Raw genomic sequence first — 72089 nt, 5'->3', positions numbered from 1 at the left:
TTTTAATAAGAAAGATATAGTTGTTTTTTCATTCAAAAACTTTTTCAGCAGGAGTTTTTAGCTTACCAAAACTTTGTTTTATGTATACTACGGATTCCTAAATTAATTGAATGATGCTTGTTTGAATAAGAGAGATTTAGTTTTTTACCTATTAACTAAGTATTTCAGCACAAGTTTTTTTACTTATCAAGTGAGTTCAATATGTAAGCTACAGATTTTATAATATTGTGATAAACAATAAAGTGTAGATATAAAATAACGGAATAAAGTAAATAACTAAACGCAAGTTTAAACATAATTTTAATAAACAGTCTCGGTCGAGCTACGATAATGTGATTAGACAACTTTAATCAACGCAATATGAACTGATTGTGGCGAAAATGTTTGCAAAATAAAAGCAGGCGAATAGTCGAAGCGGCGCTGAATAATTTAAAATTCGAGCCGCCTTTTTAATCGATAGCTTCGTCATATCAAAGCGAATGGCACTTCAAGCTGACAAAACGAATTGTTGCAAAATAATTTCAAACATTTGAATGTGACGAGCACTGTTGATGGGGTTTATTAACAGGTTATGTTGTAGCTTAGGTATTAATTTGTTCTAAAAGAAAAGTTAGTTTTAATTAAAAATAAACTAGACTATGTTTTCTAAATTTTTCTAAATTTTCCTAAGTAGTAAAAAAAAAAATACAACAATTTAAATTTATGAGAATTATTATATGTTTTAAATATTGTGAGAAAGTATTTAAAGTTATTAAAATATATTTTATGATTGGAGCTTTGTTTAAGCTTCATGCATTTTTACCCAAAGGTTTACTCTTAGCTCTACTTTGAGTTTTAGAAAGGCAAATTATTGTATATGAGGTTATATCTTTAAAAAAGTTGAGTAAAATGGATTGTTTCATAAAATTTATATTAACAATGAAGCACAAATTATAATTAATCATTTAAAATAGTTAAAGGTTTTAAGAGTCAAAAGAAAACAATAAAAGTGTTTTACTTTTAATTAAAAATAATTACAAGTTAGGTATTTAAATTTTTTTATTATAATTAATAGTTTTGATTATGATAAAACTTTGTATAAATCAATATAAGAATTTAGTTTTTATAAAAAAGTTGTAGTTTAGTTGAAAAGATATATTTAAGAAATATTTAAAATAGTATAATACAGTGCTTATTCACTTATCCGTACATGTTGGACAGCATTTTTCTGTAAACCTGTCCGGATAACTAAAATTCCGGATAAGTACAAAAGATCAATTTTTTCATATAATAATATTACTGCTGTATATAATGCAATGCATAATAAAAGTGTTATGGTAATAGCAAATACATAGTAATTATATAAATGATAAATAATAAAAACTAAATTTAAGGTTAATTAATTAATTTTTTCTAAGGTAGAAGAACATCAGACTTACTAACCCTCTAAAACGATATACGTTTTTTGAGGGTCAAGAAAGTAAAATTCATCATTTGTAATTCGAACTGCCATAACTATTAATTTTAAAGAAATAATAACTTTTGTTTAAGAGAAAGTATGAATTTAATTAATCTTTAAAAAAAAAAATTATGTAAACCTATCTCTCTAAACTATTAAAAAAACTTATTTAACAAAGAAAAAAAAACAGACATAAAGGTAAACAAAAAGTTTGACCAAGTTTAAGTCAATTTAATGAAAAAATATCACTCTAACAAACTAGTGTTTAATGGAGGTTTTACTAAAATAAGAAAGGGTAGAAGTTGGTTTTATAGTTTTTTTCACGTATTTCAGCAGAAAGTTCGAAGAATTTCATAAGTTGTGAAACTTTTTCTGGTGTGGCCTCTGGCGTGGCCTCTGGCATGGCCTCTGGCTAAGACCGATAATAAGCTAAAATATCATCTAATAACTAAACTAAATTTTGGATACCTAAACTAGTTTTAATAAAAATGAAGAATGTAATCTTTAATAGTAATATTAGGTCGTAATGATGAACAAAGTTGTAGAATTTATCTTAAAATTTTTTTAGAAAATGAAAGCTTAAATATTTGTATCATACAAAAATGTAAGTTTTTAACAATGAAATATTTTTGAGTTTTCTTCTGACCGAAAGTGTCCGGATAAGTGAGCATCCGGATAAGTGAATAAGCACTGTATCTGTTTTTTGTTGCTTTAAATTTAGTTGGTAGTTAGAGTTTTGTAACAACAGCCTGTCTATTTTTTTTTGTTGAAACAAACATTTTGGATTTCAGTATTTTGCTTGTAGGTTTTAGAGTTAGAAATTTTTATTGGTATACAAATTAATGTTTTAATGACTTTTTAAAGATAAAGTTTGAAATCATAACGCGATAAAAATGACAAAAAAAGTTTAAAATAGTGTTTTTAAAAAAATTAATTTGGTTTGTCAAACACTAATTAAGTATACAAAGTATTAGTAGTTTTTTCCTTAAAAAAATCAAATAATAATGTTAATTTTAAGTTTAACATTTTCATCTATCAAAACTAATTATTATTTTCTTACTTATTATGTTTTATTTTAAGATCAAATCATTATTACTTATTTCGCATAAAAAATTAAGCAACAGCAGCAAAAAAAAAAACAGTTTAATAAGCTCTAAAAATGGTAAAAATACGCAGTTAACACAATTTTAAATGCATTAAAAGTAGAGCGCGCCAAGTATATTCAAGCTTCAGGTAAAATTTATCTTGTTTTTAAAAGTTTAGTGTTTATCCAAGTTGGAAAAACCACTTGTTTGTTGCAATAGAATAAAAATAGACTTCTTAATGAACCATATAACAGTCGATTCTTTTTAAAAACACTAAACAGTTCAAATTCAAACATAATCACAACCTAAAACTTGAACAACACAAAAACATCAAGTATAACAAGCTCTTAAAAAAGATAAAATACGCGGCTGAGGTAGCTTTTATAATCATTAAAAATCGCGCCAGGCATATACAACCTTTTTTTAAAAACTAAGCTAGCCGATGGTTTAAAACACTAAAAACTTAAAAAAAAAAAATTAAAACATAACAAATTTAAACTGCTTTACAAACCACAAAAGAGCCAATATTGTTTTTCAAAATTACGCGCCAATTACGCTCGAGCTTCGGCAAATCGTCAACTTCCGCCAGCAGAGAATCTTTATATGTGACGTCACAATCCTTAATCATCCTTTAACTCACATCGCAGAGGGGAAGCGGTGAAGGCAAACATGAAAGGGGGAAGATTTGCAGCGTGAGAGAAAGAAGAAGTCCGCTCTTTGAAAACATGGTAGAGAGTTCGTGAGAGCAAGCTTCTTACGCGTTATTTGGTGCTCTTGTTTAGACTCTTTTTTCTCGTCCTTTCTAACGTTTGCACGCTTGAGCTGAGAAACATTAGAAAGCGTAATCTCAGTGTGCGCTTTAACATGAGAGCGCTTGTTTCATCCAGCTTTTTTTTTGCAGGGATAATTAGTCTAACGAGCGATAAAAGCTGAAAACAAACGATGATGAAGGTTTAGTTTGTGTTTACAATCTCAGCTGATTGTAGCATGCAGAGTTCGCTTGCATTTTGAAATGGTAAAGTTTTAGCAGCGCGAACAGTTTATTCTTTTTACTCAGAGAGGTGCATTGTTTATGTTATTGACGGCTTTACCTTGGGGCGCAATGACTTTCGGCAGTAAGTTCGATAAAAACATTTGAACTTGAAGTCGGCAGAAGAAATTTGAAAATCGATTTTAATAGACGTTTCGAATTGCATTGAAAATTTCTTGTCAAAGTTTTTTTTGTTTCAGAAGCTTGTTTTTATAAGAAAACTTTTAGTTCAGTTTTTTGAAATTTAAACTTAAAACTTATATTTCTGATAAAAATTTAATTCAGAATGTTATTTTTGCAAACGTTTTTTTTGTTAGTTAAAAAAAAAATATTTTAAGCTTTGCTAGTTTGAATAATTTAAAAAGTTTTGTTACTTGTGAAGAAATATATTTAGGAAAAAAAAGACAAAATTATACAACTAAAGTTTTATAAAACAGACTTTTATTACTTCTCTATACATTAAGATAAAAGGTTATGATTTTTTTATTATACCAATAAGCTATTAAAACAAGTCAAAAATCATGGCAATTAATGTTTGCATATAAGTTTAAATAAAATATGCAGTTTAAATTTTAACAGAGTTAATAAATTATGCATGCCATACGCATTATATTAGATCAGGTTTTAATGTTTGTTCAATAAACAAGAAGTCTTAAATCTTGATGACATTTTAAAATAAGTTAGCCAGACAAATGTTTTTTAAATATTAGACAAATTTACTTAATTTAAAATTTTTAGAAGATAAAAAAAAAAGTTTTTATATTATATAACTGTACAAATTTGACACTTAAATTTATAGTGTTAACATACTTGTCGAATTGTTACAATTAAATTAGCAAAAATTTATTTCAACACTTAATCTTTAATACACAAATAGCTGAAGGGAAAAACTTTTTCAAATGTATTCTTGTAAATAAGTTTTAAACTCGAAGCATGCTAAGTCTAAAAATTAACAACGAATGTGCTAATACTTGAAAAAAAACTGTATTTACGTTTTAACCCGGCTTTGTAAAAGCTTTTTTGCAAGTAAACTTTCATTTATTACCCAAAGTTAATCGACCGTGTAGCTTTATATTTCTTGCGCGATATGTTATCAGACGCTAACCATTAAACGTAAACAAGATTTCAAATAATTTCAATTTCTCCTTTTATTTCCGATTAAGCAAGGTCAATACTGTTAAAAATTACTTTATGATACAATGGTCAAAAAATATAGCTGAAGAGTAATTCATTAGATAAAACATAAACGTTTTTTTCAAGATGATAAAACGAAAAAAATTTTTTAAATACTTTTTATCTGCAATAACTTTGAAAACATTCCATCAAGTTTATCATGATTTTAGAGATAAACACAGGTTTTATAAAAAATAATGGAGTTGTATTGATTTTATTACTTAATCTAGCATGAAACTACGCATTGCAATCTGTCTGTGAGTAATTAGTGATCTTTATTTTTTGGCAAACTTTATAGTTTACATAAGCAAAATTTTGCAAAAAGTGATTCACAAACTTTGTGAACCTAAACTGTTAACTTTGTTTATGAAAAAAGTTTGACAGCTCAAAGTTTTAAAGGCTATATTAGTTTTAAATAAAAGTTACTGTTCTTAGTTAGTTTCAACGACTAGCTTATTTATTCGTGAGATTTAAAGGTTGAAAAACAATATATTTTAAATTGATATGGTAAAATAACTCAGATTTTTTAGTAAACTTTACCATATTAAACTTAAATGTTACAATTACCAACAAATAACAAACACTAACAACAAAGTTGTTGTGTTTGTATATACCAAAAGTTTTTTACAAGTTTGAAACTATAAAAAACGTTTATAAAAAGTTCAAAATTTTTTTGAAAGTTTGAACACACTAATGGACAACGAAATCTTTAAGAGGCCATTAAATTAAAAATAGTTTTTAAACATATCAATCAAATTAAATGAGACTTAAACTGCAGTCACTTACACATAATTGATTTTATTTGGTTTGTCTGAAACTTTTGTTTTGACTTTAAGTTTAATTTGTTGAATTTTATAACTTAGTTTATTATTTTGATGTTTGAGTACAGCAGTTTTCACTGATTTATTTCAATGAAAAAAATATTTTATTTTACAGTATACATTGTGATTGCCTTAATTTATGAGATTCATTTGAAAAGCTTTATTTTTACTTTTTTAAAAGGTTGTAAAAAGCAGTAAGTTTTTGTAAAATTTATTTTAAACAGTAAAAACTTTAAAACCAGTTTAAATACACACAATAAAAGTTTTTCTCGTATTTTAATATACAGTATTCGTATCAAACAACTTTTCTTTTTTTGAAACAACTAGTTTTTTTTAATGTTAAAGATTCAAAAATATTCATATCTTTTCACTCACAAAAACGAATTTCCAAACACTCAGCAACATTGCTCATTTGTTTTATGGAACTTTCAAGTGTTCGATAACCAGATAATTGATTCCCGCTGTGATAAAATTTGTTTTAAATGTTGACAGAGTGAAATCAAGTGTTTGTTCTGACAAAAATTTCCGCTCAATTATTTTGGCGTATAGGGAGTAACGTGTCTATTGATTTGAGTAGAGAAATTATTTTGCTTGTTTTTATTTTTGAACAAGTTTTTGTTTGAAACTTTTTAAAATTTGGTTTAGCTGCTTGCAGAGTTTTTAAAATAATCTTAAAGAAATGACTGACATTAGAAAAAAGTTGGTTTGAAATTAAAGTAAATATCAAGCTTTAAAAAAGTGTAGTGTACTAAAAACTAGTTTATAGTTTGTATAAGTATTGAATAGTAGTGGTCTAAAACTATAAAACAATTGATGCAATGATATAGTGTAGAATTTTACAATTTCGAACCTAAACTACTGAAAAAAAAACTGAGTTCTATGTTTTAGGCTTTAATGACGTTTTACAGATTGTTAAACGTTAAAAATTGAGAACCTATAAAAGTTAAATTTTTCTATGCACTTCTTTCAACACACTTTTATTCACATCTTTCACAGATAATTTCAGATTTTAAAGTTCGTTCCTTTGTAAAGAACAAAACTACACTCTCTATTGAACCAGCTAATAAAGGAACATTTAAACAAAATTTGTAAATTTTTTTTCCTGTATCTGCATGAGTTACTTGTTTTGAGAATAAATGAGATTGTTAGGAATCATTATTGACAAGTTCATGGTATGATCTTACGTCATAATAGCCGAGGTTAAAAAGGTTTAAAAAACTTAAAGTCTGAGTCAAACAACAAATCGATTTTAATAATTTGATAAAGTAAAACAACGACACCATAAAAAATTATTCAGTAAAAACGACTCCAGACTAAACCAATTAAAATATGTTATTACAAATTGATAAAGTCAAAACAATAAGCCTAGGATCATTCTTACTTGACCCGTAAACATTAATGGATTATAATAAAAGTTATATTTAATTGCCAGATTAAAATATTTAAATTTCCATATGCAATAAGTTTGTAGGTTTTTCAAACTTTCTTAGGATTTTTTCTAAATTTCTATATAAAATCTGCAGAAATTATAACTTACTAAAAATGACGACCTTCGACAACCAGGAACCGAACTTCAGCGTTCCCTCCTCCAAGCTCTTGTTCGACTTGCTCGACGAATATCAAACTGGAGCGGTGCCGCTGAGAAAGATTCAGGAAAAGTGGAGGAACGAATCGGTTCCCAACCTGCCAGGAGTTCTCGAGTGTTTGAAGGAACTCTCACCCCCTGACCGCATGATCACTTTTGAGGTTAGCTCTATAAACTTAATTTTTAAATTAAAAGTTTTTTGTATAATCTCTTGGTAAAAAATAATTAAATAAGTTGCTTAAGATATTTTGGAGATAAATATTTTTTTACTGCAGCAATAAAAAGTTATACATTATTACAATGTTTGCATTTAATGACTAAGATACTTGAACATTTTCTATTTTATTGGTCAAAAAACCATTAGAAAATTCATAATTTTATCCTTATGTATGTATAAGTGGCTCTAAAATTTTCCAAAATATTTTCACTCCAGATGAAAGAAGAAAAATTAATTATTTGCATGATTTTCAAGCAATTCAAAAACATTAGTGGAAATTTGAAGCTACCCAAAAATTAATGCCCATTATAAATTGCACATCAGTTTTAAACTTAATGCTATAAACCACTCAATTGTCATTTAGAATAACAAAAAAATCTTAAACAAATAATTAATCTGACCAGGTGTTTGACTGGAGTCTGAGGGTGGCGCTGTCGAGAGTGAAAAGGAGGAGAAACGAGGAGAGGATCGCAATGATTGAACTGAAGAAGCGGGAACTCACCAGGGGCTACGGAGATTTTACAAACAAGTATGGAGAAACCGCCAGGAACTATCAGCATAAAATTGCTAAAAACTATGGAGAAGTTACCAGGAGTTATCAGAGAGGTGGAAGTCACGACGTGCTAGATGTAAGGAGCAAAGGCGTCAACTACTTTGGTAAGTCGAGTTTTTGTTTACAATAACTGTAAAGTTTAGATTAAAACTAACTTGGCTTAGTTTCTTGTAGTTTTAAAGTGTTTTTAAATTTATGAGCTGTCAAATTAGTTGCACAGGTTTAATTTCAGTCTTAGTTTTATTTTAAAACATCCATAACGCATACTTACGATGTTTGATAAGATATAAGCTTCTATTGAATACCAGTGAAACTAATAGTAATTGGTTTAAAAAATTAAAGATTCTTAGTCACCTTAAGCAAATTCTAAAATCTTTTATTTGACAAGTTATTTTCAACAGACGACCAACGCACATACAACCGTCAACAATCGAAATCTTCGCTGAAAGTTTCTCCTGTCAGCAACGAGAGAGCTATGAACCTGAACCGGTTGAAGCAGGAGAACGACCTCATGTTGCAGAAGCTCAGTAGGGAGAAAAGAGAGAATGAGGAGATAAAAGTCCCCAAACTGAGAAGGAGACGGACCAAGAGCGGGTCCGAGATCACGTCGAGAGTATGTTGTTTACTTTGTTATAAGTTAAAATACTTTCAATTAACAATACGAAGCAAGTTAATGTCAGTTTCAAAATAAAAAGAGACAATATTGTGACCATGAATAAAGTTGTTTTTTCCCAGTAAATTCTAATCAACTAAAGCTTCTAACTAAATTTAAATAGTACAAACAACGAATACTTTAATTAAACTAAACAAAAAGTGTTAGCAAAGCCTAGATCAAAGTTACACGCATAAGTTTTTTTATTTTTAAAACAAGTAACTTTCACACAGATAATAGCCACTCTTAAACGAGCCACTTCCAGGAAAGGCGACCGGCAGAAAAATCAAGAAGAGAAATCCCCCTCGAAAGAAACTTATCAAGAAAAAACCCCCTCGAGCGGAAGTAGCAGCGGCAGGGGCAGCATCACCCCTCCCCCCATGACGTCATCATCGGCAGACAACTCTGAGATATTCTCCGCGACCAACCCCAATTCTGGGGATTACCCTTCGACGTTCAAAACGTTCGGGAGGAAGGAGTCGAACAGGTTATTATAAAAATATATGTTTTACAAATTTTATAAAAATTATAAATAAAATTATAAAACTAGTCAAGATTTTGCTACAAACTACACTGCTATGGTACAAAATTTTTTATTAAAGCTGAAAAATGCTTAAAAAACTTTGAATAAAATATGATTATAAACCAGATTGTGTGTTCAAACTAAAGTGCTAGAAATTCGAAACTCAATACAAAAACACTTATTTTTCAATTTGTAACTTATACTTAAAAATACTTATTTTTCAATTATTATATATATATATATATATATATATATATTATATATTATAATTATCTAATACTTTGTTATTCACTTTCTAAAAGGTTGTTTGTGGAAGTCGGATCTCCGGTGACGAAACCGATCTCGCTGGACGGAAACACTTACATCGGGGTGACAGCTCCCAGGAGCGAAACTCTTCACAGGAGAAACAAGACTTACGAGAGGAAGACGTTTTCGCAGGAGGAATCGGACTCTTCGCAGGAACATTGCAGTGTGAGATTGAGGAGGCAGAAATCCGATCTCGCATCCTCAACCAACGATATATACAAAAAGTAAGAATATGTTTGTTTTTACTAAATTAAAGGAATAATTCAGTTTTTTTTTAAATACTTTTAATGAATGAAAACCTTAGCTTTTGATCTTTTAGACTAAAAAACAATACTATATCATATTAACAATATTGTCTATAAAAAATTGAAATATAATTGCACTTAAATACATCAAAGAGATAAAAACTAACTTTTTCTTGGTAATTAATATGTTTAAGAAGGGTATATTAAAAAAATTACTTAAAAACTCTAAAGTTTAAACACTTGTCAAACAAACATTTTTTTGATTAAGAAACTTTTTACAAGCTTTTCTTGTTTTTTGTTGCTTAGAGTAATCTAAAAGTGTCGAAGTTTGCAACATAAACAAAACACAGTTTTGAACTACTTCATGTACCAAGAGTACAGTATAATTTTTCACAATCTCCAATTTGCCAGCAATTAAAAAACATCAGCTATTGTAATAGTTAGCTAAAGTTAAAAAAAATTTACTTAAGTTAATAAAAAATGTGTATTAAAAAATAATAAATTTACCAAAATTTGTGCAGAGTTTTACCTCAGATTTTCAAAGATAGATTAATTGGCAGAAAGTTATGTTTACAGAAGCATATTTAAACTTCAGAAGGCAATTTTAATCTATAGTTTTATCAAATACTTGAACTTTGAACAAATTAAACAGGTACACAGAAACAGTTTTGTTTTTAATTTTATTTACAACTAATAAGATGTGCCTTTTAAACCTTCCTAGTTTTTCACACAATAAAGTTTTTATAGTACAAAACTGTTAAACTTTTAGTAAATCAATATTTTTAGTTATTCATTAGTTTGGATAGTTCATTTGTAAAAAGAAAAACAACTTTTTTGTCTTCTCTGACTTAGCAACTTAAGATTGATTAGATCAATTATAATGTAACAGCTTGTGATTAAAAAGTTACATAAGTTATCTCTATCTAGAGACAGTTTGTAAAACAAATCTATCCATATTGTGAAGCTAAGCTAAAGCAGTGAATTGAATATCGATTACTAACTTGTTATGTAAAACCTTTAACGATGTCAAAGGCTGTTTTTTACTTATTCTTTGCCAAAAAAGAGTTATTTTTGTAGTATGATTCCAAGAACAAGCCTCCAAGTATCATTCACCAAAAACATTAGTAACCACAGTCAGAATCAAAAACTTTGACAAGATTTGAAGCTTTACGTTTGTAAAAAAAGTGTAGGGCTTTTAAGAAAGTAATCTAAAGTTGTAATAAGCCACTTTTACCACACTTATGTAAACACGTTACATAACAGCAACCAACTTGATGAGTGTCAATTTCTACCTGTTTATATATCGACATAACGTCTATTAGTGACTTTTTAAAGATCGTTATTTATGTAAGTTTTATGCTCGTTTTAATGTATTGTTTTTGAAGTTATTTTAAATATATTTTTATGCCGATTAGTTAGGTATTGTTCTTTCTTTTAAATTAATTGATTATGAATTTTAGTCAAACGATGTTTTGAGATAACGTATTTACTAGTAAAATTTAGTTAGTTTGTAATCATTAAAAAAAAAGTTTTTTTACAAGCTTAACCAATAAAGTACACCGTTTATTCATTCAAAACTGGTAATAAAAAAATCTTTTAAAGATAACTAAGGTAATTAATGACTAAGTTTAAAAGTTTTTTTTAGAAATAGAAGATGTGAAACTATAGATAGAAGATGGAGACCTCAGAGTGTTGACCCTTACGATGCCAGCGATAAAGGTAATTAAATAAAAAAACAAAACATTTTACTGAAATTTTATTTTGTAAACCGTAACAAAACATGTCCGTTAAAAATCAAACCTTTTTAAACAACAAAAATCAAAATGTTTTTTTAGTTTAAATCTGCAAAATTTCGTGTTCGCTAATTTCACACTACATCTTTCTACAACCAAAACCCGCTGCATTAATTCGGAACATGCACATTTTGAAAGCGTTAAAAGCGCGTAGGTGCATCAGCTCGCTTTAATATCGATCCGCGGCAGAAAATCTCGTGTTTTAGTTCATTTTCGTGTTCGACATTCGAAACGTTCGAACTTGCAGGTACGACCAGCGAGAGCGATTGCAAGAGGGATTCGGTTGTGGTGCAGAAGAGGAGCAAAAACGAAAGATCGAGGAACAACCCGAGGAGACACACGTTGTCGCACAACATAGATGTTGAAAAAGTTTGTTTTTTTATTAAAAAAAAATATATATAGTTTTGGTTCTACAATATTAACGTTTTGGTTGATGTTTAATGTTTATTTCTTTATTTCAAAAATATATTTTTTTGTTTAAAACAGTTTCTAAGTTTCTAAAATTCAGAAACAAGTTGCTTAACTGAGTTATAGCATGAGTTTAGCGTTAAATTTTTAGTAGTTTTTAAAAGTAACTTATTTAAAAAAATGTTTATAATGTTGTATTAATAGTTTTTTATATAATGCTTCAAAACCTGTGACTTAACAAAGTTTTTATAGTTTCAGACATAGTTAAAATAATCAATACATATAATTTTGTAAAAATCTTTAATAAGCATAAAAATTAATAAGAGCATGTGATTCATTTCCTTCAAAACTTCACCGTAACACTACTTGAAAACTTAACTTTCAAAAGTACAACAGCTAAACTTTTGTTGGCTTGAGCTAAAAATAAAATTAAAGGTAAAATTTTAAAGTTTACTAAAATCTGTTTGACTCGCGCATGTTTATGAAAGCGTTCGTTAGCAAACTTTTACGGTTGCTTGAAACTAAATAAAACACAACTAGTTATAAAAAAAATAATTTATTAACATAATTGTTAAACTCCTACAGCTAGCAGAAGCTCGCAAGCTGCAGGAGGAGTCTCAAACGTTGGAGGAGGCCATGGAGGAAATGAGGGAAGCGGTTGATCGGCTGAAGAGGAGGCAGAAGCAAGTTGACGCTCAAGTGCGTCATCTGACGGATAACTTGAATAACAAGGATGATAGCGTGGTTCACGCTTCGCAGGAACAAATCGAAGCGCTGAGGAGAACGACCTGCGAAATGACGAACGTTTCGAGAGCCCTTCTGTACCCTAACGCAAACGTTCGTTTAAATAATCTTATGTAATATTAAAAACAAAAAAGTAAAAAAAAATATATATATACTTCAAGTTGTAAACAAGCATAATGCTGTGTTAGAGTTCGTCTCAGCGTTACTCTTTTAAATCATAATTAATTTTGACCCAATAGTTTTTTATCAACAAACTTTTATTTAATTTTTTGTTCAATCTTTTAATATCGGTTTTGGCTTTTGATAACTTTATGTTTTTACGCAGGAAGAATTTTGTGTCGATAGAAACGCAGGTTACACAAATAAAGAGAAGATTCTAAGGGAGCAGAACAAACAACTAAAAGAAGTAGTTTAATTAATAACTAAAAATAAATCATATTAAAAATTTCTCTAGTACTTGTTTTCTAAGAAACCTCTTTTTTAAATATGAAAAATGCTAATAGCTTGTTCTTTATCGTTTTGTTTCAGATTTTAAGCGAAAAGTCAATAAAATTGAAAGCACTCAACGATGAGAAGATAATCCTTATCAAGCAGCTGTTCAAAAATCAACCTGAGAAAGCGGACAAAAATGAGTCTTCAATGTTTATATAATGCTTTTTTTGTTTGCAGATTAATTGTGTTTTTATTTTACAATGGTTTTTACAGTTACTAGTGAGTTTTATTGCTTAGAGACTAACAGAAGCTACTAAAAAACGTGTGCAAAGTTTTTGACAAGTATTTTTCAAACTGTGTATTTACAAAAAAAGGTATTTTCAGTTACAAAACTCTATATAATTTGTTGATTTTTAGATTTAAACAAAAAACTTTAAAAAAATTTAAATTTTTATACTTACTTTAAAAATTTCTTTCGCTAAACTAACACAATTGACAACATTAATGAACTATTATTTACTGCAAAACCCGACCTTTTAAAATAATATTGATTGAAAAAGATTATAGGACGTTTATTGTAAACTTTTATAAAATATAAGCAAAAAATGTTTTATAACTTACGACTGTTTCTAGATTATTATTTTTAAATAACCATGAAATTATTAGAAGTAGTTGATTTTATTGCTAATAAACTTGTTGTAAATGTTTTTACTTTATTGTTAAGTAATACTGAATAGGTCTGGCCTATTTAGATAAAGAAAAAAAATATCAAAGAATAAACAAAACTTTGATAAAAAAGCTTTCTGTAAATTGTAGAAGTTTTAGCATTAAATTTTTGCAAATTAGTTCTAAACTTAAACGATAAAAACTAATAGTGTAAAACATAAGTGTATAAACTGGTTACAATTTTCTTTAATACAAAGTCATGAATACAATATTTTTGTACAATTTTAAATTATGCTGATAAAATAATTTTTTAAAGCTCTAGGTTCAGAGGTTTAGTGCTTGAAACAGCTCTGATTAAAATAGCACACATAAGAAAATAATCAGTTAAGACTTTTAGCAGCTTGATATATAACATCCACAACTTTTCTTATAACTACTAGATTGTAATTATATTCAAGATTAATTTAAAGTTTATTAATAAAAGTGTTCAAATATTTGGCAAACTTCATTTATATAAACCGTTATGCAGTTCATCACAATAAAAAAGGCTAATATTTGTAACTCTAATAAAATGGGGTATTGTTTTTATTATACTTAAACTTTTTGATAGCTATAAACAACCAACATGATCTTTTTATTTTTAAGTTGAATATTCATAAAAATGTATTATTTAAAAACTAAAATCAAAACTATTAATATATATCAATGTCAATTCAATGGTAAGAGGGTTAACATATTAAAGCTTAAATAAAAAAAAGATTAATACTTAAGATTGCATTAAGTAATTATAAAAAAGCCTGATTACAGGTATGAACTGAAGGTGTTGGTATTAGCTTACATGAAAATTCAAATTCGGACAATTCAAATTCTTAAATAAATGTTTATACAACCATATTTCAAACAGTAATATAAACTTAAAATAAATAGAAACATTAGTTAAAGATCTATTTAATACAACTATGTTAGCAAAACAAAAGCTGAAAAAATAATTATTTAAAGAGATTTCTCATAATTACTAAAAATAGTATAACTTAAAACAAATTTTAGCTATATCTCCAATAACATTTAAACTTTATAAAAATAAAAAATGGTATGTAGGTATAAATTAGTCCTACATACATATTTTTATTTTGTTCAAAAATATCTTATTTTTTGATTTGAGGCCCTTAAAACTTTTATAAAGATTTTAATTCTCAGAATTTGAATTGTCTGAATTTGAATTGTCTTACACCCGTAGTGTTAGTATTGTAATAGCAAATTTAGATTTCATTGAAAACAATAACTATTAGTGTTGATTTAGAGGAAAAAGAGTTAAAAAAAAACTTAAATGTATACTTAAAACTACAGATAGTAGCCAAAACAACTTTCTGAAGTAGTTACAATTTATAGGTATTGTGTTATTAGTACTAAAATGGCAAAGATCACCGTAATTGTTGAAGTGAACGAATTGGTTATTGTTGGCGGATTCGGTTTGTTTCTATTGGCTGTTTGGGCTCAATGCTGGGATCCATCCAGTTACGGTAGAAAGGCCCTGGAATTTTTCAGGAAGCTGTTCAAAGGATTTATGAGGTGGTTGGCAGGCGGTGAAAAGACGGAAGTCAGTAAAGCGAATCCAAATTTCAAAAGGGAAATTAAAGATGGGGTTCTTAAAAATAAACCTGTTCTAAAGAAGAAAGTTCAAAGGAACGGTAGTGGCCTTAATACGAAGAAAGTGAGTTCAAATTTCAAAGGGGAAATCAAAAATGGGGTTCTTGAAAATAAATCTGTTCAAAAGAAGAAAGTTCAAAGGAACGGTAGTGGCCTCAATACAAATAAAGTGAGTTCAAATGACCTAGGTGATATACGTGGAAAATGGATACTTGTAAAAAAGTTTAGAAACTATGAAATCGTTGATGCCGATGGTGATCGACCAGTAAGTAAAACCAATACAAAGGACCAGAAAAATGCAGAGGATGTTGCCCGACCTTCTCGAGACAGAGATCCTGATTTTCTTGATGACAAAACTCCTCTTCTCAAATTTCCCGATCCCAAACCCACTGATGAAGAACTCGATGAATAAATAGAAACAGTTGGTGTGAAGGAAACCTGATAAAAACATCACCAGTAATAGTTTTGTGTTTTTGCGTTTTTTGTTTCTGTTATTTTTTGACTGTTCCGTTGAAACAATTTATTTATGGTTCAGACTGTGTTGATCTTTCTCTTGATTTAGTTAGTTCAGCAATAAACTCACAAAAAAAATTAAATTGATTATTTTATATCAAACTGCACTTTAATATGACATGCCTGTTTAGCTCGTTGTGAGGTCAGGTTTTATTCGTAAAAAATCAAATTATTAACAAATAGTTTATAGTTTTATGTTCGCTATACGTGTAAGCTAAACATCCTGAATAGGCAATACTGTGTATTTCCGTTATGTAAGTAAGTCGACGATTTAAAAAAAAAAAAAGTCAAGTGAAGGGTCAATAACTAGTAATACCGCTGACTTATTCTACACGTAAACTCCTTAAAATATTAAGAGAAAATAATGAAGTTGCAATTTTTTTCTAAGCTCTTTGAGGTAACTAGTTATTCACACCGAAAAAAATTATTGTTGAAAAAACTGTACATGGTTAAAGAAAGCATGATTTGTTTTAATTGAAGATACATGTAAAACTTAGAGGATACAGTGTAACGCAGTAAGTAAAAACAAACCTTATCTTGATCTTAAAATGCTTTGGTTTTATTTTATATTTACACTAAAGGTGGAAACTTTTTCGGACGGTGGGCCTGATTAAATTGAAAATTATTTTTAACCAGGACTTTTTAAATAAATTATCAGCCTTGGTATATAACATTCACATTCTTAGAAAAAGCTGAATTTATAATCGCACTAAATGATTGTTTAATAGGTAATCAAAAACATTGTTATAATTCGTATCAAAGCTCCAATATATAAACAGTTGATCAAATTATTGAACATGGTTATTAGTTTTAGTGAGATTTCTATCAAATAGGAATATGAATACTAAACTTGATTTTTTATTTGTTTCTAAATGTTTTTTACAAATTTAAACTATCAACATTCTATTTTAATTTTTAAACTACAGTTTTAAGAAAATGAAGACTAAATGTCATATTTCAAATCCATAACCAAAATTAGTGTATGTTAGTGTTTATTCAAAAGTAACCATTTTATAACTTGAGCTAAATTTTTACTTAATACTTGAAGTTACATAAAGTATTCGAATCAATTTTCTTAAAGTAGTTAAAAATTATAGGTATTGTAGTATCAGTATTGAAATGGCAAAGATTACCGCAGTTGTCGAAGTGAGCGAACTGGTTATTGTTGGCGGATTCGGTTTGTTTCTAATAGTTACTCGGGCACAAAGCTGGGATCCATCCAGTTACGGTAAAAAGGCTCTGGAATTTTTCAGGAATCTGTTCAAAGGATTTATGAGGTGGTTGGTAGGCGGTGAAAAGACGGAAGGCAGTGAAGCGAATCCAGATGGCGGGAAGACTGTTCAAGATGGGATCGTGGGAAAAAAATCCGGTGAAAAGAGTGAAGGTCCAAGCAAAAAGAATGACCAAAAGAGTGAGGTTTAAATGACCTGTGTTAGTTTGCTGATATCGAATCTTGTTGGCAAAAAGAAACAACTGGTATTAATGAAAGGTGATGTAGAAGATCAGCAGTAATAGTTTTGTGATGTTTTTCTCTGTATTCTAACATTAGTTTTTAAGTTATAACTTTTTATAATCTAGCAAATTTTCTTCTTGATTCGGTAGAATTAGCAATAAACTTACATAAATAAATCAGACTGATTATTTATATATCAAACTTAAACTCAAACTTATAAATTATAATATACTAGCATACGACTTTTTTCAGCTAATTTTAAGGTTTAATTTCGTATTTTATTGTTCATGTTCAATTGTTCTACAAAAGTTTACTACAGTCTTGTATTTGAATTTAGTGTAGACTAGAATTTCATAATACCGGCTGAAAAGAAGACTTTGGGATACCCAAGTAGTGAGAATTACTACCTAGATAGATGTTTACTAAATTGTAAGCAACATTTAACTAGTTATACAAAAAACAGTTCAGTCTTTGAAATTCAAGAGAAAATGCAGTGTCTTTCTCAAAAGTAAAACTATAGAATTTGTAAATTTGTACATTGACAAATATAAAGATAATGTCTGAATTATAAATTAACTTTCATTCCTATCACATATAAAAAGTAAAAAAAAACATCCAAAAATTTCACATGATTAATGATATAAAATAAACTATTCTAACGAACACTTAAGCTGTGTTAAAAGGTTACTATGTAACACAGTTACCATTAAGCCTTTTTTTAAGTAACGTCTGTTGTAATTAAAATAGCTAGAGGTTACTGTGAAATAAATTAATGAAGATTTTTATTCACAGTATCCTAAGTTTTTTTTAAAAATCCCATTGATTCATAGTTTCGGTTGAATGTTTAAAAACAGCTTAACTTCCCATAACTGCTTTTTTTTCAGAAGTCTAACATTGATTTTGTTTAACTAAAATAGCTTAATCACTTTAGTATACACTGTTTTAAAATTTTAAAAATAAAAATCATTACTGAAAAATACTGTACATGGTTAAAGAAAGAATAATCTGTTTTAAATGAAAATATAATATGTAAAACTTATAAGATACAGTGTAACGCAGTTGTAAAAAACACTTGTTATTGTTTAAAATGCTTAAGCTTTTTACATTTACACTAAAGGTGGAAATTTTTTAGACGATTGACCTGATTAAATAAAAAATCTTTTGGTCCCGGACTTATTAGGTAAAATTGCTTAACAACTAAAAAACATATAAAAAGAGTAAATTAAACATGTATCAAAATGTATCTAAATCACGCTGTAGTATATTATTGTATTGCTGTTGGACTTAATAGAAAAAATGTTGAAAGTTCGCTTAACAATAAAAAGTTTTGTAACAAGACTAAACCAAAAACATTTAAAGTTAATAAATTTTAGTATTATGTTATGTTTCAAAAATCAAGTTTAGAGCCTATTTGAAATAGTTTTATTGTAATAGCTCAGTTTTAATTTCCTTCGAAAAATTAGCTTTGAATACGTAGCTGGACAGACACTTCTGGTTGGAAGATGTTACCTGTTCAACTTGAGATCTTAGTCTACTTAATCAACTTAGGACCACTAGAATCAAGAATAGTTAATTTATAACAATTCTACTTTGAAAAACATTTGTCTGTGAAAACGTAGTTGGGTGTTAACTGCTCTTTGTAGGAGATAAAAACTGAAAGACCGCTTAAAAAGTAAAGTATTCAAAAGTAATAAAACACTGACAAAGATTAGACAATGAAATTTTGTATAAACACGAAAATTATTTGAGAATGAGAAACGCTAAAAAAACTATTAATTGTTTCAAAAAAGTATTTTGTCTAAGTTATATAGTCATCAAACTGAATTAAAGACTTCGTTGATCTAGAAACAAGTAAAAGTTTTTTTTTTGCTTTGAGACTTATAGAACCTGAAATAACAAAGTTTGTAAAATTTTTTATAGTTTTTTTACTGTGTTTTTACAACAAAGGTATTTTCTTCAACTAAAAAAATTAAACAAAGTATCGCTGATTTTTTTAAATGTAGCTTTTTTTACAGTATAAAGTGTTGCCCTAATTTTGTCATTCTCAACTAATAATAATTGACAAATTAACAATAAGTTTTTTATAGAAGGCCTGAGGTTTTAAAGTTATAACGATTCATAGATCAAAATATGTAAAACTTAAGTCTTTATAAAGAATTAACAAAAATGTTACTAAACTTACGATTGTTTTTCAACTTATAACTTCTAACTTACGATAAGGTTATTAAAAATAGCTGATATTACTAATAAACTTGTTGTAAAGATTTATTACTTTAATTTCTAAATGTTACTGAATAAGTACAAACTATTTCAATATAATCTAAAACAGATGTTCAAATAAAAAAGGTTACTATAAAATAAACCTAAATTTACGCTATAAAAGCATAAAAGCAACTAATATAAAATAGATAGTGTAAAAAAAAACATAAAACTGGTTAGAAAATTATCTTTTAAGTACGAAGCTTTGGTAGTTAAAATAGTATAATCGCCATAACTGCCATAACTTAAGTTTGTATTTTATTATATTTAAGTTTAAAAGCAAAAATAACTATAACTTAAATTTTTTAAATAGAAAAAAAAACATGGTTGAAGCTCTAAGTTTACCACAGTTCTGTTTAAAAAAGAAATATCATGTAATCGAAAAAAGATCTTTTAGCAGCCTTGATATATAAAACTCACAACTTTTCTTAGCAAAAGCTTGATTTTTAATCGTACTAAAAGATTGATTAATACGTAAACAAAAAATTGTTAAAATACGTATCAAAATTCCAATATATAAACAGTTGATCAAATAATTTCATTGAACAAGGCTATTAGTTTAGGTGAGAATTCTAACCAATAGGGTATTACATTTACGTGTGTTTTTATATATTTCTAAGTTTTATTTTTTTGATGTAAACTGTCAACATGTTATTTTTTTTAAACAACAGTTCTAAGAAAATGTAGACTAAATGTGATATTTCAAAACCATAATCAAAGCTAATGTGTATTAGTGTTTATTTGAAAGTAGGAGAGTAACCATTTTAAAACTTGAGTTAAAATTTCCACTTTATACTCAAAATTACATAAAATATTCGAAACGATTTTCTTAAAGTAGTTAAAAACTATAGGTATTGTAGCATTAGTAATAAAATGGCAAAGATTACCGCAATTGTCGAAGTGAGCGAACTGGTTATTGTTGGCGGATTCGGTTTGTTTCTATTGGCTACTCGGGCTCAAAGCTGGGATCCATCCAGTTACGGTAGAAAGGCTCTGGAATTTTCCTGGAACCTGATCAAGGGATTTATGAGGTGGTTGGCAGGTGTTGAAAAGACGGAAGGCAGTGAAGCGAATCCAGATGGCGGGAAGACTGTTCAAGATGGGATCGTGAGGAAAAAATCCGGTGAAAAGAGTAAAGGTCCAAGCAAAAAGATTGGAGTTATTTCCAAGACAGTGAAGTTTAAATGACCTGAGTTAGTTTGCTGATGACGAATCATGTTAGCAAAAAGAAACAGCTGGTATTAATGAAAGGCGATGAAAAAGATCCGCAGTAATAGTATTGTGATATATCTGTTTTTATTTCTTTTGTAATTTGAGGATTTTGTTCAAGTTATAACTTTTTATAATCTAGCAAATTTTCTTCTTGACTCTGTTGATTCAGCAATAAATTTATAATAACAAATCGGACTGATTATTTATATATCAAACTTAGCAATAAATTAAAATACGACTATCTTTTCAGAGTTATAAGTTCTAGTTTTGCATTTAGTTGTTCATATTCAATTGTTTAAGGAAAATTTACTACTGCTCTTATAATTGACGTGAGTGTGAACAAGAACTTCTCAAAATTGGCTCAAAATTAAAGTGAGCTTTAGTACCCGAGTAGAATGTAACAAACATGTAAGCAAATCTACTATCTTAATTTAATGAAAAAATTTAAAATTCAAACATAATTTCAGTGACTTTTAAAAAATTAAAATGAATCAAATGTCAAAATTGCTCGATGACAGATTAAAAAAAACGTAAACCACCAACTTAAAATATTTAAAGCTCCTCAATATTCAAGAAGAACTATTTGTAAAAAAGAATCTATTTTAACGAACAATAAAAGGTGACTAAGTAACACTGACTCTATAAAACATATTTAAATATGTATGTTGTAAAATAGTTGAGGGTATTGTGAATTAGATTAATAAACACTATCTTTAAAAATTTTGTTCACAGTAGCCTCAAGGTTTTTTATTAAATTTCTATATGTTCTTTATTTTTGTTAAGTGTTTAAAAACAGTTGTTTAACATAAGTTGAGCATTTATGTCTCCATAAATGCTTATTTTGATTATCAGATGTTTTATATCAATCATAGTTTTATTGATTAGGTATAAACTGTTTTACAAATTTATAAACAAATTGGTAATTTAATAAGTTTGTACTTTTTTCTATTTGGACGTAAGTTAAGATATTAGATTATTTTGAACTAAATTAAAAGTATAGTTTGTTTATTTAAAGTAAAAGGCTATGAATTGGTAGGTTGAACCGAAAATAGTTAAACAATATTTTATACTTAACTTGCTTAAACGTTTATACAAATTTAGTTTTGAAAAAAGTGCAACATAAATAAACTGAGGTAATAAAATGAAAAACATCGCAGAAAATTCTGAATAAACTTTTACTTTTGTTACACATGGGATTAAAATAAATAAAAACATACACACCAATTTTTTTATATTGATTGAGAACTAATATAATTGTTTTTTTCTTATTTATCAATATTTAAGCTACAAAAAGCAAATTATTCCTAAGGAGTATTATTAAAAACAAGAAGTGTTTTAATTTTGAATATTAAAGTACCTGATTATAGCGGGTGCATTTATAAGTATTTTGTACACCAAAGTTTAAAAAGATCCTTAAAACAGAACATAGATAATTATAAAATAAGTTTAAGTATTCCTAAAATATTAGTATGATTGTTTCATACTATTTCATTAAAAACTAAGTTTGATGTGTAATAATCTATTAATTGTTTTGGTTTATTTTTATGTATATATTATACAGCCTTTTTTCGACTTCCTTCAAAAATTTTTTGTAAAATATATAATTTCTAGTCACGTCCAAATTTACTGATGAAAGTTTTGTAACTATTGCTACATAATGATTTATGATTTAGTTAAACATTAACTCGGGAAGTCGAAAATTCTCATTGTTAGCCATGATTGATTATTAAGCTAATTTTATCTGCTTTGTGTCTGTAAGCCTTTTTATAAGATAAGGTTCCAAAGGTTTTGTGTAAAGCAAGCTTTATATTATATAAGTAATTTCTTAATTACTGAAGTTTTAAGTCTTTAGAAAAAAAGGTAAATACCTAACTCAAACATTTTAAAGTTTAACTTAATAAAAACTATGTTTGTTACTGACAGTTTTATAAACTTAAGAATTTTGTTAAGCAATTACTAGTTTAAATTAGAGTTATCACACTTAAAAAAAACATTGTTCAGTACAGTTTGATATGTTAGATATACAATACAAAAAGTTGCTTGGCAAGTATTATTTTTAATTTATGACATTAGCTTTATTTAGACAACTAAAATAAAGCTAAATAAATAAATGTTTAAACTTAATTTAAAATTTTCAGTTTTTATAAAGTTTATACATTTTAATTGTTGCTAATTAAAAGTCTACAAGGCGTTTGTTTTGTTAGTAAGCTTTTAATTTGTAAAAAGCACAGTTTGCTAAATGCTTTATTTTGTTAATTGTTTTTACTCACAAAAGCTATTTTTTGAAAGAAACATTGTTTAGACTTTTTATTATTTTTGTACACGTTGCGAGTAACGAGTGTTTATTAAAAAAAAATAATTTTCGCAAAAGCGAAGAGTTAACGAAAAAACTCAAAAGAACTCTTAATTGCTATTTAATTAAGCATATGTATAAACATGTGCTTACAAATACACTCAAACAAACTTTTAAAGCATGTTTATATGCAGCTGTTTAAGTTGTTTGACTACTTTTTAAGCAGTTTCTTAAAAATAAATTTATGTGCTACTTTATTAAAATCTTATTTTGTTGATCAATTTTTAGTATTGAGTTTTTTGAGTTCACTTCACAGGCATATTTGTTTTTAACCAGTTTAAACAGAAATAGATTAAGTTTGTATTTTAGCTATAGTATTTTTAAGTACGTAAATACATAAAACTGTTTAGTTTAAAGCATACAATAACAAGGTTAAACACTTTGAAAACTTTAGATTTCGGAGAATACTTTGAAAATAAAAACAAAAGTATAATAACTTTTAAAAAACAGCTTAGGCCATAAGTTTAAAAACAAGCTAGTTTTTATGTTTACTATCCTGTCACTTAGAAATACAAACAACCTTTGAAAAACGATTTTAAGTTTAAATGGTATAAACAACTGCACATTAATTGCAAACATGAACAGATAGTCAGCGTAAAAATTAGTACTTGCAGTTAGTTATTAATAATGGATTACTGTTTAGTCATTTATATATTCACGCATTTAAAACCTGTTATAATGATAACATTAATTGTAAGCGCAATATGATTTAAACTGAACTGAACTTTTAAAACAGTGTATATTAAAATCCTAGGTAAGCTTACAATAAGTGTTAATTAAATACGTTTTTGTATGCAATATATTAAGTAATTCTGAAAAAATACTTTATTTTTGATAAAACTCTAAACTAGATTATTTTAGGATGTAACTTAGGTGTTAGTCTGAAAACAAACCTACTAGCCGTACTGAGTACTTTATCATAACTAGAATTTTACTTAATAATCTTATAAAAAAATGTATTTATTTTTTATTAAGTCGATTATTTTAAAATTCGGAACAAATATAAGTACATTCCAAAAATAATTAGCAAATAAGACTTGTAAACATAGGAAGTAAGACAATTTATCAAATAGGTAAAACCTATGTAAACAGTTTTGATATTTATATAATAAATTTTCAAATGTATTTCAAGCTTTAAATATAGTTTATTTTTTCTTTAAAACTATGAAAAAAAAATATATATACTTTTGCTTTTGATATATTTAAACATACAGTATTAATTCTTGTTGTACATATTATGTAATAGACGTAAAATGATTTGTGCAGGCATGGAAAACAACGTAGTTTTATTGAAGTTGAAAATCTAAAAAGTACGAATGAGTTTCGAGAAAAAACGTCTTTTAAATAGGAAAAACGTCTTTATAAAAATACAAGTAACAAACTTAAATTTGAATAAATAAAACTATAAAGCAAGAGTTTCTGGTATAAAAATGCTACGTTTATACGAACAATATCTTTATTCTTTTCTAGAGTTTTCAGAAAAATAACTATTTTGTAAAAATCTGAATGAAGTCTTTTATTGTTGGATGGTAGTAATAAAAAAATTATGAAGCGAATTAGTGTAGACTGAAAAATATAAAACGTACAACATTAAAGAATAATGTTTTGGTAAAAGTAAAGTATAATTCAAAACTCCTAGTTACTTTAAAAGTATAAAGCTATATTATTACTATCAAAAAAAAGTTGTTATCTTGAAGATGGTTTGAATCTATGCTGTACAGACTGTGAAACTTTAATTGATTAAAATAGTTGACCCTATGTCATGACATTTACTTTATAAAACAAAAATTGCTTACGATGTTTTCCTGTCTAATTTAACATTTGTTATAAAATAAATCAACAAATATTGCTTGTTTGATTTAGTTTTGAAAAACCGCTTAGTTTTAGATACCTGTGAGCTGCGGCAGCACTATGATCAAAATAATAATCAAAATATATAAATTATTTTAAAAAATGCTAATATACCTAATTTGTGTTTTATTTTTAACTTGTTTTTTTATTTAAAGGAGCACTTTTTCAAATGATATGATTACAGTTTGTGCGAATATTCAATAAAGTGTAAGTCGATAGTACATGCATGAAATTTAATTTTACATTTGTGACATGGAAATATTAAGTTACAGGTATTTTAACTTGATTTAATGCTTAGCTAAATATAGTTATTGAAATAATTTTAATTAAATTATTTTAGAAAACCTCTTAAATGTTTACTCTTATTTGTACCAAATATAACATTAAAATAATAAAAACAATGGTTACATTTTACATCGTATTTTTTTCAAAATATGAAACGAAATTAATGTTAAACAAGTTAAAAAACTACTAAAAATTCTCTATAATTAATAATTTGTCAATATATATTTATTATCAGCTAAGATCTTTCCATAACAAAAAAAACTTTTTTTTAACTTTTACTAAAAGGTCAACTGGATTAGCTTTACTTAATTAAAACTCATAAAAACAAACTTACAACAAACATCTTTCAGAATTAAAGGAAGTTATAGCAGCTGATATCAAAGCAACATCTTTAAAATGAAAAACTAACTTTAAAATTGTCTTTGAAGTTTTATTGTCAAAGTACGATTAAAAGATATATATAAAAACAATTGCTTTTCATTGTTTATAGTTTATTATACCGACAAAGTGTTTTAGTTTGAATTGTATATTTTTTTAAACATAAAAGTTTAGTACAACGATAAAACATATTTAAAAATTAAACCTATAACTTTCAACTTTAATTGGTATTAAACTTTATGTTACCTTTAGTATTTATTAATGAAGCACATGTATTATTTAGCAACTTTATTATAATTTCATATAAAAAACAAACTATAAAACTTTTATCTTAAATAGTTTCTGAAAGTTATGAACTTTAAATTAGGACAGTTAAATGTTTATACTTATTTATATTTTTTAAAGGTCATTTAAGAAAATAGTGAGCATTCCTTATTATTGATAAATTAAACAAGAGGCATTAAATTTGTTCGAATGTCCATGCAAATAGTTGAAGAGTACGTCATCAAATCGATGACAAATACTGCAATTAAGTTGCAAAACAGTTGTTCTTACGTCATAATGAACTTTCGCGACACAAACAATCATCCGATAGGATCTAATTCATTTGCAGAAACATTTTAAAAGTTTTTTTTGTAGCATTTAATCTGATTTTTTTGAATGTCCTTGTCGAGTGAAACGATTTTAAAGTGCCAATTCTTTTTAGCTCTGTTTATCTTTTCAAGAAAAGAGCGAGGCATTTGAGATTTATTAATGTAAACACTTTATTAAAAGGCGTTAGATATCACGCTGAAAAAACCGGAAAGTCTTTGTAACATCACGCACCTTTTACAAAAAGTCTGATTTTGGCGGCATGGTTAAAAAAACAAAGCAAACAAAATTTGAAAAAAAAATCGGCAAAAAGTTTACAGCAGTTGCTGCTGGTAACCACCGAAGCGTGACGGCTTTCAAAACGAGAGAAAATTTTGTTTTTGTTTCGGCGACTTACAAACTTTTTGTGCGGCGATTCTTTTGTTTTCGTAGCGTCGGAAGTAACGTTGTTTATTGAATCGGTAAAATCAGATTACTTTCAGGATTGTATTTCAGACTGTAGCAGTCAAATTTCCAGCGTTAAGTTACGTGAAATATAAGTTTCTGTGTGACTTTTTAAGGTAGTATTTTTGATAGAAACTTTTTCGCTTTAGTTTTAGCTGTTTCACTTTAATTTATTTCAAAACTGTATTACCTAGATATGCTTTAAACTTTATATCAAGAATTTTTTTTTGTTGAATCAGTAATTTAACTTATTTTTAGATCTCATTTAACTTTTAGAATTTAAAACTTGTAGTTAGAAAAAACATCAGTAGTAACTTTTAGTTTTTCTCATAATAGTATTTTAACTAAGTTTTAGCTGTTGATTTTCTTTTTTATTTCTTAAATATTTTATTGCATTTTAACTTGCTCTATTTTGAACAAAGTTTTGAAAAACAAACTTAAAAAATCAAAAAGCAAAAACAGTGCATTAGTTTAGAAAAAAGTGACCTTTAACATACTAACAAAGAGATTAAATAATCCAAAATTTATTATCTTGTATAAGGTATAAGGAATTTGTGTAAAAGTGAAAAATACATATTTTTATATACATATATTCTTTGTGTTTTGAACAAGCTTCGTAATTAACGTGTCTAATTTTTTCACATAATTCTTGATAGTTATACAATATTAATTTAGAAAATTTCTTTAAAAATTCAGGTATAAGTTCTTTTTGTTTTGTTTAGAAACTTACTTAGAAGAGCTAGCGATAATTTATTTAAAAAACTTAGTTTTTAGTGTATAAACTTTAATAAACTAAAATTAAAGCTTTATAAGATAAAATTTATCAGTAAGTTTCTCATCCTCCTGTTATGATAAAAAAATATTAGTTTGTTTTCTTTTAACTAATGTTTAGTTTAGTGCTTAGTTACATATCTTTTAATAACATTTTTTTTTATGTTTTGACTGTTTGTATAACTAAAAAAGTAATAAGAAAATTGTCAAAAAATACTTAGAACTTATTTCTTTATGACAGTGTAAGCTTTGGTTTAAAAAAAATAAAAGCTAAAGTTAGAAAAACACGTACAATTAAATAAATAATTTCAATAGTCTTAAATATCTTAAACATTTACATAGCTGTTTCATCTTGTTTTCACAAACTTACCAGTTGTTTTGACAAGTTCACAATTATGTTAGTTAGAAAAACAGCTGAAATGTTTTCTTTGGGTTCACGAAGCAGACTTGTCGTTAGTCATAGTTGGCCATCAGCTACTCTTGTGACGGTGTGCCCTTTTGTTTGATCAGTTTGTTGAGTAGTGTTTGCGTTTCTCTTGAAACATTTTTGTGTCACAAAGGTTTTTCGAGGGCGGATTACGAGTTGGTCATTTTGTAATTAAGTTTTTTTTATTAGTACTTGGGGTTAGCTAGGTAGATTTAAAGCCAATTTTTTTTTAATCTGTGCAGTTTACTTATTTTTCTTTTGATAGACTGAGCGTATTTCACTAAGTTTAAGCAAAGTAATAAAGTAAAATTAAAAAACTTTACAGTTTTACAAAAAAGGTTTCCAATGTTACAGAGTGTATTAAAAAGACAATATTTTAAATTCTGCCTTTATATTGTATTTTTTAAGTTCAGTGACTTGTTTTATTAAATATGCATTTAATGTAAACAATTTATGCAATCAATGACTTAAAACTAAACTCGATTATAAAAGATTGGGAGTGAATAAAAAGATAATCAATATAAAGTTGATGCAAAACATGCTTTATACTAGCAAGATTTGTTTATTTATGTTTTATAACTCCTAAAAACAAAAAAAAAAGTTGAAAACTTTTTAGGATAAACTAATGTAATTAAGTTATTTGTTTTTTATTGTTTGTTTTGTGCGATATTAGGTTTTGTTATAATAATGTTTTTAATCATTAACTTAAATTTGAACTACATTAGACTTTTATACTTAAACTAAAAATAAAACTAAAAGATATTTAATTCGAAAATAAACTTTAACATAATTTTAAGTGCCAGTTTAAAGTTTTACAACTTATTGTTTTAGATAACGACCAATAAACTTTTACTACCTAAGTAAAAATAGACTTAATCAGTTTTACAGCAACTTAATTAGTTGTAACAACAACCTCTTACTAGTTACTCTATTTATTTAGATGTAATTAAAAAAAATAGTCATGGGAAAAAACTACCTTCACAATTCGCAAATACTGCCGAGCTGTGATGAAGATTACAAATCTTCTTTCAACTCTGAGGTAGTGTTACACTTCATTTACTTTTTAAAATGACTTTTTTTAAGCCTTACTGGTGGTTTGCGTAATTGATTACTATTTCTTAAAAAAATGAGGATTTCAGTAAGCCGATTTAAACCTGTGTCTGAAAAAGATGGCAACTGTTCTTCACGATGTATATAATAAAGCCTGTAGGGAATTAAAAGTATATGAAGTTTAATAAAATATAGAAAAAGTATGTAAAAAAGCTAATAAAGTTTTTAAAAAATTGACGCATTATATTTAGAAATAAATTTTAAGGACTTCATTTACATTTTTATTAAGTGTAAGATACATGTATTTACAGGTATTTTTAACTATTTTCAAATTTCCGGAAAATAAAATAAACAAAATCAAGTTTTTAATTTTCAGAAGCAAATGAAGAGATTTTCTTACACACAAGACGCCAACACGTGCTCGCTTGCGACACCCAACGGACACAGAAAACACCACAAGCGTCAGCAGAGGGGCGTTATGACGTCACATGAAGCTGAAAGGAAACGGAAGATGTTCATTAATTACGTGCAAGTCAAGTACCAACAAAAGAACCCCGCCATTGAAGGCTACCCTGGTGGAAAGGACCACAATAGAAAGGAGCAGGTTGTGAAATTTATTATTTCCTTTCTGTTCTAAATTGAAAGGTTTTGTGTTTATTGTTGTGCTACGAGCACACTGCTAACTAAGAGGCCGAATTGTGTTGTTATTTTTAGCTTTGAAGTTTTTTCGTTTTTGAAGTAGCTTTTCTTAGAACTTTTTTTTTGTGCCGAAATAATAGTCGCAGAGTGGCCAATTATTGACAATTGCACTTGACCGCTGCTGCAAATTGTTAATAACTTTTCTTATTGTCGTTTTCATGTTAGGTAATTTTCTGTACTAGCAATTTGCTGCGTAGATTGTCACAAGTTCAAGTACATTTTGACATCTGACAAAATTGTGAACAAAATATTGATTTTTTTTTTGTTAAAATGGTTATACTTCTATTCTGCAATTACTATACATAACTGTGCTTATCAAAGAGATTAAACAAACAATCGTAAAAGCAAATTAAACATGAAAAATTGAGCTCGTTGATTTTTAGAATAAAGTTTTGGTTTAATTTTTTTAACTGCAAAAACTGCTTAATCATAATTTGTTTTACAACTATCTACCATCCTTTAAACAACACTATTGAACAAACTAAAATTATTAAAGTAAAACTCTTATTGCTATCAATAATTCTTACTCGCTAAATCCTAATTTTACTCAAAGGGCAACAATTACGGATCACCCAGCAACCACCAGAGGGCCTCGTTGGCTTCCACTTGCGGGTACATGTCGGACCACCCGTGCTCCCCGTCAACCTACTCGGACCACCAGGCCTCATTGTACTCGGATCGTCCCCTCTCGTCTTGCGAGCGGTCCTTGTCGAGGAGCTGCTCCTCCAGAGCGTCACTCCCGATCGTGAGAACGAGGAGCAGAAGCCACGAGGCACCGTTGGGTTCGTTTGGAGTTTGTTGATTAGAAGAAAGTAATAATAACAATATCTGTATTTAGAATAACAAAGTTTAGTAGTTTTAAAGCTCCGTTACGTACGTTTGAAGTTTGTTGATAGTTGATTAGAAAAAGTTTGAAGTTTATAACTTTACATAGAATACTGAAATTAAATGTTTGTAAATTCAATATAAAAGTTTCTACACCTTTCAAAAGGTTTGCTGAATTTCCACGACGTTCCGTTTTGTCGGTTTGAAGTTTGACAAAAAAAAAATCAGAAAATAACTTATTTAATATGGTTCATAAAATAAGATATAAAAAGCAACTTAGATAAAATTTAAAATAAAAGAAACTTTGTAAAACAAGTGTGCATACTTGATGAGTAAAAATATGACATGAAAAACTTTTGAGAAGTACTACTTTTGATAGCACAAAATATACTAAAATATACAGCGCTGTTACTTTTATTTAGCTTGGTTTGAAATAGTACGAATAACTTAAAAAAATTACAACACTTTACGCAGTTTAACATTTTTATACAAAACTTAAAAGCATACTTTTAAAATATTTTTTACTGAAAAACAATGAATGTCAAATTTAATGTTTTAATTGTTTTAAAGATAAATAATCTAGTAACACTTTGTTAGTTTTTTATATACTGTTACAAGTATACTATTTCAAAGTATATAAAACAAGTTTGTTATACTGCTTTCAAAAATCAAATAAGTAATAAGTAAAACTAACTTACTTACTTCAGTGCGTATTTTAAAATATTCGTTTAAACAAATTTTATGCGAGACTTGTATTTAAAAAAAAAATCTTCAATTCAAAAACTTCAAACAATTAAAAAATCGTAATGCAGAACAACAAGCTTAAAAATATCTGCAAACAAAATGTAAAACAAAACTTGCATGTTTTTGATTTTCATGTCAAGTTGAAAATTTTAATTACATAAAAGTCAAAGCGGTCATGTCCAATTTATGAAATTTGAGAACAATTTTTTATCAAACATGATTTGATTGCGGGCTTGGTTTTATATGCATAGTATTTTGTTTCACTTAACTTTTTACAATGCAAACATATTTACTGTAAAAATAAAAAAGCGACATCTAGCCTTATGCAAATAATAGTTATAAGTTTTGTGTCTGTAGGATTAGTATTTTATAACTTATTTTCTATGTTCAGTGAATATTTTTTCATTACAGAAAGATTAAATATTAGTATATACTGTTGAAAATAGTATATGCACAAATTACTTTAAATTGAAAAAAAAAGTAATGGCTGATAAATATTTTGGTTAAGTAGTTATAGCTTTCTTAATAATTTTTATATGGTGTTCGAAGTTTTAAGTAAAATAGCTTCAATATTTACAAACATTTAAATAACAACTAAGTGTTTCTATGTATTGCTATGTATTGCCTTGAGTTCACAAAACATAAGTTGTGTTTACAAAATTGTTTCTAATCAGCTAATTTTCACGTTAAGTTAACTAAAAATAAAAGCTAATTCGATTATTAAAACTGTGCTTTGTGCGAAAATACAGTTTTGAATAGTGAGGTTGAACTGTGTTTACAAAACTTTATTATTTACGCTAAATAAAGCGTTACTGGTTGCAAAATTAGTTTTATAAAATAATAAAAACTAAGAAGTTTGACTTATTTTAGCGTTTTTAACAAAAAAACCTAAAAAATACAAAAAAAAAATTAAAGTTTTTGTTTAAATCGATCTATATACTGTTTATTTTTGCTGCAACTTTTATCTAAATACAATTAACAGTTTCACAAAAAAAATTATAGAAAACTTTAAAACTTAGTTTAATTATAAATTATCAAGTTTTTTCAAAACTAATGTGCTATAAAAGATCCACTCGAACATAACAGGCATACCAGTTTTCACGAAAATGATAAGTAAGCTTTAAAAAAACATTTGAAAAAGAGAGATTAAATCTCAAACATTTTGAACAAAGAAAAAACTCAAGCCAAAACACAGAGAAAAAAATTTCAAATCGTATCACGGCGAATCGAATCTTTCTAGTGTTTGAATGAACGGATTACCGAAATCGCTCCAAGTACACCTGAAGCATCGTCGTTGTGACGTCACAAACATCGCAATCGAGAAAACAGAGAGAGCGCGCTTTTTTCGAACTTTTTTTTGCACTGAAACACATATAGCTTGCAAGGCTTTACTTCTTTACTACTTTGGGATGTTTTGCAGAAGCAAACAGTCAGTGGTTTGATTGGAAAATACAGTTTGTGTATTTATTTATTATTGTTTTTATTTTTTGAGAGTTTGTTTGTTTACAGAAATAAAAGCTCTCCCAGTTTTCAGTCATTTCGTTTTTTTTTTTTTTGTAAATAAACAGTTTGTTTAGTTGTCAGTCGCGTAATTAGTTAGATAAATAATTAAACAAATATTAGTATTAGGCTGCATAAGGTAAATGAATATGTACAGTAACCTCTCGCTTATTCACGCACATTGTGTCCACTGAAAAAATGCGTAAAGATATGAGAGATCGTAAAGATACGAGAGGTTCCAAATATGCTTACTATAATGGCTGTTTTTTTTTGATGTTGTATCTAGTTAATAGCAACTTGAGACTTTCCCACTTTTAAAATATTAATACTAAAATAAATACTTTTAAATTTATATAAAATAATAACACTTGTAGAAAAATTTTACTAATTTTAATAATAAGTAGATTTTATCTTTATTTATATGTGACTTATTTGATACTTAACATTTATACTCTATTCTACTAAGCAAATTCAATTCGTAATTAAGCATTTGTTTACAATTAAGAAATAGTGTGGTGTCTATACTAAAATTTGTTTTTATAGCCTTTTACAAAAATATTCATGTGGTGCTGTAATGAATTTCTACTTTGGAACAAAAGTATATAAAATATATGAAAAATGTTTAATAAAAATTATTTATGTTTCTTCAATTTTTTTTTTGTCTAGAGATATACAGAGATGAGTTAAAATTTAAAAACATATTTTAAATTAAAAATATACTATAAACCTAGTTTTTGCAATATTAAAAGAAAAAAAAAATTTGGAATTTTTTAGAATTCTAAAATGCGTAACTAAACGAGAGTGCGTAACGTCACGAGTGCGTAAAAATGCGAGAGGTCACTGTACTTTATTCCCAAAATTTTAATGGCTTTTCAGATAATAAAGTTTTGTTTAGACTTTGAAACTTTTCTAGAAAAAAAAAATTGTGAAATTGTAAACGAGGCAATTTTTAAGATAAATAGAAAAGTATAAGTTAAAAAAATCTATAAACATTTTCTTAAACTAAACTTTACCAACATAGTTTTTAAACGTAATTAACTGTTTTTTAGTTGCAAATTTAATACCAACTAATTATAAAGGTCCAAATATTAGAAAAGTTTATTTTTTTTAGTTTTAAAAGTCAGGAGTGTGCTTTAAATAACACACCATAAAAAAGCTTTACAAGTCCAAATTTAACACTCGTTTTACAACTTCTATATATGTACTGAAAATTGGTAGCAAATATAACAAATTAATCAATTTCCTTTTTAACCAAACATTTGTACTGCGGTTGCAATAAAAAAACAAGTTGATAGCATAAAGAAGCTCTTGTGAGCGCGAACCGCTACCTACAGTGCGGTAACCAAAACTTGTACTTAAGATAACAAAAGACGCATTATTAAAAAAACGGTAACTTGTTGCGAAAAAAAATCGTCTGCTTTTCAAGGTGTTTTATCAGCTCTCAGCTTTACAAGAGCTCGCGTTTTTATTCGAATAACGGGCGAAGCGTTTTATCGGAAATCTAAAGACAACATTGAAGCGCAAAACACACACGAGTTTGAGATGTCACACAAGTTTGCGTGTTTGTGAGAGGTACGTAGAAGGGAAGCTGTTATCAGAACGAACAAGCATGTTGCAGTTTGCCAAAACAGAGTTGAGAATAAAAGTGTTTTTGTTTTCTTGTTTCAAAACAATAATCTGCACTGAGTTGGCTGCAATTTGTCAAAAGTGGTTAATTATATAAAAATAAAAATTTTAAATAATAAAACTCAGTAGAGCTGGCAATTTGTCATATATAGTTTTTGTAATTACTTTCTAAAAAAAAATTATTATATATTTTTTTACTCTTTCAGCATAAGAATGAATTATTTCATCACAAGTAGAAGTGCTGTTTATTTTATTTTTTTGATTAGATAACCAGTATTTCATAAAAAAAAATTCTAATAAATCATTTGAAGTTTTAAGTGGTTGTTGAATAAACAAATTTGCAGAAATATCATCCATGCAATTGTTACGTCACAACGGCCTGTTATAGTGTGTTTGTAGTGCTTCGAGCACATTCTCCTGCGTTGCATAATACTCATTTTTGCAATGTTGATAACGCCAGCGGTTGTCAGTTCAAGTATCGCGAAATATTTAGATAGTTCGTAAGTTAAACATGTTTTGATTTCACAAGTACTTTTTAAAAAAGCAGCGTTTTAGGTAAACATCATACGTCTATAAATAGCAATTTGTTGAATTCTTTGGAAATCGTTTCGTCATGAATATTTAATTCAGAAGGAAACCTTTATCTGCCAACGAAATCTGCACTTATGAATTATTCTCTTGCTCACAAAAAGCATGTAATAAATCACAATAAAACTTTAAAGCTTCGTGAGAACTAAAACTTGGTAGCGGAGGTTTCAACGGGTCACGCAGAAGTTAACCAAACACCTAAAACACCTGTGAAACATCAACGTTTTTATTTTCACAGGAACAAACGAGACGTAACTCGATCCCGGTGAGCAAACAAATTTGTTCAGAACGAGAATAAACCTAAATATAAAAGGTATAAAATAAAAGTAAAAAAGCCGTAAAAATTCTTACGAGTGTTTACGATCAGAGCAAATACGGAGAAATTACTCGCCGGACAATTATACCAGGAATTCCTTTGAACATGATAGTGTTGACAAAAATGTGAGTTTTCGAAAAGGGCCGATTTATAATTACTTAATGGTGCGGAGTGATTCTCGAGTCCGAAAAATATTTCCCAGATTTAAAACTATTTTCAAATGTAAATAGAAAGAGAATCGAAATGTTTTAAATTTTTCGCACAAACCGCTGAAGTATATCAAACAGTGAGTGGATGATTATTCAAACAAAACTTTAAAAAAAAAATTGAAGGTATATCCATGGGAGAGTTTTTAGTGAATTTTCCGCCGTTTTGCCCAACAAAAGCCAGCTTTGACGTCGGCGCGTCTCAACTGATTTTCTCCTCACCAGCATCGCGGCGCGCGCGAGGTCATCTCGATTGTGACGTGTCAGAAGTTTTAATATGACGTCATGAAAATTTCTTGTGCGGAAAACAAGAAGCCAGACGCGAGAGTAAACAAGTATCGGTGTAATTGCATAGCGGTTTGAGAACGTCTAGAAAATTTCAAATTGCCACTGTGCAAAAGTGAGGTCGTTACTAAATGTTTTTATTTTTTGAAACAATATATCTCAATAACAGGCGGAAAATATTGACCGAGAGTAATTTAATAATTCCCAAACCATTCCTTTTGAGCTTCTAAGTCAAGATCAAGGCACTTCAAAGGGGTGGTGGCGAAAGACAAAAAGGCCAATAAAAAGTGTGGAGAAAACGCAAACAATTGCTAGAACTCCCCTGAAGTGTGAGTGTTTATAAATAAATGCAACCAGACACTTCGTTTGCTTCTTATCTGTTTTGTGTAGGAAGCTAGGCTAATTAGCGCAGACTCTAATCTCGCTGCTAATTCGATTGCAAGTTGAGATTAAAAAGTTTAAATCGAGTGGCTTGTTGTGGTGGTAGTTTGTGTATTCAGTGTTTATTCAAAGCAAAATAGAATTTAATCACTTTTTTTTAATTTGAGCACTTCCTTTGTTTGTTTACAGTTTTTCATATTGTTTTTAATCAAAATATAATTTATAAGAAATAATGTTGCGCCCATTATTGTGAACATTGAAAGGATGTATCATAATTTACATCGGAAGCCTAAATTAATTATTCAATCAACACTTTTTTCCATAAAATTTCCAAACATACTTTGCTTTATCAAGCTACAAAAAGTAATTAAGTTACAAACAATTGGTTTATTTAACTTTGATAGTTTAAAAAGTTTTAAGCAAATTGGTTTTTAAATATGACACCTGATACTAAAAATAGACTTTAAATTTGTTAACTAAGCCTCTGCAAAAAGTAAAAAAGCACAACATTGTTTTAAAATGAGTACAAAACCTAAAGGCCCATTGTTTAACTTTCGTTTAACAAGGAACAAAACACCACTTCAATGAAGTTGTAATGTATCTCGAGTATTTTGAAACCTCCGTACTGGCTTTAAAAGATCTTGTTGCGACGGCTATTAGCAGGAAATTTTCCTTTACAATGGAGCGTTTTTATTTTGCTTTTATTTACGGCATAATTTTTTTGTGTAAGACTTTTAATGTAGTTTCATTTTCTTTGTTGGCCTGATTTAATCTTTCTGTTCATTTTGCTTGTTGTCGTTTTGTGGTTTTTATACAAAAAAAGTACTTGAGTCACAAAAGAAATAATGTTTTCTTCGTCCGTAAAAGGCTTAAAACTACATATTATTTCGTGTGCGAAGCGAAACTAACAAATCTAGAAAGCCACTCAAAATTACATGTAAACGTAATTTAAAGCCTATAGCAAGTGAGCAATCAGAAAAATAGAAAAAGTTTTTCGTGTGTCGCGTATTTGACAGTGGAATTGACAGTGTGGTAGGCTGCCATTCGGAATTTGTTTTGATAGATTTCACAGTTGGAAGTCTGCTCAACTCCAAACTTCAAGTTTGAATTTCAAGCTTTTCTTTGAAGCTGGAATTTTTCAAGCAGTTTTGTTGTTGCTAGAAGTTGCTAGTTTGAATTTTTTACAGTTGCTTTATTTTTGTGCTTAAAAAGACAGTTGTTCTTAAAGTATCAGTTTTGTTTTAGTATTGTTTTAATTTTTTGTTATTTTTATGAATGCAAGCCAATAGTTGACAATAGTGATATATGCAATTAATTAAACCTAATCAACATAATAAGTCTAATACAATGTAATAAGATGCTTTTAATTAGTTATACACGTTCTATTAATTAAAGTATAGGAGTTGAAATTCGTCTGTTATTTTGTTTAATTTTTTGTTTTTATATTTTGTTTATCTTTTTCAACAATAACACTGATTAGGGTACTTTCAAAAACAAAAAACAAGAGGTTATTTTTAGATAAGATCACAATCACGATCTTACTTTGTTTACAAATTAGTACAAATACATGCCCAGAAGTAAACTGAGTTTGTAAAACTTTGTTTAAAAATAAACTTTGAAAAAATATTTTACTATACAGCTTTTAAAAGGATTAAAGGTTTTTGATTAAACTTTTATGAACAAAGTTTTTCTTATTGTGTAGTTAGAAAAAGTAATTTTATGTTATAGTATTAAAAAAAGGTTTATTTCAGCTTAATGTGTATTTGTTGTTAGGAAAGTCTTAATCAGCTTAAATTAGATCGCTTTCTTGTGCTACTTATTACTTGAGATAGTTATACTTTATGTAACTGTATAATTCAAGTCATTATTTGCAAGCTCTTGTAAAGTTAAACATTTTTGGTGTACATTATCATTTTGTTTCATTTTTACAAAGTTTTCTTTAACTTTAAGTAATCTAATGATCTATAAAAAAGTTACCAATGGTCTGTGTTTATTACAACTTAACTAAAAATTTATACTAGAACTACTTAAAATTTTAGAAAATCGTTTTTATTGTTTGTGACTTAGTTTTAAAGAAAGCTGTATTGACTAATATTAAAGGTATTTGAAGCAAAACAAAACTTATAAACAACTAGTAATGTTTTGGGAAAGTTAAAATAAGTTATAATTAAGTCATATTGTTAAATTTATTTTTTTAAAGTTTAAAAACAACTAGTTTAGTTTTGAGAAAACCTAGAAAGTTATAATTAAGTCATAGTGTAATACTCACATGTAAAAAAATTAAACAAAGTTTACAAACAACCAGCTTAGTATTGAGAAACTTTAAACAAGTTTACGATTCTTCAGCAACAACACCTCTTTGCATCACGTGGTTCAACACTTTCAATAACAAAAACTTGTTGATGACTAAACTCGGCAGCCACTTTAAATCTTCCCACGAACTTTAATGAGCCTCTGTGACGTCATAATCGACTTGAGCGAAATAGCAGGTTGATGACTTTTTGTTTATGATTGTGCAATTGCTCGCTTGTGTCATTTCAACTTGGATGACCGTGCAGTGGAGATTAGTAATGACCAGTAAGCCTCTTTGAGCTGTTTCTTTTTATCTGTTTGACACTGTGAGCGAATGGAAACACTTTTTTTAAAGTCTAAAAAAAATTTCGTGCACTGAAGAAAAAGTAACTTACAAAAACAACAGCAAGTGCGCAAAGTTGTGCTAGAAACCTACTTGACCGTTAATTTTCTGATAATTAGTAAGCCGCTGTAAGCCCACTCGTTCGGATGATCACATAAACACAAGCCAACACTGTGTGTGCGCTATATCGGCTCTACAGGCTTCAACGCTCCTTGTCAACAATCCAACTTTTTCCCGTTGTTTGATTGGTCGATTTCGCTGCAATCAATTCGTGTTAGACTGATGCGCTTACGCTAGCAGCAGAGACGCTGTTTATTTTTGAACTTTACCAGAAATTTGAGCGTAGAAAGTTGTAAAGCTTTTACCTTGACGTGCTTTATAGCCACGCAAGAGCAGTAAAGTGATTGCTGTAAACTTGTTGAAAATTATACTGCAATTCATCAAAAGTTGCTGGGCCTTTTAGCAGCTGTACATCACAATCAAGTTTAGATTTTAGGCCTGATTGTAAACAACCTTCTGTCTTTGCTTCTGATGTTTATTAATTAACTTGACCTTCGAGGATTATAATGGTAACAAATTACACCCTCCCCCTAGTAATATTTTAATAACCTTTTTCGGTTATGTTTTAAGTTGAAAATAAATATTTTTCACTTCCTTTTTGCATTATTTTAAACTTTATTTTTTGCTGAAATATTGTGTTATAACAAAGTCATAAAAGTTTATAATATTAATTATTTTTGACAAACATACTTATGATATGTATTTCTTAGAAAATTTGACTTCCGCTTATTGTAACAGTTGCTAAATTAAAAAGAATAATTTGAGTTTTTTTTTTAAATAAAAAAATAAATAAATATCATAAAACAACTGTCAAAATTGGCGGTTTCATAAAAAATGTAAAAAAGTTGTTGAGAGCAATTATGAAAACGTTCGAAAGCTGAACAAGCGCGCTGAAACGTAATTGTTGTAATCATAAAAGTTTTTACGTAAGGACAATCCGGCTTTGTACAACATCCAACACAAAGGCACTTCAAAGCCAACATAAAACACAAACCTTGCTTTTATAACATTAAAGGGGCTAAAGGGTTATGCAAAGTTTCAATTTAAACTTAGCGCTCGTTTCAGGTCAGCTTTTTGTCTGCAAAGTCGTAAACTTTTTACTGCCTTTTCACATAGTAGCCACACACGCAAGTGCGAAGAAGCTTGCAGCTGAAAAGAATGTCAAATACCTCAAATAAGATCACGTTCGTTAACGAACTGACATTTTGGTCGAAAACAACAAGGTGATGTTGTAGCAAGAAAATCTCACACGGATATCAGACTTTTGTTTATGTTCGCTTTGTTTTGACGCCCGAAGGGTTTCAGTTGTTTTGTTTTTGACTGTGAGAGGTCGTTTGAAAATACGGTGGCAGGTTATTTTAATTTGCAAGTCAAGTTTAAATTAGGCTGTAACCAAAGTAGTTTTAGAATGATAAATCGAAATACCAAAAAAAAAGCAACGCTATAACTGTAAGAATGTGTCTAGAAATTGTAATAAAAAATGTTTTTATATGTTGTCAATGAGACTAAACAAACTTGTATATAATTGTTTTGATTGTAAGTAAACTAAAATAGATCAACATGTATTTTTTATAGCTTAACCAGCCGTTAATTTTAAATTAAAATTCCCACCAATCAGGAGTGGTCCACTTGGAATACTTGGACCAACTGAAAGCGGCCTTACTGCCAAACGAACTGACAAGCTTGGACACCATAAGGGCCTTGTTCGTCCAATCGTACCAGGGACTGTTGACCATGCCCATGTTGGAACCGCAGAGGCACAGCATATTGCTGAAGAACCGCAACAATGGCAGCTTCGAGCCAGTGGAAAACGTCAGGTTAGTGACTTCTTTTTCACAATTTCAGATCTTATTTTAATTAGTTTTTGTACAACAAATTACAACAAATTACTTGAGCAAAACTATTTTTTGATAAAATTCTGAAAAATTTTAGCTCTGTTGGTAGAGTGAATTTTAAACTGGATTAACTGTTATTTTCATGCTTTTTAAATGCTTAAGTACTTTTGTTGATTAGTGGTTTTTGAAAATTGAAGCATTACAACATTAAAAAAAAGAAGCTATTCTAAATGCACAACATACACTGTGTCTTTATATTTTCTACTCAAGCAGTTTGAGTTTGCCGTTTATGAATAATCTCTTTTATCTTTTTTAAATGCGGTTTTAAAATTTAAATACTATTTTCTAAAAATATTCGTATGGTATTGGCCTGATCACAAGCTTTTTAAACTTGTCTTAAAATAATCTTCTACCACAGTTGTAGCTTTATTAATCTACTTGTTTGCGGTTTTAAAACTTCTTAATAACTCTAGTGTTGAAAGAAGTTTTAAGGTTGGAAATATTAATTTTTTTTGGAATTTTGTAGTTAAACACTATCAATTTTGTTGCTACTTCTTCATAACGTCTAGTAAAAATTTTAGACGAAAATATATACTGTTTTGTAAGATGTTTACAGAAGTTTAAGTATAAACCACTGTTGACAACCATACTGATGGTGTATGATCTTTATTATATACTAATAAACTAATGTTTTGTATTTTAGAAAATAACATTTGAATTACTTTAGTTTAACATTAAAATGATTTAAGATTTAAAAAAGATATTTAAGAAAACCTTCCATAAGTTGTATTGCATAAGTTATTGAATATTACAACGTCGTTTTAGAGATAAGAAAAGTTTTAAGACTTATATATTAAATAACTTTTGAGTGTTATGATTTACAACTTTTTAAGTAGTTCAAGTGATAACAGAAATAAACGATCTGAATAGCAAACCTATTGTGTTACGCTTTGTAGAAGTAAATTAAACAGATTGTATATAATAAAAATACATTTTTAACTCGTATTATTATGATCTGTATCTAGATTTTATCTGCTTTTATATCAGCCTATATTAATAAACTTTTATGTTTAATATAAACAAAGATAAGTGTCTTTACACAAACTAAAAGCTTTTATATCACTTTACCAAAAACATTGCATTATTCTGTTATTTACTATAAAAAGCTCTATTGACAAGCAGTATATGTACCTTACCAAACAATACACTATTTTATTGTTATTTGAGCCTTTTACACTCAAGAGTGTTTATTAGAACTTATGTCTTTGTATATACTGAAAAACACATCAGTCAAAAATCGGACTTTATTGGCTTATGTGTAACTTTACACTCGAATTTATTTAATTCAGCAAGATTTGTTGAAATTAAACTATCGTGTGTCAGCTTTTCTAACCAAAAGTAAAAAATTGAACATAATTTCAAAATTATTAAGGAATAAGTATTTCTCATGTCAAGTTTATATTTTCAGTCAAAATAGTATTAAAACTATTTTTATTTTATACATAAACACAAAATTAAATATTTTTACAGCCGGATTAGCAACGGTTCAGTGCTGAAACTGAAGAAGAAAGTCAACTCAGGCATCCCCCAGCCAGGAGCGAAGAAGTCGATACCAACACCAGCAACAGGTGTCAAGCAGCCCCAGACGAAGCTCCAGAAACCGAAGCAGAACAAGCTGCTGAAACCCTCGTCGGTGGGCGCCAAAAAGGTCCTGCAAAACCCCCGCGTAAAATCCCCCGCAGCGACCTCGAACAACAACAACAACAAGGAGGCCGGCAAATCGAGGCTGAGCTACAACTCGTTGCCGAGGCCGAAGACGGCGGGGGTGGGCAGGCGGAGCGAGCCGAGCAGGAGCGCAAACAGGGCGTCTCTGACGAGCGCCATGGAGAACAAGTCCAACGTTCCTTCCTACTCGCAGGTGAAGCAGAGCAACTTCAAGCCGTCGGGTCTGCTGCAGCCCAGGACCAACCTGAACTCGCCCGCTTCTTACGACTGCATCGCCGAAGAGGAGGAGGTCTTTGAGGAGGACAAGGCTTTTGACGAAAACGTTCCGTCGTTGAAGCTTCCCACGTCGAGAATAATGTCTCCGCGCTCCAACCTGGGCAAGAATAAACCTTTCGTCAAGCCCAAGAGCAACCTGGAAAAGCCAAAACCGGCGCTGTCCGCAGAAAAAAAGGGGAAAAACCCCACGTCGAAACTGCGCAGCGCCACCACGCGGTTGTTGAAGAAATCAACGACCATCCCTTCACCCTCGTCCTCTGCCGTCTCCTCCAACAACGACCTCTCTGCCGGACAGAGAGAGGGTGGGGAGAAGAGGGCGACGATCAACCGGGGCACCGGCAGGTCGGCGAAGGGCATCCAGCGACTGAAGCCGGTGATGATCCCGCAGGTGCCGCCGAAAGAAGACAAACCCAGGGAGGTGGGCAAGAGCGGTTTTGGGAGCAAAACGACGGCAAAAACTAGTTTAAATAAAACAAATGCTGTTACGAATGCTTCAGCGGTGGAAAAACCGAAACCCGACCAAAGCAGCGCGTCAAAAAGCGACAAACCCGCGAAGAAGACGAGCAAGCTGTTCGGGTTTAAAAGGCTGGCCGGAGTCAGGTCGAGCTTGAAGTCGTCTCTGAGCTCCAGCAAGAACGACAAGGCTTCGTCGAAGAAAAACTTGCCTTCGAAGCCCGGTTTTGAAGAAGTGGATAGAGTGGAAGAAGCTGTTTTGAACTCTCCTGAACCTTTGGCTGTAAACGGCAGTGTAAACTCGTCACGATCTTTTAATGAAAGCAATGCGAGCGTGCCCTACAACAACCGTGAGCACATAGGTTCACCGAAATTAACCGGTTTCAACATGGGCGGAGTCAAAGAACATTTTGACGACACTGACCACAACGAAAGTGTCTTTGAAGACAAACAAAACGAAGAAGTAAAAATTGAAAATATTGAGGATGCTAAGCTCAACGAAGTTCACAGACCCCTCAACATCGAACTGAAAAACACCGTAATAACCACCAACCTTTCACCCCTCCACGCCAAGAAAGCCCTCATACCGAAAAGCAGTCTTGTTAGCTCTCTGGTGATGGGCAACTTGGCCACTAATTTTGAAAACAAACAGTTCGGCGCCCCGAAACCGGTTCCCACTTCATTTCCAAGCAACGCATCTGCTCCGTTGCTCATGGGAGTGCTGAAAAGCTCAATAAAAAGGTTGGTGATCAATTTTCATGTTTTGTTTGGGATAATATGTAATAACGTTGTATTTTTTTAACATAAAAATAAAAGTTTGTAATAGAATTACAATGATTCGACTTTATTTGTGCATATAATTTCTATAAGAACTATAAATTTCGGATTTTTTAAATTGTTTACACGCTTACTTATTAATTGTACCACAGCTTGAGTTGCAACAACATGTACTTTTAAAAACTTACAACAGTTTTAATGAAAGTATTTTGCACTTGTTTTTACCTATGATTGCAACTAACAGTATGCTTAAATATGTATTTTATTGTTAAAGCTCTTCATCAAACTCTTCGATGTCGGAGTTCAGCACCTCGTCCAACCACAGGCCTTCCAAGCGGGTCTCCTTCCAAAACGACGTTCTGATCTTCCAGGACGGAAACGTGCAGACGTACAACAACGGTCTCGAGAAGGGGAAGTCCCCCGCCGAGAAGACGTTCGAAGTTCGCGAACATCACGATGAACCAAGGGAAGAGATTCATAAAAGGGACCACGTCTACAGGGAGGAAGACGGGACCCGGATCAAGCTGGTCCCGGTGTCGGAAGAGGTCAAAGATGAGAAGGTAGAGACCTACAAGAGCCCTCCCTACTACGAGTGCTGCATCATAAAGAACGTTGACGTCATAAAGAACAGTGACGTCATTAAAGATGTTGACGTCGTCAAAAACGAAGATGTTGTTACAAAAATGGATTTGGCTGTAAACAAAAACTTGCATCAGCAGGACAACATAAACCAAAACTTGCTGACTGTGAATAAAAAGGTTTGTTTGTTCTAAATATTTTTTTCTAATTTTTCTTAAAAAGTAAGCAATTTATCTTCATTGTTTTTTTTTAAGCTTTCAGTGGACTTTAACGTTAAATTTAATTAAGCATAAAATTTGTTATTCATTTAGAGTATGTTTCAGGACAAAATCGAAATGGACAGTTGTAACAGTCTTGAGTCGATAAACAGCAGTGATAATTGTCCTGACTCATTTGAAGTTAACCAACCAAATGTAACAATTGAAAAAGAAACTAAAGTTAAAAATCAGGTAAAATTACTATGAAGTTGTATTTATGATTTGTATAAAAACAAAAAAGTAACAACTTGTACTTTAAAACAGTTCTTTTTGAATAACAACAATAGCTTTAAAATTCTTACTTTAAAGCAGTTCTTTTTAATTTACAACAATAGCTTTAAAATTTTTACTTTAAATCAGTTCTTTTTGAATAACAACAATAGTTTGTTTTTATAAAACAGAAATGATTATAAAACATTTTAAATGATTGAAAAGCTTTTTAATTAAAAAGGAACCGCGAATACTGTTTTTATAAACTATATGTAGATAAATAATCAGCAACTGTTTATAAAACCTTTTGATTGAGTATTTGAATTAGCTTTTAATTGACCACTTAAAACAAATCAATTACAGAAATTATGCAATACCCGTTTCATCAAAAAACTTTTAACTTTTGTTCTAAAAACTCAAGGCGGTGTTTGTATTTGATTGAAACAAATTTATTACCTTTTTAATAATTTTAAATAAACTTAAATTTTTTAAATTACTTTAAGTTATTTGTGAAAAAAAAAATAAAGACTTTTTGCAATTTATTAATGCTAGTTTAACAAAATGTTGTCAAAATTGATCAAACAAAAAGTACTCTTTTTATTTTAATTGTATCTAATTAGTTTTTGTTACAGCAAACAAATGAGCAAAAAACGCCAATTAAAGAGGACAAAGCGACAATAAACTGGTACAAAGAGCAGCTTAAGCAAGTGAACATGGTCGCGAAAGTATTAAGAACTGAATGCGAAAACCTTAAGGAGCAGCAAGTTAGTTAAATTTGAATAAAAAAGTAAAAAAGAGTGGTTTAAAAGTGAGGTGCACTTCCTTTTATATTCTATATCATCCAATTACGCGGCTCTAATCCAACAATTTCGTGTTGTTTTAGAGGCAAATATTTTCGCTAGCGCGCGAAAATTTCAAACTTTTTTGAATATTGAATTCCCGCAAAAATCCACGTTCAATTTAGCGAGGTAATTATATTCAAAGCTTTTGCCATTAATTAGATCATTTGCGCTCGTTATATCTGTATTTGGTTTAAAAATAAAAATGTTTTAACAGAAAAAGAAAAGTTTGTTTTAGCCACAATTAAAACAGTGAGAAACTTTTGGCGTTCAACAAAAGTTCTGTCTGAGAAAAAACAGCTAACAATAGAGGCTTTTTATGTATCTTTAAGGGCACAAAAAAGATTTAATTTGCAGACTTTTTGCGGTTTTCATTGTAGATGAATTGAGGTTTTTGCCAAATTACTATTTTAAGAGGTGGAAGTTATATAATAATAAAAAGTCACTGATAAAACTTGTTTTAATATAAATAAACTTTCAATAGTTAATGTGTTTTTTGAATGTCAGCAATAGATTAAATGACTGTAGAATTATTAAATAGTAATTCCTTTTGCATTAAGACGTCAAAACTTTTAGAAAATTTTATTCATAAACTAACAAACACTAGTGTTAAATTATTTTTAAATGTTTTTACAAAATTACTTTTTCACAACAAATTTCATACAAACTTAAAACTTATAAAACAAAGTTGTTTTAAACTTGATACAAACACAAAAAGTATTATGTGACTAAAATATTAATTTAATTTAATAATTAACAAAAGTGAAGGAGTATAATAAAAATAATTTTCACAGCAAACCAACATGGCCGAGATGAACCGGTTGATCGAGCTCAACCAGAAAGCCATCTGTGACGTCATAAACCGCAAGTACGCCACCTACCGGCCGCTGCGGAGGAGGAGGTTGAACCTGGACAGTTCGAGGCACGAGTACGGCAAAAAGGCGGCCAACAGCGAGAATAAGCTGAGCGAGATAGAGGCTGCGGTGGAGGAAATGCGTCATGACGTCATCGACAGGAAGTTAGTGTTGTGACGTAATAGTGTTGTGGGGTTGTTTCTAATTTTGTTCAATTCAATTGGCATTGGTTGCTGAGAACTAGTAAGCCTGTTTTGTGAATTAACAAAGTTGTGGTTGTGACGTAGTTTTGTTTTGTTAAGTAATGATGTTGCGAAGTAGTAGAAAATTAAATTAATTAAAACTAATATCGCATCATTTTAAGCCGCTTTAGTGCGACGTCACGTTTAAGTTAGTGGATTTGTGACGTAGTATAAATAAAAAGCTACTTGTGATGTAGTAGGTAGGAAGTAGTTTTGTCACGAATTCAAGCGGAAGCAAATAATTGTTTTATGACGTATCAGAGCGGAAATTCTTTTGAAAACAGAAAATATGCTCAGCCGGTTTAAATCGATCAATTATTTTCTGCTCTAACGTTTCAAAAGCTGTTTCCATGCTACAAAACGTTATCCAAGTTGAATTAGCAGGGTGGTGTTATTTTAAATTGTTTTTACCTAAAATATGGAGTATTTATAAAACTTTTTAATACTCTTATTGCACTTTCAAATAAAAATAAAGCCAGTCTACACAAAAATTCACTTTACAGACAAACATGATAAGTCAAATTTACTGTTAAAAAACATTTTGACATTCAAAGAAAACATTTTGACGTTCATGAATTATATGATTTTATATGTATTCTTATAATATCAATATATCAAGAATTAATCTGTTTTTTGTTTTTGAGTGCATGAACTTATAATCTTGTTTCGAATAAACTTAACACTTTTTTTTTAAACATTTAACCCTATATAAATTGAGTTCAACTCTGTTTTTAAGATTTTCATTCTAATCTATAAAGTTCATTTTTAAATTTTTATTTTATTCTTAACTAAATAACATAGGTTTTTGTATGTCAACTTTCAATAAACTTATGTACGCTTTGAAGTATTAATAACAACAGCTTAAATTTACAAAAACTGAAAATTATTTAAACTTTTCAAAAGCTAAAAATAGACTTTCGTGCAAGCTAAAAACTATATGAACTTTTAATAAGTCTATTTTAGCTCGAGTATTATAAGTTGTTAAAACGCCATGGTTTTTCTATGCTTTTTCAATAAACTCGCGTATTGCTCGGGAAATTTTTTTTGCATACTTTTTCATGTTGATGTTTTTTAATAGTGCAAACACTTACAGGTGTCGAGTGAGCTCAAAGGAAGTGGAAGGTCTTGTGAGGCAACTGAGTCAAGCCGGAAGAAGCATCGCATCGATGAAATGTTTGTATATTTACATTTGATTTGATTTAATGAAATGTTTTAAATTTACATTTAATCAATGAAATATTTGTATATTTACATTTTATTTAATGAACTGTTTGTTATATTTGATTCAATAATATTTTGCATATTTAAATTTGATTCAATGAATTGTTTGTATATTTACATTTTATTTAATGAATTGTTTGTAGATTTACATTTTATTTAATGAATTGTTTGTAGATTTACATTTCATTTAATGAACTTTTAGTGGCTCTGCAAACGTCATAAAAATTGAGATTAGAGGGTTTTTTTTTTGAAACTAAAAAGTTTTTTCATCCTAAACAAACGATTCAACTAAAAAGTCCTAAATAAACAATGTTACTGCTTTAATCAAATTATGATAGTGTAACAGTATTTAAATAATTTATGGTTTTAAAAATTAGACACTCATAAGTCTGGAATTTTGAATTTAAAACTTTTCAAAAGTTTAGCTGCTTCAAAAAGTTTATAAAACATTTTCAATTAAATAAACAGACTATGTTAATAAATAAATATTGCATTTAATTGATTTTATAAAGTTTAACACGTCCATGTGTTTTTTGTAAATTCCAAAACAAGCGCACGCATTGTACATTCTGCTTCTTAAAGTTGATTCAAAAACAAGCCTAGAAATTTTTCAGTCAAGTTTATAGTAATGCTCAGAATGAAAGTAAACATTTCACACTCTAACATTTTTTCAAAATATAACAAATCCATGTGTTTTAAGTAAATTCTAAATTACAATGCACAATCCGCTTTTTAAGATTGATTCAAAAAAAGCATATAAATTTTGTAATTAAAACATATAGCACTCTGTAAAAACTTTGTAAAAGCAATGTTAAATAATAAAAAAAGTTTCAAATACTTTGAATTTAAGTTATTTTTGAAATTTAACAGCTGTTAAGCATACAAATTAAAATATAAGGAGTTTAGTTTATAGTAATGCTCAGAATGAAAGTCAAAGTTATTTTTCAACAGACGGATTCCCATCGCTTTCGAACGAGATAAAGTCGGTGGCGATGAGCGAGTCGGAAGTGATCAGGTCCGAGTTCGACTTCGTGGAAAACGAGCCAATCAGGTTGGAGAAGCAGCTGAAGAGGTGCCAGCAGCTCACCGCCACCCTGTTCACGCTGAAAAAGTTTGAAAAAAATTTATTAAAGTTTTTTTAATTTTTTCACACTGAAAAAGTTATTTAATTATTATGTTTAATTAAAATTTTTCACACTGAAAAAGTTATTTGTTATAATACTTAATTGAAATTTTTCACACTGGAAAATAAGATTTAATAATAGGTTATTTAAATTAGACTGTAAAATAAAGACTGCAGCTTAATAGTTTTTAATACTTTTCGTTTGGTTAGGTTTTAAAACAGCTAGTTTTATTGAAGTTTTTTAATTTTTCTATAAAAATAAAGTTGTGTTTTTTTTTTGTTTCTGCTTGATCGTGCTTTTTGGAAAATTTTTTTTTCTAACTTCACGCGCGAGACCTTCATGTTAAAGTTAAAACTGTTTTGTCTTGACCAAAACATTTCCAGAACTAATTTTAACCAACACCTGTATAACCTTACAAAAAACTATGTTCTTTTTTTAACAGACTTTAAAAAGCGTATTAGCTCAAGTCTTAGCTTTTTTCACGTTTGACATTGACCTTAACAAACTGTAATTTTTTTATTCCAAGTAAAGTACTTTTATTTTAAAGTACATAGTCTACGTTGATGAAAAAACAGGCTTCCCGCCCGATGTTTGAAAATGTTTTAAAAATAAAACATTAAGAGCACACTTTCTCAGAGAGTTTTTGTTTTTAAGAGCTTTTTATTTTTTTTTTACACTTGACTAAGCTTTAAGTTGCTGCTTTTTACTCTTTGATCTCATTCATACATTAATGTAAAGGTTAAAGATGAAAACACTTATATATAAAAACAACACATATAGTTTTGAGATTTTTTTCAAACGATTTACATTTAAAAACTTTAACACAAATAAAGTCAGTTTGTTTTTATTAAAATTTAGTTATATACCGTTTAATTAATGCAAACAACACGCTAATGTTCTGTTAAGTGATATCAAAGTAGAAATTTTTAGCTTATACATAACTCAAATGAAATTTGTAACACAAACAGTTTCAAGATTAAAATGAAAGTCTTTTTTTTTTAATTTGTATTCAAGTGTCATTAGACTTGCTTTAACAGAATGTTGTAGATGCTTCTTTTAATTACAGAGAATTAAATTTTGTAAGCTATTTTAATACTAAAAAGATTTAAGACTTTAATCAACTATAGCAGCTAGTAAACAGATTATAAAAAATATCTTAGTTTTTATATACTACAAACTCTTACTAATGACTTTTTAACACATCCAGCTTTAGACCTGTTTTAATACAATATGTTTACTTTTTTGTTCAAAAAAGTCATTTACATCACAAAATACATATTTACATAAAAATATGGTTGAGTTAAGCCTTATTGAATACATAATGGTGTTAAAATGACATTAATTATGCTGTATTTAGCGATTTTATTTGCACATGTCTTGAAAAACGATTTTTAATGATTAATTTTAACAATGGATCTTTGTTTACTTTTGAAAGCTTGTTTATAGCCAACTGTTTTCTATTTACAAAGTTCAAAATGTGGGAAACAAAAACAACATTTGCTTTCTTTACATAAAACCTTATATAACATAAATCATAGTACTTGGTATTTTATTATACTTTGGTAATATACATAATACTTCATTAACTAGAAATTGACGATGGTCTACTAAGTATTATAATATTTCTTCAATCTTTTCTATTCAGCTTTATTTAGCAAACATGTAGTTGCAATTTACTCTATCATGCACATTACCGTAGAACTATTATTTCTTTTTTACTATACATTTAATTTTTTCTTATCTTTATAAATTTGTAACATTATACAACAGGCTGGCAGCGGTGCAAGAAGCCCGGATGAGGAGCTCGATGCAGCAGCACGGATCGATGGAAGAAGATCATTACGGAGATCAGTACGAGGAGCACAGCAGCCTGATGACGGACATACAGAGGATCCCGATCGATCACGACAAGAGAATGGAGAGCATACAAGTTGGTACTGTTATAATGATACAAAAAAAAGTTTGTTTTTTAATTAAAAATAAGTTTAGTTACATACAAGTTGGTACTGTTCGTGATAAAACACATACATTTTTTTTTAACTTAATTAATTTAGCTTCTTTTTTATAAACTACTAAATATGTGGTTTAAACAAGTGTTTAATGTAGTTTAAGTGTTTAAACAAGTGTTTATTTTATATATGTTTAAGCCACATATTTAAACAAGTTGGTTTTGCCAAAATGAAACAAAAAAAAGTTTTTTTAATAAAATTGAACATAAGTTTAGTGCTGCAACTCAGCCTAATACGAATTTCGTATTAAAACTTAAACAAAATAAATTGGACAAGCTTTTTATTAAACCAAGTTACAACTGTTAGTACAGGATTTTATCTAAAAGTTTTGTTTAAGAAGATGTTTATGTAAGTTGCGTTTGTCCTAAAACTGTTTTTTTTTTGTCTAATTTAAACAAAATTTAAAATCGAAAGTTGCTGTGTTTAACACGATGTTATAAAACTAGGTAAACGATAAATAGAAATTTGTAGCAACAACTTTTTTTCGTTTACAAGATAAGTTTTTTTATAAACTCTCTGAAACACAAAAGATTTAAAGTAAACTCATGGTAGACAAGAATAAAGTATAATTACAGGCTGTCGAGTATAGGTGGCTTAGAAGAAGGAGGTTTGTCAGAGAGTACTACATTAAAAAGTTTATAAAGGTTCATTGCATATCAGAATTAAATGGTTCCTGCATAAGGCTTTGTAACAAGCTTTAAGAGCTTTAACTTGCACTTGGAGCATAATAGATATTGCATGATCAAGATATTATCTGAATGCATATTTTAAAACCGTATAAACAAAAAATATAAAAGCTTGTAAAAGTTTGTTATCTTGTTACGGAAGAGAACGATTAGATGCTTTGTTTTTTATATATTTAAATACTATAATTGAAAAACCTTTTTATAACTTTTCTAAACTTTGCACGACATGAAAAACAAACATAAGTTGCAAAATATAAATTTGTTGAAAACAAAAGAGTTTAATTATTATTGCAGCTGGTGATATAAAATTTATAATTAAGCAATGTGTCTTAATTAAAAAAAAATTTCTGCCAAAAAATTATGAGAATTAGTAGAAGACATTTGCACGACTATATTCTGCTATATCACAAACTAAAAGTTTTATACAGATTGGCTAAAAATATGTTCAACAATTATTAACTTTTACAATAAGCTTTAATTTAAATAAGATTTTTTGTACAACAAAAACCGTATATGCTATAAACACGTCATAATAAAATCTTCTTTTCATCATTGTTATTCATCATAATACCCAAATCTGAATTTTTAAGTTTTATTCTTTTTAAATGTTCGAGTTTTTTAACTAGAAGCTAAAACTTTAACATTACAGCAAGTAATAATACACGTTAAACATACAGATTTAATAAAAAACTATTTTCATTATGATTACTCCTTGAAATTGAAATAACAAAAAATATTTAAAACTAAAGAATCACTTACTTAAGAGCGTTGATATCAAACAATAAACTTCTTATCAGTACTACCAATTATCTGTTGAATGCAAATTCATTAGCTGTGTAACTTTATCAACGAATTTAGATTAAGTGACAAATTATCTTATCTTAAACATTTTAAACTAAACTGTAAACGCTTGTGAATTGTTACTCAGAAATTGCATAGTGTTTCTCTTCAGTTAAACTTTACTTTAAACCCAATATTTCATTCAGGCGTTAGAAATGGCAGAGAAGGTGTTGAGAAGAACGGATCATCTCCAAATGATCGAGAGGAGACAGCAGGAGTTGCTCCATAAAAGTTACAAGCAAATTGGCACCGATGCACACCAGAACCATTCTAATCTAACAGGTGACTACTAACAGTTCGAATGTCTGGGTTTATTAAACTACAGACCACTTTAAGAAATCAATTGTTTTTTCATTTTGTTTTATACCTTTTTTAAAGCTTTTAGTTTGCTTGACTATAAATTTTTTCGCCTTTTTATTTTTCTAAACAAGCTGAGTATCACAATTTTCTCAGCTTCCGAATCAAGCTCCCTGGACTCGCTGCCCTCCCACCCCCTCTCGATGGACGACTCCGCTATGACGTCACAGAGGCTGATGACGTCACAAAGGCCTCCCATGTTCAACCAGATGATCCCTCCTTCGTACAACCAACCTCAAACCTTCCACCACCCGAGGGGAGGCTACCACGGGGGATCGCTCCCCAGGAGGTCGCATATGAAGGGGAGGATGCAGCCGCTGGGTGGCCACCACCAGGTGGCGCAAGAGGGCCAGGTGGGGAGAAAGACTCCCGTTCACATGGTTGAGAGGTCGCAGTCGGCGGTGCCGTTCCTGCACCAGGGCAGGTTCGGCATGAGCCACCACCACCGCTCGCAGGGCCAGCTTCATCAGCCGTTTGTGACGTCGCAGCAACCTTTCGTGACGTCATACCAGCAGCCGCAGTGGGCGCACAAAACTCAGGCAGGGTACTCAGGTGACTATTACTAGATAACAAGTCAAAAAATAACATTTTGAAATTATAACAAGTCAAAAAATAACATATTTCCAAATATCTAAATATTCATCAAAAAAAAAATTTCTTTTGTTGGCTAGTTGATAGCTGCAATAAACTTACAAAGTTGTTTTCAATGCTCAAAAAATCACGAGTGTCTAAATAATTCCGTGTTAAATTTTCAAAACAATAATTTTACCAAAGTTTTTACACAGTTTTTTAAAACCTAGGCTTTAAAAACAAACGTTGTTGAATTAATACACAAAAAGTTACCTTATTCTTTATTCTCAGAAAACAACCTCTCAAATGGTACCAACAAAACATCGGAACCATCAGGAAACAAAAGTGATGTGGACAAAAACAGAAGTATGCAGGATCAGCACTCCAAACTTCAACGGATGCAAAGGTTTCACAAAGTAAGCATCACATTTTTATAATATTTTTTGTTTTGCTTAAATCTGCGGATGCCAGAGTCTATTATTTTTTTACAGCTGTTATCAGTTGAGTAAAAACTAACACTACAAAAAATAACATAGCAAAGTGTTTGTAAAATAGAAACAAAGATTTTATTTTTAATTTTAAAATTTTGGTTTAATAATAAAAGCTTACAAAAAAATTAAGCTCAGAGCTCCAAGTTTTTTAAAGATGTAATTGTTTGGTTTTATAAAAAAAATATTTATCTTTTCTTGTAACAACATAAACATTTGTAAGAGCTCTGAAAGGTATTTGAAATATTTTACAACTCACGTAACAAGATCAGTGTGTAGAAACAAGGACTTGTGTTTAACATGTCTTGTTCAAACTTAACTTACTCTCATGCAAGTACCTCTCTGCTACATCATAGTAAAAACAATTTCTCATTAGTTTCTATTTTGCTTTTACTACCATTAGTTTGATAGTAGACTTTTGTTTTGTTAATTATTTGATTATCACAATAACTAAACAAATTTAGTTGTTTACAATTTTACAAAAATACTATTTTTGTAAATACTTGAAAAAAATGTAAAAAGTTTTATATCAAAGCAACAGTTTTTAGATAATTACATTTGCTGTTTTTTCAATGGTTTAATAATTCAAATACTTTATTTTCAACTAATCTTCATCTATCTTTATAAATATCAAAAAACTGTAAATTACTTCAAAATATATCTAAGAACAATTAATGTTTCATTTAAAATATAATGATAGCAATTTAAGGAGTGCCTGCCGCCTTGATAAGAAGAAATACTCAAGTTTTCTATAATAATTTTCAATTATAAACCTTTGTGATATTTAAAAGTATTTCGAATGTAAATGTCAATTATTATACAACAAAAAAATACTCACGACCAGAAAAAATTCTAAAAAACCATAGCAATTAAAAAATGTTTAATACTTAACTAAAACTAGCGTTATTAGACAAAAAATAAAATATAACGTGTAACAAGAACAAACCAACAGAATTAATTTAAAAAGTTGTTAACAAATACTTGTAGTTTAATAATGTTTTTTCAACAGCTTTTAATTTTAAACTTTAGACAGCTGTAAACAAACAAAATTTTTCAGCAGAGAAATGTGATGACCAACAAAACAGTTAACGGGAACATACAGCAAGCAGTTTACATGTCATCTAAAGCCTCTAATGTTTAACATATAGCAAATAATATGTAGGAAAACACTTCAAGCCTTATAATGTTCTGTTCTTTTCAATTTATATTTTTCAACCAAAATTTTTTTTTAACGAATCAAGACAAAGATATTTCAGTTGAAACATTCTTATATTTATCTGTATTTTAAATTTTTCAGCATTATAGTTTTGCAAGTACATATTAAATATTCTATGAAACGAAAAAATATATACTGTTGTTAGTAATCGTTTTAATAAACTTATTCAAACAACTAATTGTTAAAAAATAAGTGTATTAAAACATTTCCTGTTATTTAAAACTTTACAGTTAGTTTTTAATCTTAAGCTAATAAGCAAGTTTGTAAAAAAATAATATTAAGATACAAGTCAACTTAAAGAAAATTCGCAAATCTATAAAATTATTATAGACAAGTATGTCTTAATTGACTAACAAAATAAACTTCAATCATTTTAACATAAGAACTAAATACATACGTTAACAGAACTTTTATCTTATATAAAGCAGTTACAGACAGTGCTTATGATATACTTTATTGTTTATTCTAACAAAGTAAACTTTCTAAAATTCGAATTTTTTTTTTCAAAACATTTAATTGATAACTTAAGCTAGACTTTCAAAAGTATTTTTTATTCTTTTTTACTCTGAATTTCTTCTCATAGAACTTATACCTTTATTATTAAATTAGATATTACTTATTTATGATTTAAGTAAAAACTGTTTTAAAATTTTAAATTTTTTAAAACTATACCCAACTTAACCAAATTTATATTTTGTTGTACATATCTTCTGTGAAACGTCTATGCTCTTCAGTAAAAATAATAAACAACAATATTTAATATAGAAAAATTTAACAAAGTAGCTCAACATAAAACATTTTAAAATTTTGTTCATACCATAAAACTTTATTGTAATATTTTGATTATTTTGTCGGTTTTTATGTAAGTTTAACTTATTTTAAAACCTTATAATTTTATATTCTTGTTTTTACTTAATTGTCTAACTAAAAATATTGCTTAATTTACGGTAAAATAAAAATTAATCAGAGTTCTTTAGAGATCAAACATTTTATTACTTAAATTGAGTCACTAAGCATGTTATTGGCACACATACTATTTTTGTTGGTAACTTTTTTAGTATCATAAACAAAAATGTTTATATTTTTAGTAATTGTTTTTACTTAAGTGTTTAATTTTTCATAGCAAAAACTCCTCATATCAAAAACCATGACATAGGCCTACCCTTAGATAAACTTTTTAAAGTTAAAGTTTTCTATACATAAATCATTTAAGTTTTGTCAAGCTAATCTGAATGCAATTAGGCTAATGCAAGCTTGACTTTTTTGTGAACAGTTCGAACAAATAACACAATTATATAGTAACAACATTTTACTTTTTTTGAATATTATTATTATGTTATAAGTTTGGGTGTAAGAAAACGATTATAGGTCACTGCTTCATTTAAAGAGAACTTTTTTTCTCAAAATGTTTTTATTATATCTCTACAAAAAAATTTTTAGCGGTTGGCTAAACTTTTATTTTCCATAATTTGTTTTCAGAATTAGAAATAAAAATTCATTAGTTTGCTTGTTATGTAGTAACCTAATAGTTGTAACTTGTTTGCTAAAAAAACGACCTATTAGATCTTTAAGTAGTTAACATATATTTATTTAGTTTCCATTTATTTTTAAAGTTTTACTAAGACTTTATTAAAAGGAACAAGACCAACAGATTAAAATAAGTTATGAACGCAAAATTAAATTAACACCCAAAAGTATGGTCAAAGGACCTGATGTATAAAAATATATTTTATTCATTGAGCTTTATACACTTCATCTAGGCTAATTCAATGTTTTTGACTTTAAATTGTATATATGCCAAGTAACTTTTTCAATAAATATTTGTTCGAAGTTAATTTTTTGTTAATAATATTACAGTTATTAATATTTTAATTCTTCAAATAAAACAAAATTTAATTACCTTTTTTTTAATATTTGTATAACTATGTAGAACATTAAAGTTTTTAATAAGTAGCTTATGCTTAAACTTGAAGAGCTTAAGTAAAATAATACGATTCCTAAGTGTAGTAAAAATAAAATCTAACTGCTAAAAAGTTTTCCGAAATAAAATGCCAAAGGTTTAATTTTATATATCAATATTCTGCTTTGATTCTACAAAAAATTAATTGAAAAACCTTAAAATCCTTTTATTAGTATGTTCTAAGGATCTTTTAGATTTCAAAAAAATCCAGTTTTGTCTTTCTACTGAATTTAACGCTGTGGATAATTTATTGTTTTAAACCATTGCTGAAATATAAGCTCTACTTTTCTCAGAAACAATGTTAATATCTTCATTTGAATTTTTAATCACTTATTATTTGCTAGTATTGTTTAAAGTGTATATTATTACATAGAAAATATAGTACTATTAAGCCTAGCAATTTAGTGTTTTAAATTTTGTTAAAGACTCACATTTTATAGAAGATTTTTTATTGCTGCTTTTGTAGAGCTAGTAGCCCTAAAATAAGTTGCATATTACAAAAAGTACTTTAATTAAACTACAAATTTATAATTTAATGCGGTTCTAAATATATAAAAAACAGAATAACAAAAATATCAAAAAGCAAAAAGTTTTACACCTACATAAAAATAACTCTAGCAATCTTATACATTGTGGGCAAGATTTTTTGTGCCTACTTCATGAAGCAATAAGTTAATACAAAAATTTGTCAGTAACTATTACATTTTACAGTTGCTACAACTAGAATATCATGAAGTTAACATTAACACTTTGTATTGTTCTTTCAACTGTTTTTTGCAACCCAGGTTAGTGTTTTTGTGTGTATAAACCTTTTGATTACTGTGCTATTTGAAACAAGTATAAAAAGTAAGCTATACTAGCTGAAAACGTAGTTAAAATAGCTACTACGCAAAAAACAAATAAAAACAAACAAAAGTTATAGAATGATTTAATAAAAGTTTATGATAGTAAAAAAAAACTTCTTTGTTGTTTTTGTCATCAGTATCTTTTTAAACATTCCACTTTGTGAGTTAAAGTACCTTTATTTACAATGGATTTACAAAGTAGGTGATTTAATTATAAAACACAAAAATATAGAAAATAAAAAGCTGCTTTAAATTTTGGTTCAAATTTTTATTAACTGGTTGCAAATTAACTATAAAATCAGTTTACTATTTTCAAATTTATAGCGGCTGCCTATGAAAAAGAAAACTTACAACTGAAAATAATTGTTACACTTTTAGCATTTTTTAGTATATGCAAAGTGCTCAATCAATTTTAAGAATTTTTTTGATACTTCAGAAAACATGAGGTGACAAAGCAACAGTTGAACAAAGTATTGTGAGTTTTAATTCAGGGTACTCCACAAATACTGTTTAAAATCTGCAACACTGTTTTAGTTGAACTATAACTACTAAAACAAAGGCTGTTTATAATAAGCATGATTTCATACTATAAAACATTAATAAAAAGGTATTAACCATGCTGCACCATACATTTCAGGGCCTCCAAAACTTTTTAATAAGCCCCTTTTGAAAGAATGTAGAAAACAACAGCATTTCTCAAAATACTAATGTTAAATACGCTGAAGACCTTTTTTTTGCTTTTCACCGTCAACTCGAGAATACCTAGTTTATAAATTGTTTATTAAACGACAAAAAATACGCTCAAAAAGTTTGGTCCAAGGACCTGAAGTACAAAAAACTTGGTGTAAATAGTTTTCTAAGTAAACTAGTTAGTTTCAAATTTTGACCTCATGGCCCCCTATAGCCCCGTTGCTGCTCATGGCCACCATAGGGAACCCTGATGCATATTAATTAATTTTAAACTAAGTACACTCCTAAAACATGTTAGCGGTTTTGTAACGTTTTTCCAAGTAAAAACCTGTAAAAATTTTTTTTTAATATACTTTTCAAACTCTATACTAATTTGGTTTAAATCCAGCCACCGGAAAATATGACGTGACAAAAACGATATTTAAATCAACACAATCAGCAGTGAAAAAGCATCCTCGCTCGAAAATGAGTAGAAATAGAAGTCAAATCTTGGTCTGGGTGGAAACCTCACTGCTGACGCCAACACTCACATAGGCGTCGATATCATAGGCAATAAACAATTCAAACCCCACTACATTGTTTACACAGAAAGCGAGCAGATTTAGTGCACGAATAACGATTTGAGGGAATTTTAAGAGGTTGCGTTGAAGAACGAATAAAGTTGAAAAACGAGTGACAGTGAAAGGAATGAGCGTAAAATTCCCAAAGGCGAGGAACATTTGAAGCCTATTCACATGCACCGGCAGGCGCTTTTTTGGCGGGAAGAAATTACAGGACTTGCGGTCTTCCAATTTGATCACCCATCAATGCACACCGTGTTCTAGTCCAGTGCAGAGAAACCCCCCGATGTTGAGAAAAAGGTCTTTCGACATTTAGTAGTCGACCTCGGCAGCGCGAACGGAACTTTTTTGAAGGGTTTTTCATCGCGGCAGCATTAATACTGACAGAAAGTTTTCATGATAAAGAAGGTAAACTAAAATGTTGATTGCTAGGCTTTTTTAGTTATTTATAGTAATTGTGTTTAACAATAAACGACTCAAAAACACTACGTCCGTAAAAGGACTACTTAAAGAAATAATAGTTGTTTAAGGGATTAATTCTAACTGTTATGATCATTATTTATATTAATTGTGTAAAAATAATAAGTTTAAAACGCACAACAATATTTTGTATGTTATATAAAAAGGTTTCTTTTAAAATATTTATTCTTTCAAAGTATATATAGTAAACAATGAACTTTACCGCAAGATCAACAACAACAGCATCCGAGACAATCCTACGACCGGTTTCGTCCTTATTAGAACTCATCAGGCAGGAATAGTCGCGAGAAACCGCTATTGTGATCTTAAACAAGCGGGCTTAAGTACGAAGTACTGAAGCGATCGTTTGTGGGTAAAGTTGAAAAAATGACACAGCTAAATCATTCACAGCCCAACGTCTCAGACATTGTCAGCTTGTTGTGAGATTGTAGTCTGCGCTCGTTTGATCAGTTTTAGCCAGTATTTATTTCGGCCATCATCAACGAAGTTGAGATGTTTTATGCCATCGATAATAAACAATGAACTTTACCGCAAGATCAACAACAACAGCATCCGAGACAATCCTACGACCGGTTTCGTCCTTATTAGGACTCATCAGGCAGGAATAGTCGCGAGAAACCGCTATTGTGATCTTAAACAAGCGGGCTTAAGTACGAAGTACTGAAGCGATCGTTTGTGGGTAAAGTTGAAAAAATGACACAGCTAAATCATTCACAGCCCAACGTCTCAGACATTGTCAGCTTGTTGTGAGATTGTAGTCTGCGCTCGTTTGATCAGTTTTAGCCAGTATTTATTTCGGCCATCATCAACGAAGTTGAGATGTTTTATGCCATCGATAATAAACAATGAACTTTACCGCAAGATCAACAACAACAGCATCCGAGACAATCCTACGACCGGTTTCGTCCTTATAAGTCCTAATAAGTCCTAATAAGGACGAAACCGGTCGTAGGATTGTCTCGGATGCTGTTGTTGTTGATCTTGCGGTAAAGTTCATTGTTTATTATCGATGGCATAAAACATCTCAACTTCGTTGATGATGGCCGAAATAAATACTGGCTAAAACTGATCAAACGAGCGCAGACTACAATCTCACAACAAGCTGACAATGTCTGAGACGTTGGGCTGTGAATGATTTAGCTGTGTCATTTTTTCAACTTTACTCACAAACGATCGCTTCAGTACTTCGTACTTAAGCCCGCTTGTTTAAGATCACAATAGCGGTTTCTCGCGACTATTCCTGCCTGATGAGTCCTAATAAGGACGAAACCGGTCGTAGGATTGTCTCGGATGCTGTTGTTGTTGATCTTGCGGTAAAGTTCATTGTTTATTATCGATGGCATAAAACATCTCAACTTCGTTGATGATGGCCGAAATAAATACTGGCTAAAACTGATCAAACGAGCGCAGACTACAATCTCACAACAAGCTGACAATGTCTGAGACGTTGGGCTGTGAATGATTTAGCTGTGTCATTTTTTCAACTTTACCCACAAACGATCGCTTCAGTACTTCGTACTTAAGCCCGCTTGTTTAAGATCACAATAGCGGTTTCTCGCGACTATTCCTGCCTGATGAGTCCTAATAAGGACGAAACCGGTCGTAGGATTGTCTCGGATGCTGTTGTTGTTGATCTTGCGGTAAAGTTCATTGTTTATTATCGATGGCATAAAACATCTCAACTTCGTTGATGATGGCCGAAATAAATACTGGCTAAAAGTATATATAGGTAAGTGTTATGTAAAAAAGTTATTAGAATTATATTAGTATTCATAAAGAATTTGATTTCATTAGTTGTAGAGTACTTTTATTAATACCTTTTTAATACCAACAACAAGGTGCCACAAAGAAATTTTGAAAAAAATAATGATGTTTATGTATAATTACAAGTATATAATTTGTAAGTTTTTATTTTCAAATTCGAATAAGCTTTTTTTAACTTAAGGTTAATTTGAAAAGATTTTAAAGGTCTGAAGATTGTTTTGTGTATACTTTCATAAAAATAGTACTCATTTAAAAAATTTTTAATACTGAACTGATAAATTAGTAAAAATTATCCTTTGGATTTATAACTTGAACAGTTAAATACCTTTATGCTATAAGACTTTTTTCGTTATCAAGTTGTATACTACTATAATATTTATCAAACTGATGGCTAGCTTTTTATTTGATATCAGTTTATAAATTGTCTTATTAATGATCATTGTTTTAGAAGTAAAGTTTAAGTCAAAAGCTTAGAAAAACATATATTAAAATTTATATTTAAAACTACAGTAGTACGAAAAAACTAACGTTGACTTGGCTAAAAATTTTTGATTATGAATACTGAATAAAAATAGCCATTTATGACCCTCAGCTTTAATTTTTTTATACAAATAGAAATATCCATAGTCTTTTGCAAGTATATAATGTGACCAGAGTGAGTTAGTTTTTTAAAAGTAACTTATTGATTAATAAAGAACTTACAAATTTACTGAGTTAAAAGACTAGTTTTTATTTGGGATAACAATTTATGTAGTTTTTTAAAGCCTTTTTAACGTCTAATAAGTAAAGTTATTAGACTGTCAGTCATTTATATAACAACTAAAAGTTTTTATTACAAAGCAAGACTTCTAACATACTTGCTTAGTATAAATAATTAAGAATTTTTTTATTAAACTTAAAGTACGAGCTTGTAAATAAGTTTTGATATGACTTTAAATTTAAGTAACTTTCACCACATTTAAGCTAAGGTTCCTTTTTAATAAGTTTTTTTTAATGTTTTTTTGTATTTTTTGTTTGTAGTTTTTTCTTTAAATAGCATCATAGGTAAGTATCTTAAATACAAGTTTAGTTTTTTTCTCGTTAAAATTTTGCTTATATTAAACATTTAGTTTACGTCAGTTTTTCAATAGAAATTAGGTACTTTTTAAAGTAACTAAAAGTATAGATTTTAAGTATTTCTATTAGAGCTATTTATCATAACTAATCTAATATAATTTACAATCTAAAGAGTCTTTTCTCTGGAAAGTTTATTACATTTTTAAAAACTGTTTCCAAACTAATTTTTTTTAATAAAAAAGTATAAAGATTGTAGTATTAGAAAAACGATACCACTCAAAAACTATTTTTTAACAGAATATAAAACAAAAAGGACTAATCTTATTAGTAGAAACATAAACAAATTTTTTTTTTCAAATCTAGTCACCAATTAAAAGAAAATAAAATAAAGAACATTATTATAAGCAAAAGTAATTAGTCTTTAAAATTTTCAGTTGAAATAGAAACAAATATTTATGGAAGAATTAACAAATAATCAGATACATTTTTGATTGAATAACATCTGAAATCTTTATACTATACAAAAGATTAGTTTGAAACGAAACACTAGTTCGAGTGTTTCTAATTTCTCTTAAAATTTCCAAATTATATCATATAAAGAAACAACCTAAAAAAATTCAGTATTTATTAACAGAATGTAACATACATAACACTAGTAGAAATAGAAACAAAAGATAACCGAATCAAATAAGTTTATTCTATTTTCTCCTGTTCTGCCAACCTTGCTCTCTCCTTCCTCCTAACGGATTTACTGACTGACGAGCACATGAAGACGACCAGGGTCAAGATGATCAGTGCCGCTGCGGATCCCATCAGTCCACGGATTCTGATGTCTGAAAAATTTGATGAAAATAGTTTAGTTTTTTTAGAAGCTTAATTGTTGTATGTTCTCTTATCTATTGGTTGCTTAATTATTTAGGATCAAAGTTATAAATGCTGCTGCATCATGGACTCAACCCACAAAACCCCTGATGCGGATTTCGTTTAAAAATTTTTTTTGTTTATTTTACTTAATGACGACACAATCAGGTCTCCTGCAAACCCCATAACTTCTCTTATACGAATGTGTGTTAAAGTTGATTTTTTATGTTTTGTTTTTAGTTAATTGCCTTTATTGTGCTTTTTTTTGGTAACTTTTTGATAACTTAGCTTTGTTTAAACAGAATTTAAAGATCTAGTGTATAGCTAGAAAATGTAGAAAGTTTGTTGGTTTATTAAGACTTAAGTACCCGAGAGTTTTTAAAGTTATCTTATTTTATTTGATAAACTATAATTTATTTGTATATAAAAATTGTATACTTTAAGTTGTTATTTGCTATAATTACTTTTATTGTATTAAACCTATCATGTAGATATTAAATAAACGTTTGTTTACTTTATAATGGTTTAATCTAAAATTATTTTAATAATAACTATTTAAGTATAGTTTCTGTACTTTATCAAACCAAAAAATTCTAATTTAAAATTAAAAAAAAAACTCCAACTGCCTAACCTAATGTTAGTTGACATTTTTTAAAGGTATTTTGATGTAAATATAGCTTTATTTTAAACAAAATAGCACAATATTTTTTTAAAGCTTGTTTGTTTCATTAATCTCCGCCACTGATAAATTTACAGATATTTTATAGCTAGTTTTTGTCTGATTTAAACCTATTTCGTATTAAAATTGCTTTTTAACTTTTATTTTTCTTAGTTTTTTTATTTTATTTTTATGTATGCTCCAATGTTTTACAACTATACAAACCGACACTTGTCGACTTTTTTTTTCAAAAAAAATATATTAGTACATTTAGCATACTTGGGTTCGGAGCTACTTTAAGTTATTTAATTATTTATCTGTAAGTATATGTACTTCGTTTATATATGTGATCAAAAATGTTAAACTGAGAAATCAAGTACATTTAATTTACAATTTACGTTCATTTTGCCATTTAACATAATATATTCTAATAAGTCTCAACTCAACCTATAACGTTACTGTGTTATACAGATTTAACTTTTTTATGTGCTTAATATAAACTTTACCCATACTTTTTAGAGTTTTTGTGTAACAGATTAGTCTCTCGGGACAATGTAGTATTTTGCAATAAAACTTGGCTTGTCTTACTTATATTCAATTAACATTAAATTAACTATTTCTCATTTTTAATTTAACACTTACACCTTTAAAACTATCGTGTTTTTTTCTGCCAAGTCTTCATAAATAAATACTAATGTATTTTTTAAAGCTTCTGCTTTCAAATAAACAAACACTAAATAATAATTTTTAGATTTATTTAATTAAAAGCACTTATTAAAAAAAAAATAAGTTGATGTTTTTATTGATTTATAATGTGTTAACCTAAGCTTTGAAGTCTATAAATTTTTATGTGTGTTTTTATTATTTCTCTTGTTTAAAAGTTGAATATCTAATTTTATTCTTATAGTTATCAAAAAGTTTATTTTAATAAATTTAAAAATATATTAAATTAACCTGTACACCCACTTCTAGCATCTAAATTGATGTTCTCCCCACAGTAGCAAGTTTCAGGAGCAACGCAAGACCCTTCTCCACACCCTCCTTCGCATTTAACTGTAATACAAAAAACAATAATAAATATTATCTATAAAATATTCTTAAACTATTGATATTAAATGCAAGACCCTTCTCCACACCCTCCTTCGCATTTAACTGTAATATAAAAAATAATAATAAATATTCTCTATAAAATATTCTTAAATTATTGATATTAAATGCAAGACCCTTCTCAACACCCTCCTTCGCATTTAACTGTAATATAAAAAACAATAATAAATATTCTCTATAAAATGTTCTTAAATTATTGATATTAAATGCAAGACCCTTCTCCACACCCTCATTCGCATTTAACTGTAATATAATACTTAATATGATAAATATTCTCTATAAAATATTCTTAAGTGTTTGATATTGGCTATGTTGCTAATAAACAAAGAATAGAATACTTTGTAAAAACTACAAACACAGTTTGTTTTTGTTTATAATTTTAATTTTCAAAAACTAGCAGTTTTTTGATAGTGTTGAAAAATGAATTATGTTAGGCTTTATGGCAATAAAAGTAAATTATTAATAAAAGTAGCTGCAACTTGAAAACACAAAAATAAAAACATAACAAGTGCACAAATTTGAATTTGTGACCAACTGTGTTTTGTACTAAGGTGCTCATAAAAAAAATAGCCTTTGAGTTTTACATGAAGCATTGTTTTACAAAAACCGTTATGTGAAAAATTTTTAACTGACTTTAAAGAACATTCATGGAGACCATCTTAAACTTTCTAAAAACAACCCTAAGTTATATCATATTAAATAACAAACATTTAGTGCACAAGTTCCCGGTGTATTATTTTGCAAAATAATTAATAATACTGTTAATAGTAATAATAAAATGTTAAATATAATAAACAAACAAACATTCAGTGCACATATCTCCACTGTACCCATCCGCGCATTTGCCTTTTATTGGGCATGCTCCGGTCTTCTTGTCACAATCGGCTGTAAATGAAAATATTAAACAAAATGATAATTGTTTCAGAAAACAGTTGATCGTAAAGGTGGTAGTTTAGATATAAGTCAAAAATTATTTTACAAAAAAACTGTATGTTTATTTTGGTTTAAACTTTTTTTATCCTCACCAAGTGTTGTTTTAGTTTAAGTTTTTAATAACTTTATGCAAAATTTTATTGACATAGTCTAAATACTTTAAAACTTCATGATTTTTTTTAATAAAAATTTTCTCATATTTTAGGTTACTTAAAAAAACGTTATTGTAAAACAAAACATTTGCATTTATACATTTTTTGTTTAATTAATAAGATATTGTATCATTGACTAGCTTGGAGTTTAGTGTTAAACTAAAAATAATTTTGTTGTCATAGTTATTTAGAAAACAATCTTGAGAAATTTCAATTAGTTAAATTAAAGAAAAAAAGATAAATATAAAGTATAAATTTATTAGTAAGGTATAGAATTGTTAAAAAGATATTGTTAGGATTTCCAAATAGTAAATTATAACATTCATTTTCGTAATTGCCACCTTGCTATAACGTAATGAGTTATTTTTAAGTTATTATGTAGCGTAGTAAATTTAAAATTGTCTATATCTTTTAAACACCTTTAACTTTTAAAGGTCAATATAATATTAGCAAATACTTTAACACTTTTATTAATCCTTTTAAAACTTTAACTCAAGGTATTTATTTGATTTATAAATTTAAAATAAAATAACTATACTGTAAATTTTATTTTGATCACGTGACTTAACATATACTACCACAGTTTGAAGTCCTTTACAAGTAAATCAACTTATACTTGTCATACTCAAAGATTGTCAAATTGCTTTTCTGATACTTTAGATAAATAACTATGTTATCTAAATAGGTAAGTGACAAACTAAATAAAACTTCTGAGGGTCAAAACACTTAACTAATATAGCTTCATTTATATATTACAAACACCCAAAAAAAGCTTGTAATTGTTATAACAAATAACTGTAAGTAATTCAATATAACAATTTAAAATACCTAAACTTATAAAACTATAAATTTTTAGTTACGCAAGTAGCAACTTCTTATTAACGCGATAAATCTATAACCAATGATTAAAAACTATAAAATAATAACTAGAAATAGAAAAAATTTAAAAAAAAATTGATGTACACAATAAACAATTTCTTAGTCACGTGGTATAATTTTTAACTACTTATAAATCATGAATCAAAACTAACTTGAGCTTCCATTTTTATCCACGCAGTACCCGCAAATTTTAAGTTCACCTTCGGCCTCCCACAGTCCTTCCAGCTTCTTCGCTGGTTCTGGTGCTTGTGCTGTTTCTTTTTCTGGTTCTTCAACCGGCTCTTCGTTCGATGGTTTCTCGATTGTTTCCTGATCGTTTGTTTTTGGTTTTTCCGAATCTGGTTTCTTTGATGCTGGTGCCGATTTCACTGTTGTTGTCGATTTGGTTGGGGTCGTTTTTTTGGTTGCTGATTTCTCCGTAGTTGATTTTACAGTCGCTAGAGTGTGCCCGAGAACACCTAAATGTAGGGAGAAAATTGTTAAAATGTTTGCGTTTTCATATTTGGTTTGTGTTTTTATTTCTTATGAATTTTTTTTATAATGTAAATACACATTTTACGTATACTTTAGTTTGGGTTTAGAAATAATAGTTTGGAAAAATTTTTAAAGTCTTTTTCAACTGTTATGTTAAGGCTGATTTTTTTAAATAATGAGTTAAAAATTTAGTCTAATGACGAAACGTTATCAAGCAAAAAGAAACAGTTTTTAACGAAGGATTAGTATACCTCTTTATCTTATTATTAAACTGAAATAACACAAGAAGAAGTTTTAGTTTTCAAATATCATATTTGTATTTAAAATGGATACACAACAAGTTTACTTACACATAATTAAGATAGCTCCAATGATAAACTTCATTTTGAATATGTATTTTAGTATAATTCTGCAAAGTTTAATGAAATGTATCAATTATTTTATTTACAAGCTTATCTTTTATAACTTAAGAAAACTAGTTAAAATTAAAACTCAAACTTAATAAAACTTAGCCTAACAGTTAAAACCTTGATTATTTTTTTTTTCCTCGTTTTCACATACAAAATTTTAATATATCAAAACAAAAATGGACTTAAAAAAACTATCTTAAACCTTCTAGTTAAACAAAAATTTTCAAAACGAATGCATATATAAGTATAAAGAAATAGAAAGTATTTTTCTAATATATGCACAATAAGAACAAATTTATTGTTTCTAATTTGTGTCAAATATGTGGCACGATAGCCAATTAATAACTTCTTATCAATTGTGCCTTTTTTATCATTTTTATTAACGTACTATCTTTTATCTTTTATCATTTTAGAACTTTCACATTACTCCTTATATTTTAAATTTCATGTAATACAGCTGTTGAATTTCAGATATAACTTGAATTTAAAGTTTTTGCTTCTTTTTAAATTATTTAAAACTGTTTTTACAAACAAATTAATTATTTAAAAGCTAAAGAAACGTTCTGCTGTTTAAGTTATTTAAAACCTTTAGACAGTATTTTGTCATCACAAATCTAATACTATATTTTTTATAGATGATCACTAGAAAATAATTAATAGTAATTTTCTCTGGTTATTTTAGTTTCTTTTAATATTTTTTTCAAATCAATCAAAACATTACTAAAAATGAAATCAAATTATAACTGTCGTTGCGAAATAGTTTTACTCATCTTTTAAAATACAAACATTTTATTTTTGTTACTTAACATTTGAATACACTTATATTTATAATGTTCATAAGCGCATTGCTTAAGTTTGTTTAAGTTTTGGTACATCTTAAGTATAATAACTGAGCGTTTCTTTAATTTGTTATACACAGTAATGTAAAAAATTGAGTGATTACTAATATCTAATCGTTCTAAAAGCTTTTGTGTAACTCTTTGTATTACTTTTGAATGATACATATTGTTCTCTAAAACACTTTCAGTTATAAAGTATCAAATACTTCGCTAATTTTTAAATTAGTTTCTTATCAACTTTATTGCTTTTAAAAAGCTAGATAGTTTAGTTGATCTAGTTCAGTTTATTAAGTAAGCTTCAACAATAATTATTGATTTATACTTAAATAAAATTCTTTGAATATCTACTACTAGTTTATAAACTTACTTCTTAAAAAATAAACATCTTTATCATGTAACAATATTCTTCTTACATATGACAACATTACTTATATTTTTTAGAAACTAAATAATCTTTTTGATTAAAAAACGTATACTAACTGAAAAATTATCTAAGTTTTGTTTAGATATTAAACTGTTTTATTAAAGCAATCTTTCAACACAAAAACCTACTCTTCTTGCTTAAACTGTAACACTAATTAAACTAAACTTTAAATAAAACTAAACCTTTATGTACGCAATACAAAGTATACTAAGTACAAATTACTATGAGAACCAGTTGATAGTTTAAACTTGATTAACGATTTTTTTCCTTATTGGTCTCATGGGCATTCTTCCTTATATATGACAATAAAACTTCTAGCAACTGTATTTAAATCGTTTGGTAATAAAATAAATTTTGATATAAAATTTTGCTGTTCTCTGACAAATTTGTTACAAAATTAGAACAAATTTGCAATTTCAGCAAGTTATAAAACCAGTGTAATTAGATTTAAGTAAGCTTAATTTAGTACTAATTAGCTTACTACGATATAAATTCGTAAGCCTAAAAAGAATAAATTTTTATTAGTAATAAAGTTAATCAAATGGACACATTAATTAGCTTATAACAAAAATTTAACTTAGTTAAGAAAACTTTTGAAAAGTTTTCTAAAATTTTCCACTGAACAGTATTATTAAGGATAGCCATGAAAGTTTGAACGTAATTAATTAGCTAGGGATATAGTTTATTAAATTTATTTTATTTAAAGCGTCTTGTTATTTTTCAGTTTTTAAACTACTTTTCAAAATTTCAATTTATGATTACTCTGAATATCTTAAGTAAAATTAAATTTAAAAAAGTTTTTTTTATAAAAATCAAAAGATTTCAACAACAAGTCTAAAAGTATTTATGAACTATTAAGCTATGTTAGTAATAAGTTGATTAAAAAATAAAATTAGTTATTTTACTTAAAATCTGACTTTTTTTGTTCTTCAGACAACATTAGAAAAGATCAAGTTAGCTTGCAAAAAGCAAATATTAATTAGAAACTCATAAAGTTGAACCTTTTCTTAAAAACTTAAAAGCATTTTCAAGTTTAAAAGTACAAGCTAATCACATTGGAAAGCACCTTGTATTTGAAAGCAACTGTGCAAAAACAATCTCATAAACTAAAACAAACTTTGTTTTGTTTTTAATTCATGAACTCATACTTTGTATTCAAGTATACAAACTTGTTAGCAACTTATAAGGTTATGTAACATTCTTTTTATATTTAAAACTAGTACATCTTTTTTTCCACACTTAAGTTAAACTTCTTGTTCATCCTTTAATTTAAAACAGTTTACTTAGATCGTATTTTGTTTAGTTAAAGTTAGAGAAAGAATAAATCTACAAAAAATATTTTCATTTTTACATTAAAATCGTTAAAACTATTTATCAAACATTGTTCTTTTTTGAAAAACCTTGTACTTAATTGTATTACTAACACCTAATTTTAAGAAAAAACTAAACAAAATTAATTTATAAATATACTTTAATTTAAGTTCTTACTTTTGTAACACACAACAATTAGCAATATTAGTTAAAACTAGAGTAAAAACAAACATCAATAAATATGCTGAGAAAATGTAGTATAAATTTAATTACTAATAAACTTCATCATCAAGTAAAGCATAAATGCAAAATAAAATCTGTTACTTCTAAGAACGTGTAGTACTAATTTTTCCCTAGTGTATACCTGACCTATAAATGTTCTTTCATCTTTTTATAAGCATTATAAAAACATAAACGCTAAAACCAAACTTGTTTTAAAATTATATCTTATTATAAACACATTTTTAATCAAACAATAATTTTTTTGTAAAAACTTTTATAAGAAATCATAAAATTCGAGAAACAATCATTTTTTAAGCGTAAGCATTTTGGATTTCCGCAACTTTGCATAAAAAAAAAAAAAAAACTTAAGTGTTTGGTTATAAAGTATAAACTTTTAACAGTCTAAATTTAAAGCGCTTACGATATTTGTAGAATATTTTCCTTAGTTGAAAGTTTTAATTGATGACATAATTATAAAATTTTACTTTATAAGCTATCAAGTTGTTTAGACTATTTAGTTTCTGTAGATTTTTATGTTATTAAAATTACAAATTTAAATACAAAAAAAAAACTTTTGATTCAGTTTGTATAAAATTATGGTCTGATTTCACTTGTCTTACAAAAAACTTATAGACAGCAATTGCAAATTTATTTGTCATTGATAAGCTAAATTGTAAACATTAAACCTACAAAATTTTTAAAAAAAAATAACATTAATAACCTTTACAGGAATTTAACATGTAAAACATCTTCATAAAAAGCTAAAAAGTTTACTAAACTCAAACATATTAAATTTTGAAAATACTAGTAAAAGTTTAAAAAAATAATGTTTTTAAAATATCTTACCAAGAAAACTTTTTTTTTCTTAAGTGTTGAGTAAACTTAAAGTTACCAGTTGTTTTAAAAACTAAATAAAAAAACAAATACTACTACGTTGTTTTACATGATAAAGTACATTTTTTTGTTGTTTAAAACCGTTTCATGTAAAACTTTACTAACAATAAGAAACTAAGAAGTAAAATAATAAATCTGCTTAAAGAACATTTACACAAAACTGCTTGAGAAATGTTTAAAATGTAGTTTCTTAACGTAAGCACTTATTATTTGAGCACTTTTTCAACAATCTTTCAAAAGTT

The 72089-nt window shown here is 28.3% G+C and overlaps 2 protein-coding genes across 5 annotated transcripts; one reads left to right on the top strand and one right to left on the bottom strand.

Moving 5' to 3' along the window:
• The first annotated feature begins 28793 nt into the window (after positions 1 to 28793).
• Positions 28794 to 55394, top strand: LOC145843879 (uncharacterized). 4 transcript variants are annotated; one of them, XM_082951138.1, is made up of 17 exons: positions 28794 to 28894; positions 29282 to 29509; positions 30158 to 30386; positions 40389 to 40587; positions 42136 to 43800; positions 44111 to 44594; positions 44739 to 44864; positions 45515 to 45646; positions 46516 to 46739; positions 47911 to 47990; positions 48990 to 49149; positions 50933 to 51092; positions 51747 to 51815; positions 52844 to 52979; positions 53151 to 53606; positions 53916 to 54040; positions 55173 to 55394. In XM_082951138.1, the coding sequence occupies exons 1-17, from the start codon at positions 28817 to 28819 to the stop codon at positions 55251 to 55253; spliced, it is 4632 nt and encodes a 1543-aa protein (XP_082807264.1). In that variant the 5' UTR covers positions 28794 to 28816; the 3' UTR covers positions 55254 to 55394. The 4 variants fall into 4 exon arrangements, with proteins under 4 accessions (XP_082807264.1, XP_082807263.1, XP_082807266.1 ...); XM_082951137.1 differs by having other exon boundaries at positions 55170 to 55394; XM_082951140.1 differs by lacking the exon at positions 51747 to 51815 and having other exon boundaries at positions 55170 to 55394.
• Positions 55395 to 63295: 7901 nt separating this feature from the next.
• LOC145844348 (uncharacterized) lies at positions 63296 to 68152 on the bottom strand. Its single transcript, XM_082951742.1, has 5 exons — positions 68098 to 68152; positions 67426 to 67731; positions 66114 to 66194; positions 65157 to 65255; positions 63296 to 63516 (listed from the first exon to the last, which is right to left on the bottom strand). The coding sequence occupies exons 1-5, from the start codon at positions 68129 to 68131 to the stop codon at positions 63377 to 63379; spliced, it is 660 nt and encodes a 219-aa protein (XP_082807868.1). The 5' UTR covers positions 68132 to 68152; the 3' UTR covers positions 63296 to 63376.
• Positions 68153 to 72089: the final 3937 nt, after the last annotated feature.

This window comes from Thalia democratica, chromosome 9 (genome assembly GCF_965202585.1).
Source record: "Thalia democratica chromosome 9, ktThaDemo2.hap1.1, whole genome shotgun sequence".
In the NCBI taxonomy this organism is placed as follows: domain Eukaryota; kingdom Metazoa; phylum Chordata; class Thaliacea; order Salpida; family Salpidae; genus Thalia; species Thalia democratica.
The sequence above is the reverse complement of the archived record's forward strand: the minus strand, read 5'-3'. Positions and strand labels throughout refer to the sequence as shown.

Coding starts and splice junctions, on each gene's coding strand:
- LOC145843879 (XM_082951137.1), top strand. CDS start 28,817: ATGGGAAAAAACTACCTTCACAATTCGCAAATACTGCCGAGCTGTGAT. Junction 28,895..29,281: donor AATCTTCTTTCAACTCTGAG/GTAGTGTTACAC, acceptor TTTAATTTTCAG/AAGCAAATGAAGAGATTTTC. Junction 44,865..45,514: donor AAACTAAAGTTAAAAATCAG/GTAAAATTACTA, acceptor TTTTTGTTACAG/CAAACAAATGAGCAAAAAAC.
- LOC145844348 (XM_082951742.1), bottom strand. CDS start 68,131: ATGAAGTTTATCATTGGAGCTATCTTAATTATGT. Junction 67,732..68,097: donor TGGAGCTATCTTAATTATGT/GTAAGTAAACTT, acceptor CCCTACATTTAG/GTGTTCTCGGGCACACTCTA. Junction 65,256..66,113: donor TGGAGATATGTGCACTGAAT/GTTTGTTTGTTT, acceptor TTTGTATTACAG/TTAAATGCGAAGGAGGGTGT.